This window comes from Hemitrygon akajei, chromosome 5 (assembly GCF_048418815.1).
Source record: "Hemitrygon akajei chromosome 5, sHemAka1.3, whole genome shotgun sequence".
Classification (NCBI taxonomy): domain Eukaryota; kingdom Metazoa; phylum Chordata; class Chondrichthyes; order Myliobatiformes; family Dasyatidae; genus Hemitrygon; species Hemitrygon akajei.
In genome coordinates this window covers 56,009,583-56,076,632 of record NC_133128.1, presented here as the reverse complement: position 1 = coordinate 56,076,632, position 67,050 = coordinate 56,009,583, and the positions used below count along the sequence as shown (strand labels likewise).

The following is a 67,050-nucleotide window of genomic DNA, read 5'->3' as shown; positions in this document are numbered from 1 at the left end:
GTGGTCCCTCCCCACTGGGCCCTTGCGGTGTCTGCACCAAGTTTGAGTGTGTCCCTCAGCACGTACTCCTGCAGCCGAGAATGTGCCAGTCGACAGCATTCCCCCACGATAACATCTCCGTGTGCTGGTAGACCATCAAGTTTCGGGCTGACTGAAGAGCGTCTTGCACCGAGTTGATGATCTGCCAGCAGCACCAGATATTGGTCTCCGTGTGCATCCCTGGGAACAGCCAGTAGATCAGAGAGTCCTCTGTTACGCAGCTGCTGGGGGTGAACCTCAACACTGTCCCTTCCATCCTCCTCCACACCTTCTCCGCGAACCCACAGTGTGCAAAGAGGTGGGTCACCAACTCCTCCTCACTGCAGTCCTCCCGTGGGCACAGGGGTGTGGAGACGATGTTCCGGGAGTACGGGGGGGTGGGGGGGATCAGACTGGGAGGGCCCCTCTCACCGCCAGCCAGGCGAGGTTTTGGTGCCTGTTGGTGAGGTCTGGCGATGAGGCATTTTGCCAGATGAACTGGACGGTCTGCTCAGGGAACCACCCCACTGTGTCTATCTCGTCCTTCTCCTGCAGTGCCTGCAGGACCTTACGTGCTGACCACTGCCTGATGGCCCTGTGGTCAAAGGCGGTGACCTGAAAGAACTTCTCTACGAAGAACAGGTAAGCTGACAGGGGTGTTGTGCGGGAAAGGGGCCAGACCCATCCTTTGTAGCCAGGGCGACAGGTAGAACCTGGGCACATAATGGTACTTGGTGCCCACGTACCTGGGATCCACACACAACCTGATGCAGCCACACACAAAGCTGGCCATCAGGGTGAGGGCGACATTGGGGATGTTTTTGCCCCCATTGTCCAGGGACTTGTGCATGGTGGTCTGTCTGACCCGCTCCATCTTGGATCTCCAGACGAATCTGAAGACGGCTCGGGTGATTTCCGAGCTGAAGGAGCGGGGGACTGGCCACACCTGCGCCAAGTACAGCAGCCCTGAGAGCACCTCACACCTGATGACCAGGTTCTTTCCCGCTATCGATAGGGAGCGCCCTCCCCACAGTCACAGTTTCCTTTTGACCTTGGCAGTCTGCTCCTGCCAGTTCCTGTTGTACGCCTCGGCCCTTCCGAACCAGATCCCCAACACCTTCACGTGATCAGACCTGATGATGAAGGGGACACTGGATTGGTCGGGCCAGTTGCCGAAGAGCATGGCTTCGCTCTTCGTGTGGTTGACCCTGGCCCCCGATGCCTGCTCGAACTGTTCGCAGATGCTGATCAGCCTGCGAACTGACCTCCGATCAGAGCAGAAGACAGTAACGTCGTCCATGTACAGGGAGGTTTTGACCTGGCTCCCTCCACTGCCTGGCAGCGTCACCCCTCTTAAACCCTCATCCCTCCTGATGGCTTCGGCAAAGGGTTCTATGCAGCACACGAAGGAGACGGGAGAGAGGGTATGCCAGCCCTTGGTTGCCAGGTCTTTCTGCCTTGACCTGGAAATACTAGTTCATTACATTCTCTCACCAGGCAAAACACCCATTTGAGCTGTGAGAATTGTGGCTCAGCTGCTCCATTTACATCCCAGAGATTTCTTCACTTTGATTCCTCACTCCTGATTAGTTCTCCTTCAATATATTTATGTGTAAAATTCCCCTCATGTTATAAATATAAAGAATATACTAATTTTCCTTTGTATGTAAACCTGATTATATCTGCCTAATGTGCCATATTAATGTTTCAGTCAGAACCTATAACCAGTTTTTTCTGTCCTCAGATACTGACTGCTACATATTTTATATGATTTGGGATCCACTTTAACATGGGGTATGTTAGAAAATAGAACATGGAATAGTGCAGCACTTTCAACACTAGAAAAAAGATACTGTCTGCCTGCTCTATCTATGCCTTTCATACTCTGAGAAACGTATGCCTAATCTGCCCTCAGTTTCTGCAGCTCCAGAGAATACAATCGCAAGTTTGTCCAGCCTCTCATTATGGCACATGCCCTCTAATCCAGGCAGTATCCTGGTAAATCTCTTCTGCACCCTCTCCAAAGCCTCAACATTTTTCTTATAATGGGGCGATCAGAACTGTGTACAATATTCTAGATGGGGCCTAACTAGAGTTATATAAAGCTGCAAAATAACTTCCTGACTTTTGAAGTTACTGCCTCAACTAATAAAGACAAGCATGCCATATGCCTTCAATCACCACACTATCACCTGTGCGCCCTATCGGGGAGCTATGAACTTGGACCCCAAGAACCCTCTGCTCATCAACACTGTTACAGTGTACTGTCTGTTTACATTGACCCTACCAAGGTGCAAAACTCCACTCCATCTGGGTTAAGCTCCATCTGTTGTTTCTCCGCCTATATCAGCAACTGATATAGAACAGTTACGTTCTTTGCCAGTCTTTTATGCTATCCACAATACCACTAATCATTTGTAAATTACTAATCCACCCATCTATGTTTTCATCCAGGTCATTTATATACATTACAAACAGCAGTGGTCCCAGTACATACTTCTGCAGTACACCACTAATCACAGAATTCAATCTGGAATAGTCCCTTCAACCACTACCCCCTGTCTTCGATGAGCAAGCCTGTTCTGAATCTAAGCAGCTAATTCACTATGGATGCCATGCATTGTCATCTTCTTGTGAGCCTGCCATGAAGGACCTCATCAAACGCCTTACTAAAATCCAAAGACATTTCATAGCCCCTCATGACTTTCCTAATTCCCTTCTTGAGTTCTTTTTTTTTAACTTCTTCATAATTCTCAAGAATAAGGTCATTTTAACCCCTGATTCCTTTCAGCACATAAGGTGAGAACCCACTCAGAAGCAGCAGGAGCAACATCAGGACTGAGAGCTGAAGGCACAGAACCAAAGGGACCCCGGGGAACTGTTCCCTGTAAGAGGTTCATGTTGGGATTAGAGTTTGATGGGATATGCTGATATTGGGGACCGAAGGCAAAGTTTGGTTAGAAAGAACCAGTTATGTGCTCCTGTACAAGCACTCATTGGAACGATTAAATCAAAAAGGATTTATTTTCAATGTGATAAATTGAGCACCATAGAAATAATCCTCTATAACTGCCAACACGAACTCACTTTATATATCAAAGTGCAATCTGAGAGTAATGCGACAATTTTAGCTGTAGACAGTATTTGCACAACTCACTATACCTTTAATTATTCTGCAACATAAATTAATCAAACCTGTGGTGTTGGAGTGCAGGCTAGTTGGGCACTTGGTTACCTATCAAAAGATTGTGAATCCTTACTGACTTTACTTGCGAGTATTATCAGTTCTGAGATAGAGTGTGACAGATGTGACTCCATAATGGCAGCAACACTTCTTGATTTAAATCCTTTCATATTAAATCCCCAGTGGAGAGACTTGTGCAGAAAATCTAGGCTGGCACTCCCGTGAAGTACTGAGAAGTTGCTACATTGTCAACTAACACATCTGCTGTCCAGGTGAGTGTAAAAAAGCTCATGGTATTATTTTAAGAAGTGCAGAGGAGATATGTCCATTTATCCAGACAATTTTAATTGAAGCACAATTAACATGGTTGGAGTAATGTTTGTGGGAACTTGCAGATTGGCTGTCCTATTCCTATATTACACTAGTAACTGTATGTTGCTTAAGATTTTGTATACAATAACAGTGTTTTACATAGTTGGGTACACATGATTGTCAAACTACATAATGTGATTCAGCTTGCACTCCACTGGAGGTTATAAAGTAGATAATAGTATTGGCTGGAGTCGGCGAATTATAATGATGACTGCCAGGATGGACAACTCTTCTGCTAACTGTATTAGAGTTTGTGGCCATGAGGCATTGGATGGAGAGCAAGGGAGAGATGGGAAATCTGGTCCATAGCAGAATCGAAGCTGAATCCTTGGAAGTTTTAGGTACTGCATACCAGCAGACATGTAGTTGAAGTACGTTTTTTTAAGGTCATGTAGAAGAAGGCATGCTTGCTTCAGTCAGGATATTTTTCTGTTTGTGAGCTGTTTTGTTGCATTGTTGCATTCTATGGTGCAGTGCAACAGCAGTAATGTCGTTAAGCATGGCTTGCCCACCACAGCTTCCAAGTGGACTTGTGCATGGTTACATTGCACACATGGGAGAGCTTGATCCAAAGGTTCAATGTAGAGAGGATGCAAGGAGATTTATCAGGATGGCACCTGGATTAGAAAGTATGTCTTATGAGGACAGGATGAGTGAACGAGGGTTTTTCTCTTTGGAGAGAGGAGGATGAGAGGTGACTTGATAGAGTTGTATGAGATGATAAGAAGCATAGATCATGTGGACAGCCAGAGATGTTTTCCCAGGGTGGAAATGGCTAAAACAACAGGGCCTAATTTTAAGGTATTGGGAGGAAAGAATGGGTTTGGGGGAATGTCAGATGCAAGATCTTTACACAGAGAGCAGTAGGTGTGTGGAATGCGCTGCCAGGCATGTGCTAAAGACAAATAAATTAGGGGCATTTCAGAGTCTTTAGATAGACACATAGATGTAAGAAAAATGGAGCACTACGTGGGAGAGAAGGTTTAAACTGATCTTGTAGTAGGCAAAGGGACGACCCATCATTGTGGGCCAAAGGACATGTACTCTACTGCTGTATGTTGTATATTTATTATAAAGTCCTGATTAGACTCAGCAATCCATTTTATTCTGCGATTCATAAAATCCACTAACTGTGTAATCAAATTTCTAGGCATTTTTTTCATTCACGAATATTGTTTAAAGGAAAATGCCTGCAGATATGGTTTTCCCTATCTATTTTACATGTCTAGTTTTATAATTCTGGCAAGTTGAAAAAATCTCCAATTTATATAGAGTAAAACATTATTAATAGCTGTCACAGAACAAATTTATATCAATGTGTTGTGCTTCAAAGTGCATTTTTTGGTTAAAATTCCAGTTATTTTGGATAACTTGGATAACTGCAAGCAATCATGCCTGACATTTCTGGAATCTCCATTTGAGTAAAACTGCAGCCAGTGGAAGGGTACTTCATAAAACATGGTAATTCACTCTGACTTCTACATTCTTCATGAGATAAAACAATTAAGAATTCATACTTGGTTATTTAAAGTACAGAATCAAAGAAATACATTTTAGCTGAACTGAATCTAATTTGTGTGAATCTTCAATATTTAATAAATTCCAAGCAGGTTTTGTCAAGTATGTGCAGAGGAGCACGCTAAGAAATATTGTTTTATATTTCTTTCCAAATAAATACCCATTTTTCTGAATTATTAATTTAGGTAAGTTACTTGATTAAATGTAACTTTTATCCAGGAAAGCAAAGCTGTGTATGTCAACAAAATAAGTATAGTGAATGCATAACTCATGATTAGTAGGAATACTGATGCTGATCATGTTTCCTGTTGCCCTTCAGAGTGAGAGGGGAAAGCTATCATAGATATGAATATTATTCTGGCATTCTGAAATGCAATACATCATGGGAGTATGTGTACTGATTAAATACACTATACAATGCTCATATTGACTATTGTGGATAAATTATCTAATAACCATATTCTCACATGTGGAATGCAGGCTGTTTATTTAATATCATATATTCATTTGTGCTTCTTCAGGTATGAACTCTGCAAATGTTCTCTGTGTTTTCTCACTTAGTTGGTTTCTCTACAGTTTGTCTCCATTAATATAAATAAGGTTTTATTAAAACAACCCCATCTGTTTAATGTTATGAAGACCAACTGCTGAATAAGAGATGAAAAGGTGGACTAACTTCCCAGTGTAAGCTGGAGTAGCAGTGTTTCACAATGCATACACTGTTTTTTCAGGTGGTTTGCCATCAGGAATATTTTTGGTTTGTTTAAAGTTTGAAATAGGTCAAAAGATGAAATCCAAGCCCTTACGTGCCAAAGGACCCTGCTCTCTCATTACACCTTGTTGAAAGAAGCATTTAGCAGCACCCTGATAGTTATTCATGTGGGTTTATTCAGGCATGCAGTGTAATAGCTTAGATTTTATTGCTTTACCTGCTGTGTGCTGCTGGTTTTTGTCTTCACACCTTTAAACTCAAAGCTTTCTTTAGCTCTCAACCCGGTTCCCTCAATATTGCACAAACTGTTATACGGCTTCATTACCTCTAAAATGCCTGTGACTGAAATAGTGGTTTGCAAGTCACTATTATACTACACTTTGCTTATTAGCCAGATGCATTTCAACAAAGCTTCAAGCAGGCTTAAACAAGGGATTCTACAGATGCTAGGAATCTTAAGCAATACACACAGAATGCTGGAGGATCTCTGCAGGTTAGGCAGCATCTATGGAGGGAAATTGGCAGTTGGTAGTTCAGGCCAAGACCATCCATCAAGACCTTTTTTTAAATGGTGGAGAGTGATGCCCAGAGATGTGGAGACAAAGCTGATGAGTATCTGTTTGCGACAATGAGAGTGGTGCGTATAATCTGATGGGAGAAGCAATGTTCTGATTCATAACACAATTGTCATCCTTTGAATAGAAAGGGGATTACAGCATGGAGAACATCATTTATTTGTTAGGTGATCTGTTCCCTTGGTGAAAGAACTTTCTGGAACAAATCTTAGTTCTGTCATTCCATCAGTGGTTTAATTCTGGGAAGAGTGACAAATTTGCCAAGGACTGTCTCACCCAGTCCATCTCTGCTTCATATATTTGGCTGGTGAGCTGTCCAGGGTGGGTGAGGTGGCACAGTGGAGCAACTGTGTATTCTGTCTTGGACACCACCTTTAAATTCAAGGAAAGAAATAAATATATTCAGCTTTAGCATGTTATATGAACTGTAGCCTTGGTTCTGCTCAGCAATCAAAATGGTAAATTCTCATATCCACCTCCCTGTCTATTGAGAGAGACAAGCTAGGTTAGGTCAGTAGCAAAAAACAAGCTGCTGGGGGAGCTCCTTCCTTCTCAACAGCTTGTTGTTCACTCCAGGTACCAGCATCTGCTCTCTCATGTTTCTCCAGTTTGGATCTGTGTTCTTTGTGGTTTGGAAGAATGAGAGATGATCTGACTGAAATATACAGGATTCTTAGTGGGTATGATAGGGCAGATGATGAAAAGTTTTCACTAGTCTGTGAGTCTTGAATGAAGGGTCTTAGTTCCAAGATAAGGGGCTGATTGTTTAAAATGGAGGTTTATAGAATAGTTCCTTGTCAGGAGTTTGCCATGATCCCATTGAATGGTGGACAGATTTGAGAACCCAGGAGCCTTCTTTTACTTCAATTTACTTCCGGTTCTTGTATGTTTATAGAGCATACCTGAAACCTCAATCAGTGAGATGTCCATTCTCCTCTTGCTTTAGACATCATCATCATCATAGTGGCAAGACAGATTAGCAATCATGAAAATGGCAAGCAACTTTTTAAGAAATACTAGACTCTTCACTTGTGCACAGCTTTTGCATTACCTGGTAAATTCTGATATTTTTGCTATTACTAATTTATAGATCTCTGACATGTATCATTGTGTTTAATCTGAGTGGCTGGAACTATGAAGACCACTTCTATCTCAGCCCTGTGAAGAAGTCACTGAGCAAGAAAGCCCTCTTCATTTGTTCAGTAATTACCCCTCTTTTTAAAAAGCAGAAAAATAGAAATAACAGCAGAATTACCTTTAATCATCCAAAATAACCAGAATTATTTAATACAGAATGTCGATTTAGCAAATGACTAACAATGTTGCCAGTTATCTTTTGATTAAAGCATGCTAACAGATCAAGCATTTTTAAGAAAATATTCTGACTCCAATGACAAGAAGTGAAGCATTAATAAATTGAAATGTGATCTAACCTCTTCCAGGAGATTCAAACAGCAAATTCAGATGAAAGTTAAATCAAATAGAAAATTGAATCAGTAAACAACACTATCATTGGTGTTGAGAAGTGACTCCATTTCCAACAGGTAGATTATCTAAGGACCCCAGAGGGGTAGTTAATTTGAATGTAGGTTTAAGAAAGTGGAACAGAACAAGCTGTCATATTTTATATTTCAATGAAACTGATTATGTAATTATTGTATCTCTTTATTTAAGTATCAAATTTGGCATTTAAGTTTGTCGGCGTAAACTGTCTATCAGTCCTGAAATATTTTTGTATCCCATTATGGAAAAATTTCCATTTTTTTAATGATAATTTATTATAACTAGAATGCTGTGCATAGATTCATTTTTTATTGTTTCTCAGCAATAAAATGTGAGGATTAGAACAGTTTAACATGTAGATAATAATAAATAAAGTACAGCCAGCCTCACACACACAATGCAGGAGGAACTCAGCAGGCCAGGCAGCTCCTCTGGAAATGAGTGCAGTCAATGTCTCGGGCCAAGGCCCTGCATCAGGACTGGAGAAAAAAGATGAGGAGTCAGTAGGATGGTGGGGGAAGGGGAGGGAAAAATACAAGGGGATAAATGAAACCATCCACCGTCAATGCTACCCTCAACTGCATCTCTTTCATTTTATGCACATCTACCCTCACCCCATCCTCCCGCCACCCCACCAGGGATATGGTTCCTCTTGTCCTCACCTACCACCTGCCAGCCTCTGCGTCCAGCACATAATTCTCCATAACTTCTGTCATGTCCAACAGGATCCCACCACTGAGCACATCCCTCCCTCCCCCTCCTCTCACTTCCCCCTTTCTACGCTAACATGGTTAGAGCATTGGCTGATTGGAAGAAGGCAGCGAGTGGGAATAAAAGGATCCTTTTCTGGTTGGCTGCCAGTGAGTAGAGGTGTTCCACAGGGGTTGGTGTTGGGACCAGTTCTTTTTATGCTGTATATCAATGATTTAGATGATGAAATAGATGGCTTTGTTACCACGTTTTCAGATGATACAAAGATTGGTGGAGGGGCAGGTAGAGTTTAGGAAACAGGTAGGATGCAGAAGGACTTAGACAGTGCAAGAAAGTGGCAAATGAAATATAGTATTGGAAAATGCATAGTCATGCACTTTGGTAGTGGAAATAAATGTGCGGACTCTTTTCTAAACAGGGAGAAAATCCAAACATCTGAGATGTAAAGGGACTTGCGAGTTCTTGTGCAGAACACCCTAAAGGTTAATTTGCAAGTTTGGTCAGTGGTGAGGAAGGCAAATACAATGTTAGCATTCATTTCAAGAGGTCTAGAATACAAGAGCAGGGATGTGATTCTGAGGCTTTATAAGCAACTGGTGAGGCTGCACCTTGAATATTGTGAACAGTTTTGAGCTCCTCATCTTAGCGGAGGTATGCTGGCATTGGAGAGGGTCCTGAGGAGTTTCACAAGGATGATTCCAGGAATGAAAGGGTTATCATATGAGGGACATTAGATGTCTCTGGGTCTGTACTTGCTGGAATTTATAAGGATGGGGGGGATCTCTTTGAAACCTTATGAATGTTGAAAGGCCTAGACAGAGTAGATGTGGAAAGGATGTTTCCCGTGGTGGGAGTCTAGGACAAGAGGGCACAGCCTCAAGATAGAGGGTCATCCATTCAAAAACAGAGATATGGAGAAATTTCTTCAGCCAGAGGGTAGTGAATTTGTGGAATTTGTTGCCAATGTGCAGCCGTGGAGGCCAGGCTGTTGGGTTTATTTAAGGCAAAGATTGATAGGTTCGTGATTGGACATGGCATTAAAGCTTATGGGAGAAGGCCAGGAAATGGGGTTGAGGAGGAGAAAAAAAAACAGGGTCAACCATGATTGAATGGTGGAGCAGACTCAATGGGCCAAGTGGGCTAATTCTGTTCTTATGTCTTATGGAAATTCACCTTACTATATTCAAACAAGGAAAAAAACTAAAAACTATTGAACTGATTAAAAGCACCTTTTTTTTTTAGAATAAATCAATAAAGTAATACTTTATAATAGTTCTGACAAATAACTTGTACATTTACTCAAATAACACAATAGGAATGAAATATATTCTTTAATACTTTTGCTTACATTTTCTTTATCAGTACAGGTTAATTTATTGCAAATAATTCCTGCTAGTTGAACATCTACATCACTGGGTAATTTTGGAAATTAGCTAGTAATACCTTCATGGGTAATGGAACATTTCAAAACAGACTTATTTTTAACTGCAAAAGTGGTGCAGTTAAGTTATCACAAATAATACTGCAAAACAGAAAACATTTTGAAGACATATCTGTTGACAGTTTTAACACAAAAACAAGTATACAAATTTAGCCACTGAAATCTTAAACTGATGATCTTAAAACAACACTAAAGTAGTCATTGGTTAGGTCCTCAGAATCAGAGTTGGGTGTTGGTGGCTTGTTTGGTTGTCTTGCTGTGTCCACGTTATCAGTGCTGGATGCATTTTGCAGTATTACATTGATTCGGTTTGGTAGATGAATTCCAGACTTCTTCTTCCGCTACAAAAAAGAAGATTCACAGAATTGAAAGGATATACTTTTAAGGTGGGCTTCCTTTTGCTGGAAATGTGGATTACCTGATATCAGATTTCAATAAAAATGAAAGGGTTTGATAGGGTAAGCATAGGGAAAATGTTTACACTTACAATGGAGCCTTGAACTCAAGATCATATTTACAAATTGGCCACTAATAAATCTTACAATGGTTATTTCCTCAAGGAATGTGTAGAATATGCATCTCACAGCCAAAAGGAGTAAGTGAAGCTAATGACAAAGAAGCATTTGAGATAAATAAATACGGGATTGGTGAAAAAAATATGCTGGAATGGTTGGAATCTATGGGAAGAAACTTATAGAAGATAAATATTGGTAAAGGTTATTAGACCATGTGGAGTGTGCCATTGCAATATGCTTCGTGGAGATAAATTAACTCCAAATAGGCAAGTGAGATCGTGCGAAAAGATAAACCATTAAAAAGCTGGAACAGGAACCCAATTCATCTCAAGTAACATCCAATATTGGTATTAATGAAAGTGCGATCAGATGTGGTTTAATATTGAGCACTCAGAAGACAAGCCAGTCACTGAAATCTTTCAAAGAATCAACATGGTTCAATCATTTTGTTACTGTTTCTAATATATGATGGCAAAGTTTCCCACCCTGGCTAAATCCAGCAGATTAAAGAAATGTGGAAGATTTTACAACATTGAATACCCTGCAATTCCTAAGCCCTCTGGCATCATATTCCTTTTGAGGTTACTGACCTTGACCTCCTGCCACCATCACCTCAATTTACCCACCTAGTCCAGAGATTCTCCTGTAACACCTGTAGTCATTCCAGAAGGATTCCCTATATCATCAGGTATAGCTCCCAGATCAATTCACAGTCACTCCCTCACACAACATCCAAGGTCAGGTCAAGATTTCCACTACTCTTCAGAGATCTGACTCCCCTTCCACATAACACACACAAAATACTGGAGGAACTCAACAGGTCAAGCAGCATCTATAGAAAGGAATAAACAGTCAACATTTTGGGCCAAGATCCTTCAAGGTCACTGTATTTCCTCCTTCTGCAGAATCTCTTGTGTTTATGATTTACTTCTCACGTGGCCATCTGCAGCCTCCTCACACCCTGCCTGTGGTAACTTTATGTCCTCCTTCACTCATCACACACTCACTTGCTGCCCCTCACAAAACTTGCACTCCCAGTCCCACATATACCCTACCTGCAGTCACTCACTTACCTCATCTACGGTTACTCTCACATCCTCTCCATGCTCACTTGCATGGAGAAATTTTGTTTTTGAGAGCCAATTGTCCCATATAAACTGAATTGATAGTTTTCTGTAATTATCTTCTAAAGTATTCTTGAATCCTGAACTGTGATGTGTGGTTTTAATCTTGCAAATGTTTCCCAGTTATTTCAGAATGATGGAAGCTAGAAGCCCCCAGGACCAACTGTGGGGATAAGACTATTGGTGTTATCCGGGTAGAGCAACTGAGCAACCAGACAGTTAGGATCTGATGAAAAAATCAGCCTAGGTTGTGATAGTAGAAAGGTGAAGGTTCAGGAAAATCAAGCTAAATGGAAGATATTTTAGGATCATTGCTATGGAAAAGGTGATGTCTCTGGATTTCCAACAGGCAAATAAAGAGGTTCTGTAAAATAGATTATTACCAAATATATAAATGATTGGAGGTAATCTTGTAGTCTAAAACCTGGTTGGTAAACTGGAACTGAGTGAAAATGAAAGGTGTATTCTCTCATTAAAAAGTATGACAAATGATGCTTCCTAGGATCTGCTCTGGGGCCACATCTCCTTAATGTTCATTTGGATGAAGAAAGATTCATTTATCAAAGTTTGCAGATGAATTTGGAAGTTCAATAATGATTAAAATATTGAATTGGAAGTTAAAAATGCTGAAACATGAAGTTAAGGGCCTCTATTTCAAGAAAACTAGAATGGAAAAGAAAAGAAATAGACTTTTGGTCAAACCCCATTTGAATTTTTAAATGAGCTTATGAAAAACCAGTATAAAAATAATTGGAAGCAGAAGAAAACACAGATGAGTGGTTGCAATTCAATTAGGGCAAAATGTAGAAGGTCTGTGTAGCAATTAGGAAATGTTTATTAAATTTCTGATTTGGTGTAGCCTTTATCCTCAAATATACATGCAAATTAGTAAATTGTTATTACTTACGTGAACAAAGTATAACAATAAAATTAGGATTCCAATGGCGATTACTGCTATAACTACACCTGGGATAATATATGCAGCCTGATTAGAGGGCATTTCTTTATCTGGGAAGACATAAAACATTTATTTGGTCATTAGAAATATGCATCAAATTAACTTATTTCGGATTTGCATATCATATCATTAATTGTTTTTGCATTTAGATATAAATAGCTTATTTTCTGAACATCCTAGATTATTGTACTTAAATGATATATGGCTCAAATACTGTGGGATTTGCAAAAAAAACTAACATTGTCAAAGTAACACAAACTAATGTAGTACATATTCATTTATTTATTTTCCTGCAAAACATAAATTTAATGTATTTATCACCTTGAATGTGTTACAAATAAAGTATCTGTTACATATTGAACTGATTATAATATTCTATTTGCAATGCAGAAACAAATCTCAGCTGAACTGGTAGAGAACTTATCACTGAGGAAATAACTTTATTGATAAAGGCCAATAGGGAAAGAAAACCATTTGTTGCTTACTGCCTCCTTTTAACCTAAAAGTTAACTTATTCACACACAGGTACAACTAAGAATTTATAAGTAACTTCCAATCAGCAACTATATTTATCCCCAAAATAGGAAATAGCTTACCTGTACTTAGATGCCACAACTGAATATTGTACCTTTTAAAGGGTTATGTCCTAATAGTTGTAGTTCCACTGTAGTGGTAGCATTTGTTTCATTCTTTAAAACATTCAAGTTATTTGTATGTCTTGTATAGTTTTTATTTTTGTTTTATTTTTACTTAATGAATAGTTGTCCCTGTACAGTGTGTTTTACAGTTCATATTCCCAGGATTTATCCAGCTGCAGTATAGATGAAATATCAATATGTATAAACCATTTATTTCTTATTTTCAAGGCTACAGAAAAGAGATGGAACTGCACAAGGATAAGCCTGTCCTCCAAGAGTCTTGTTCAAAATAACAATTGTTATGCCATAATTAATTATTAAGGGCAGAGTTCGTGAGAAGTAGAATGCAAAGATTTTCGTTGCAGGTTGTTGTGTTGGGATTGCAAAATAACAGTAGTGTAAATGGTGGTGTCAGGAGTGAAAACATTGTGTATTTATTGTTTAACATTATTGAACTTAGCCAATTACAACAAAGAGTGGCTGCTCCAGAAGGAAATTTGGTGTCTGGATTTGGATTGTACGTTGTCCCCATGTTGTCGTTAAGGAAAATCTCAGTGCAAAGATCCTGAGCCAGCCTCACCAGTAATATTAACTCTTCTTAATTGTAAAGTAGATGATTATGATATTATCATTAGTAGTCATCATGTGTACCATTTTTATTATGATGCAAGTAATTATCTGTAAATTATTCCAATGTAAAATGCAACTTTGCAAATTAAACTAAAATTCAGTCCCAGGGCTTGATATAAGCATCACAGATTCAAAGTAAGAGGGTGGTTATTCAGGCAGAGACGAGAAGAAATGTCTTCATGTGATGGATTTCACCTCTTTGGAATTCTCTATCCACGAGATTGTGAGTATATTCAGATCAAAGATGGACAGATTTTTGAATATTAAGTAGTTGATGCAGAGAAGTTGTGCTGAGGCAAACAATCAGCCATGATCTTATTGAATAGTGGGCAGGTGTGAGGGGCGAAAATGACTACATCTGTCGCCTTTCCTTGAATTATTGGAGGCATACACTTCACTATTTTGCTTTTACTGCATACATTTGAGAGCATTTCTTTTGTTGAGCTTGAGTAAAGTATATATCTCTCTCTGTGATATGTCAAAAATACATTTTTATTTTGCAGTTTCCATCTCTTACGTGCAGTCCATTATAAAATCTCTATAAAAGGCCATTTCGTCCGGAACCCAACCACTGCCTGGAGTCATCACCTGCAGTGCCAGCCCAAATATATTTATCCTGCAATCATGGGATATGGTTTAGTGCAGGAATATAAGTGTGATGGAGAATATCAGCCTTAGTCTTAGCCTCGAGTGGCCAAATCGTCTCCTATTGCTCCTGTTTGATACGTTCTCACTGGCGGTGAACTTTGAGTGAAGAATAGATCTCAGCAAATGAATGCCTTTCCATAAGAATACCACCTGAGTCTCTGTCAACTCATCACAGTAAAAGACTTGCTATTAACTATTAACTATCACCAATAGACAGGGCCACTGAAAACTGTTAAAATAGATTTAAAAATTTTTTTTAAATTACAATCAAACTTAAGTAATGATATCTTAAATATAAACAATGTAAAACTTAAGGTAAAATAATCAAGGGCTTCAAATTTTTCCAGGGTCAGCAAGCCCTCATCCAGTTGAAAGGAAAGATATTGCTACTGGGTGGTCAGACAGCTGAGGCAAAGTTGATGAGGATCATCTCTGCTGTACCTCTATTCCCAATGCTGAGCTCCACCAACAGAACTCAAGATCAGTTGTACCAGGATCTGTGTTCATTAAAACTTCTGCTTTTTCCTGAGCAGTTGCTAATTCCTAAACCCGCTTATACTGAGGAGCATTCTAGCGAATGGGAATTGATATCATTCAGAAAGGAGTGTGTGCAATACGTGCCTTCAGTTATTCATATCTTCTGCTTTAAAAAGCAGAGGAACCATGTGGTGTAGCCACATCCTGTTCCTATTTCATAGAATGCCTCCCTTTTCTGAAGGAATCCAATCTTATTAATTTACTTGCACAGCAGAAGACCATTTTCGACAATCATTAACATTTTTTGTCAGTTCTTATTAAACAATCATTAAGGAGCTCAGTTCTAATTTGTACTAACCCCAATAGCTATTAATGAATATAAATGGCTGAGAAAAATTTTGCAAAAGTAGACTAAGTCTCCCAGGAACTGAAATGTGCACTGTTTTATATAGTATCCATACAACAGAAACATACCTGCCCACAGAAGCTCAGTTAGGCTTCTAACAAATCTCCTGATCCTGCTTCCACCTTGGTCCAAACATAGACAAAAGAGCAGAACTCCAGAAGTGAAGTGAGAATAATTACCCTTAAAGGCAAGGCAACACTTGATTGAATATTGCACTAAGGAGTCTTGGCAAAACTTATGAAAACAGGTTGAGTGAACTCAGCCTTTTCTCCTTGGAGCGACGGAGGATGAGAGGTGACCTGATAGAGGTATATAAGATGATGAGAGGCATTGATTGTGTCGATAGTTAGAGGCTTTTTCCCAGGGCTGAAATGATTGCCACAAGACGACACAGGTTTAAGGTGCTGGGGAGTAGGTACAGAGGAGATGTCAGGGGTAAGTTTTTTATGCAGAGTGGTGAGTGCGTGGAATGGACTGCTGGCAACGGTGGTGGAGGCAGATATGATAGGGTTTTTTAAGAGACTTTTGGATAAGTACGTGGAATTTAGAAAAATAGAGTGCTATGGGTAACCCTAGTAATTTCTAAGGTAGGGATGTGTTCAGCACAACTTTGTGGGCCGAAGGGCCTGTATTGTGCTGTAGGTTTTTTATGTTTCTATGTTTCTAAACTGCAGTCAATGAGAATTGGTGGGCAATATGGGGCAGGGTGTTTGATGGCAGTAGTATACTTCCATTGATTGGAATCATACTTAACATAAAGGGAGATAGTTGTGGTGGTTGGAGGTCAACCATCTTAGCTACAGAACATCTCTGCAGGAGTTTCTCACTGTAATGTACTTAGCTCTACCATCTTCACCTGCTTTATCAGTTTTGTTCTGTTAGAAGTGAAGTCAGACAGGGATGTTCGCTAATGATTTCACAATGTTCAGCAGCATTTGTGATTCCTCAGATAATGAAGGAAGTCACATCTAAATGCAGCAGGGACAAAATTCAGGTCAAAGCTGATACATGGCAAGTAACATTCATGTCACAGTAGTGCCAGGCAATGATGAAATTCCAGATATCATCCTCTGACATTCAATGGAATAACTATCACTATCAATTTCTGGTTACTACTGACCAGAAATTGAACAGGAGAAGCCATGTGCACATACAACAACAAGTTAGCAGCTAGGGACCCTACAATTCATCTTCTAGCTCCCTAAAGTCTTTCCACAATCTACAAAGCTCAATTCATGAGCGTGATGGAATATTCTCCACTTGCCTGGATAAGTGCAGCTTCGCCAACATTCACAAAGCTTGATAACATTCTGTACATAGGGACTGGCTTGATAGGTACCCGATTACATCACTATACCAGTAGCAGAGTAATTAGCACAGTAGCAGCTGTTTGTACCATTTACAGACTACATGGTAGCAACTCAGTAAGGCTTGTTGGAAAGCATCTTCCAAACCTATAGCTAGCAAGTAGAAGAAAAAGCATGCAAAAGCTGGGAATAGCACCAAATGGAGATTGCCCTCCAAGCCACACACCATCTTGACTTAGAAATATATCACTAACAGCACTGGGCCAAAATCCCTCTCTAACAGTGTGGTAGTATACCCAGATCTCAAGGACTATAGGAATTCAAGAAAGTAGCTCACTGTCACCTTCTTGAGGGCAATTAAGAAATGGATAATTCAATGCTGGCTCAGTAATGAAGCCCCCACCCTTTGAATGAATTTACAAAAAAAACCTCACCACTAACAATTAAACAGTGAAAAAATGGGTCAGGCAACATCTAAGAAATGAAATGGACAATTCACATTTTGGTTTGAGAATCTTAATCTCAACATGTCAAGTTCAAGTGAAGAGTCTCAACCTGAACTGTTGACTGTTCAGTCTAGATAAAAGGTCTCAACTCAAAACTTTGACTGTCTGTCTGCAGCATGATGAACTGGACTCTTAACCACACAATCTACCTTGTGATGACCTTGCATCATCTTGTTTACCTGCACTACACTCTCTCTGTAGCTGTTACACTTTATTCTGCATGGTTATTAATTTGCCTTGTTCTTCCTCAGTGCACTGTTTAATGATCTGACCTGTATGAAGTTCTAAGCAAGAAAGCTATTCACGGTGTCTCCCACATGTGACAATAATAAACCAATTCCAATGCTGCCTGATCTATTGAGTTCCTCGAGTTGTTTGTGTTTTTTTACTCCAGATTCCAGCATCTGCAGTCTCTGTGATTCCTTATAAAACAGTGATTATACACTCAGTGCCACTTTATTAGATACAGCTGTACACCTGCATGTTAATGCAAATATCTCATCAGCCAATTATGTGGCAGCAGTGTAATGCATAAAAGCATGCAGGTGTGGGCAAGAAGTTCAGTTATTGCTCAGACACAACATCAGAATGCGATCTAAGTGATTTTAACCATGGAATGATGGTTGATGCCAGATGGGGTGGTTTGAGTAACTCAGAAACTGTTAATCTCCTGGGATTTTCACACACAGGTCTCCAGGGTTTACAGAGGATGTCATGAGAAACATAAAAAGATCCAGTGAGAAGCAGATCTGTGGGCTAAAGTGCCTAAGAAGAGAGGTCAAGGGTGAAGCCCAGGATGGAACAATTGGGCCAAACAGCCTGTTTCTGTGCTCTATTACTCTCTGTGATTACTATCACGGAGAGTGATCAGACTCGTTCAAGCTGATAAGAAGGTGACAGTAACTCAAATTACATCAGTGGTGTGCAGAAGAGCATCTCTCAATGCACAACATGTAGAAAGAACCTTGATTTGGATAGGCTAAGCGACAGAGGACATGACACAGTCCCTAGCCTGTTTATTACGTCCAGGAGGTACCTACTAATATGGTCAAGTATGAGAAACAGTAGACAATTAGATCATTGATCAGGAATTTCCTGAGAGCAATGAGCCACCTACACTTGACAATCTTATCTATTTGATTCATGTTTAAATTGGAAGGATCTTTCAGCAGAATCTTTGCCCATAAAGTCAACTCCTATTTGGTTAATTGGGTCCCTCCAGTTTCAAAGTGTGCCAAATGCTCTGGCCTGGATGAGCCCTCCCCACAGTCAAGGCTGGAGTGGCTATTAATGAAACTGACAAGTTAATCATATAAAAATTAAAAGCGGGGGCAGCCATTCCACCCTCATAGCTTCTTCACAGTTCAGTCAGATCCCATATGTACCAATACTTCAGCATTACATTCCTACTTTAAACCCCATAGCTCTTTATCCCTGTAAATTACAAATATTTTCAATCTCTCCCATGAGCCCCAATAATCCTGTTGAATGGAGAATTCAAGTCCACTACCCTATGGGTGAAGATATTTCTTTACATTTCAATCCTGAGTGGCAGAGGTCCTTATTTTAGAACCATAATTCCTGGTTCTAATCATCCCAGTTTGCAATCCATCACCCCTATATCTCTGCTGTCAAGCCCTGTAAATATTTCATATGTCTCTACCACATCACAATCAGTTCTTCTGAGCACTGTTTTCATCTCCTAACTTCCCATTTCTGGAATCAAATTGGTAAAAAGATAGTGAGGTTATGTTAACTATTTAACAAATATTATTTTTAAAGATAAAGATCAGCTTCATTTGTCGCAGTGAAATGCACTGTTTGTGTCAAAACAAATTAGCAAGGATTGTGCTGGACAGCCACAAGTGTTGCCATTCTTCCGGCACAAACGTAGCATACCCAAAACTCACCCTAATCTTTTGGAATGTAGGAGGTAACAAGCAGCCAGAGGAATCCCTTGCGGTCATGGAGAGCTTGTACAAACTCTTTACATTAAACCCTGATCTCACAGCTGTTTATTGTGTTATGCCACTGCACCAGACTCTGTTAGCTAAATTCAAAATAATAAATTACCAAAATTTACAGGTCAGGCACAGACTGGAGACTTACAAATGCAATCTGTGACTATCCCAACCTTGATCTCTGGATGAGTGGAAGGTCTTTCAAAAACCACTGAGGCTGTTTGGGTCTGGGACATTGCCTGACAAACTTCCACAGTGATACCCTGGGAACTTCAAACATTGAACTCTAATATCCCCAATCAATATTCTCAGTGTCAGGTATGACTCCAATCATTGGAGTTGGCATCTGTCATCCACTGGCTTACCAGGGCTCCATGACGAGTCACTCTTATCTTTCCTCTGGAATTCAGCTCTTTGCTCATGCTTGGATCAATTTTTTCGAAGGTTCTTCCAGTATACTCTTAATTCTTATCGTCTTTAGAGCCTTGACCTGTCCTGTCAGTTGTAGACGTCACTTAATTCAACTACTTTTAAGGATCCATCTGTTGAGCTTCATCAGGTTGGCCCCTCAGTTTTAAATGCACCCAGTGTTGCTTCATGAATGTCCTTCTGATCTACTTGGTAAATCAGGCTTGATCCTCTAACTTGATTGTAGTGGTAGAGTTAAACTGGGGCACGAGGTTAGATATTGTTGTGGAATATATTTCTATTGGATCTGATGGTCCACAACATCTCACACATAATTCTTTTTCTCTCCGTTGTTACAGAATGTTTTGCAATTTAATAAAAGCAATCACCATTAACTAAACCAAATCTGGGCCAGTGATTTTGTTTACTTCTGAAATCTTATATATGTTAACACTTCAAAGAGAAACTGGCCAGCCACCAAAAACACATTACACAAATTAATTCTTACTGTGAAAAATGACATCCACAAGGTCGCCCAATGGACTAACATTGAAAAGGATAAACCAGGCAATTAATGAACTTGCCTGAATTGCTGCAGGGATATTGGCAAGTACTTTGATTTTCTGCATTCAACTGGCTATGTCCTTCTGTAATGGAGAAAATACCATTTGTGACTTATTAACAAATTAGAACAACCACCAAATTTTCCATAATGGTGATAAAGCAAAGTTAGGCAGAAAATGCTGCAGTGTGTTTCTTGAAAATGAATTTCAAAATGTCCAGCGCACTGATTGGAGCTTTTCTTGAAACTTATTCTGATTGAAGTTACCTTGAAAACCGGCATGCACAAGGAAGTGAGGAACAGAACTCGTTTTCTTATTTCCCTTCAGTTTCAGACTGCAAGCCATAAATAGTCCATACAGGATCGGCACTGGCAACAGTGGAACAACACACACTGCATGAGCATTCCACTGTTCGCAAGAGCAGCAATAGCTTGGTTATTGGATGTTGGAAGGGCTGAGGGAAAGCTTTAATCTTGTTAAAATTCTGTAGCATGTCACTGACCTTTTTTTCATACCAAAGTCCTATTTTACACCTATTTAAATTGGGTAAGGATATTGATTTAATATAGATTTGTCATAGTTGACCTTTTCAGACTGCTGATAAAAAATGATGCTTCTTGATGTAATACAAAGGATGTGGCTTGAAATTCTGACACAGAAGATATTATCTAGAGAGAAATGTATCCCCAGCCAGCATGCCAGATATGCAGCAGCAGCTGCACATTTGTCACAGCATCTGAAATTTGATTCCATCGGCATGGTAAATGCCACTGACAGTGGGGGTGGATAGGCTTCTAAGAAGTGCACCACTAATCTTAAAATGAATAAGCATCTCAGAAACAATTTCCATAATATTTCTGTGTTGTATAATAACTATAAAGCTGCTAGTTGAATATACTTCCATTTTTGAAAGGAGGGCCTTGGCTGCTGTTGTGGAAATGGTGGATGGAAACTCAGACAAACTCGCAAGGTTACAGAAAGCACATTCAGATTTTCTTTCGTTAGGTTGCTATCTTGCAACAGCTGTATAAAATGTTTGATTATGGTGTGTAAAATAGAAAATGAAGACTGAATTAAATTCTGGGGTAATGTTACATTTCTACACTTTTGTTTTCAACACATAAGGTGCCTATATTGTCTAAATGTGTCCAGTGAAAACCAGGGCTGAAATATGTAATGCCAAGTACAAATTGCTGTCTTGTTAATAATATCCCACTACTAACACAGACCAGTGAGTAATTGTAATTGTAAACTTGAATGACTGCTTCACAAACTCACATTTTTGCCAATACCATATTGCTATCACATTTCGTCAGTGCTATTAACTACTCTGACTGACTAAAGTACATTAAAAATATATTAGTTTTAATTCTCTATAAATGCAAATATGTCCAGTGGAAAAAGAAAATCAGATTGGGAAGAGATCACTTTCCAATTAATGGTAAAAGCAGTCTGAAAAGTAAGGAGACATAAGGGACAGCAGATGCCGGAAGCTGGAACGCAGAATGAAGATCCCAGTGCAGGGTCATGACCAGAAACATCATCCATAGATTGACTCCACAGATGCTGGCTTGACCTACAGAGCTCCTCCAGCAGTTGTTTGTTTGGCAGTCTAAGATATAACTTATGTTAAGGTTCCTAGCTCAGGTGACATTAGAGCAAATAATTGTTTTAGTGGCCAGGAGACCTAAGTTTTATCTTGTACCTATATTTATTTCTCGTTAGTGGAATAATACAGTACTTGTAAATTCATAGGTTAAAGCATTAGTCCCTGGAGAGCAGGAGAATGAGGGGAGATATGACAGAGGTACAGTATACAAAATTATACAGTATGGATAAATAGGGTAAGTGCAAGCAAGCTTTTTCCACTGAGGTTGGGAGAGACTAGAATTAGAGGTCATGGTTAACCCATGAAAGGTGAAAGGTGAAACATTTAAGGGGACAATGAAACGGGGAACTTCTTCACTCAGAGTGTGGTGAGAGTATGGAAAACACTGCCAGTGGCAGTGATAGAAGATGAACTTGATTTCAACATTTAAAAGAATTTTGGGTAAGTACATGGATGGGAGGGGAATGGAGGGCTATGGTCTAGGGTGCAGGTCATAGGGACTAGGCATGATTATAGTTCAGCAAGGACTGGATGTGTCAAGGGGCTGCTCCTGTGCTGTAGTGCTCTCTGATTCTATGACTAGCTGTACTTAGAGATGTGGCTAGTGTTGCTTGTAACTGATGTCGTTTGACCCAGTTTTGAGTGATACAAGCTGGCTGCTCTGGTATTAGAAAAAGCTTTGTATCTACCCTTATGGTTATGTTAATAAAAGTCCAAATATGTTGTGATTTCATTAATAATATTAAATTTTAAAATGTTACCCTCTCAGCTGAATAGGATCTAAAACACAAATTTAAATGCAAACACAAGAAAATCTGCAGATGCTGGAAATTCAAGCAACACACACAAAATGCTGGTGGGACACAGCAGGCCAGATCTCCCCCACCCCCTCCCACTTTCAAATCTCTTACTATCTCTTCTTTCAGTTAGTCTTGACAAAGGGTCTTGGCTTGAGATGTCGACTTTACTTCCTCCTATAGATGCTGCCTGGTCTGTTGCGTTCCACCAGCATTTTGTGCGTGTTGCACAAATTTAAATGGATATCTTTTTACTTAAACAAAAAGAAAACTGACTCTTCTCCAATCTTTCGGAAACATTACAAATATCAAAGAAATAACCATAATCTTAGTTATGGAATATTGATCTAGGTGAAAATAGGATCATATAAAGTATTGTAATAGCAAATGCAATGAGCCACTTGTTAGGAATGCACCGTCTGAAAGTGCAGAGGAAAGAGAGGAAATTGTAGAGAAGTACAGAAAGGGCAAACCAGTGAGTCTGAATGGACAGCTCCTTGCAAGAGACTTTTTGCAGAGCCTGATGGGCTGTTTTATCAGTAATTCTAAAGCCAGTAAGAGTCACAACCAGAGCATTATGAGCTCCATGATGCTGTCTTCAGCACTTGCAAAATAATTTAATCTCAAAACAAAGACCTATGTTTTTTGTATACTTGCTATTCTCATCACAACACCAAAAATGCAGCTTCCTGATCTGTACTACTTATCATAAATGTACTAACTTAGCAGTTACAATCCCCAAAACCCACCTGTGCTTCCCCTGCATTAGTAGCTGTCTGCTATGCATGACAGTTCACCAGAATGTTACTAAATTAGACCATAGAACATAAGACGTTAAGACATAGGAGTAGAATTAGTCCACGGCCCATTCACTCCACTCTGCCATTCCATCATGGCTGATTTATTATCCCTTTCAACTACATTCTCCTTTCTTTTCATCCTTTGATATCCTGACTAATCAGGAACATATTAACTTTTGCTTTATATATAGTCAATGACTTGGCCTCCACAGCCATCTGTGGCAATGAATTCTAAAGATTCACCACCCTCTGGCTAAAGAAATTCCTCCTCATCTCTGTTTTAAACGGATGTTCCTCTATTCATAGGCTGTGCCTTTTGGTCCTAAACTCACTTTTACAGGAAACATCATTTCTACGTCTACTTTATCTAGGTTTTTCAATATAAGATTGGTTTTTGTGAGATCCCCCTCATTCATACAAGAGAGATACAAACTGTATCTCTCCTCTTGTGGTTTACTGTATTCTGAATCCAGGCCTTGTATTATTTACTGTTTCTAAAATTGTCATCAGATAATGGTATCTGCGGAGAGTTGTCAAGAGGTGCAATTAGTTAAATTCCAGTGTTCGATCATCCATTCCATCCCTGGTTCATGTTTATCAGGTTCTCTACTCTTTCCAAGTAGGAGCACAGGATATCCAAGCAGCAACATTAGAAATCATCAGTGTTTCATTAATGTCCCGGAATGCTGCACATTTTGTTACAAGGCAATGTGAAAAATTTAATTATCCAGCAGCAATATCAGGATGTGGAATGTGCCAATGACTGTGTGGAATATATTAACTTCAATTTTTAAATTCTAGTATCTATCATGTGCCATTTGAGTACTGAGCTGCATATTTACCAGGCAGATATAGAAAAAGATTCATGGATATGTTCAAAATTTCTTTGAAGATCTGTAACAATCGTACCGTCTATGAGGAACCTTTGGTCTTTGACTGCTCCAAGTAACGTTTTGATACCTTAAAGGCTGGCATGCCAACTTGTTGGTTAGCTTGATATTATTGCAACACCAACGATCAGATGGGGGGGGGGGTTCAATTCCCACAGCTGTCTGTAAGTGTATATAAGGAATTTGTACATTCTCCCCATGAGCAGGTACATTTCCTCCACCTTCTCAGGTTTCCTCCTACTTTCCAAAGACATTTGGTTAGGGTTAGGGTTAATAGGTTGTGAGCATGCCATGTTGGGGCTGGAAGCATGATGATACTTACCCCCAGCATATCCTCTCACTCCAATGACACAAATGACACATTTCATTGTATTTTTCAATGTTTTGATGTACAAGTAACAAAGAAAGCTAATTTTTATCTGTTTTCTTTAACCATAAGGCGATTCATTAGGACTACACCAAAGCCCTCCATAAATGGCTGGAGTGTTCCTCGCTTACAAACTTCCCTCATACCAGCCCTATCTGTTTTTTTTCCCTTCCTTTCCATCCCCATTTGTGGAAGAATCAGTGGTTCCCTCTGGCCTGATTAGTCACCTCAAAACTGGCAGAACTGAAGTGGAAACAAGTGAACCTCATCCAGAGAGACTGTACAAAACAGATTTGAACCAGGGTTGTGAGTTTCCTTGAAGAAAATTGTATTGTCCAAAAAGTATTGTGTTTCCCTGTGAACCGAAATAGAATTACACTTGCAGGTTGCTTGGCCATTAGAGAACTTGTGTCAAGTTGTGTAAAGCTGGTGAAACAGCTGATCTATATGGGAACATCTGTGGAGCATTAGATATCAGGTCAGTCTCTTTGTCTAAGACTTAATTGAAGGACAATAGTCAGTTATTTCACTACATGAGCAGTAACAATATTTCCTGGTAAATGTAGCTCAATACTCAATTACATATGATAGAGACTATATATAGAGTTAGGAAACTATCCAAGCCAAGGCATGGGATCATACAGAAATTTTGAAACTCGAATTGCTTCTTCAAAAAAATCAAATTCAGGGTGTCCAGAATTCTGGATGGAAATCCCAACAAAGTAACTCATGACATCTGAAAAGCCATTGGGCATCAGCTTGTTTCCTATGATTTTAGACGCAGCTGGTAGTAAGAGTAAGGATTTAACATGATAACTCATTCTGGCTCCTCTTGCACTCCTTCCTTCTTGCTGAACTTTTAACCCTTGTTGAACAGTATCACCAACTTTGCCATTTTTTAAAACAATGGTTCCACATTGACTTTGCACACTGCACTCCAGCAAAGAGCACTGCTTGTTTGGCAACTGCCACTTTAACTATTCTACATACTTTACAACTGTAATTACATCCATTATCATAAAACTACTTGCTTTACTTGGACAATATTTGAGCTCATATCTCTATCAAACTTTTGTCTGGTGTTTGGAGCACATTATCTTCTTCCAAGGGAAAGTTCACCATAACATTAAACATATCCAGAGAGCAAATATTATCAAATAATACTTCAGTAAACAAAGACAGGCCGCTTCTCAGAAAGATAGACACGTTTGATTGCACAACAGATAACTAGATGATGTATACTGAAAGAACTGAGCAATATTATCAAACAATTGGAATAACCGATAAGAAACAAACGCTGGTGTGGTGAATGCAGTAGGTTGAAAAGCATACAGTTTGCTTGGAAGTTTGACTGCTCTAACCAATCCATCCGAAATAAGCTTTACTGATATCGTGAATGGAATGCAGGAACATTTAGAACTGAAACCACTGTTGATTGAGGAATGCTTTAGGTTTCATAAGCAGAATCAAAAGGGAGGGGAGTCCATTTCAGCATATGTGGCTGAATTGAAGGAATTATATGAGCACTGTCAGTTCAACAGTGAGCTTAATGATACATTGAGAGATCATTTAGTCTGTGAAATCTTACAAGAAAGCATTCAAAAACAGCTTCTATATGAAGCTCAACTTACAGTTGAAATCACTGAATCAATGGAACTAGCAGCAGAGATGCAATTGAGGTGCAGTCAGGAATGAAAGTGACCATGTTTAAGCAGAAACCTGCCTGGCTGAATAGGTTGTGTACCATTGTGGAAGAGGCTCACATACACCAGACCAAAGCAGGTTCCAAGGTGAAACTTGCAGAAAATGCAACGAAGTATGACATATAAGAAGAGCATGTTGGGTAGACAAAAATAAATGGACAACACAGGGAAGGGAAAAAGATTTTTAAAAAGTCAAGCTGCTATTTCAAGAAGAGTACTGATCTGCATTCTGCTGATGAGAAATTAGATAGTGATGAGAGTGTCACAGGACTGAGCATGTGAAAACGAACAACGGACAAGCAAGATGGCTTACAGCAAACGTGAACAGCAAATTAATTAAATTGGAATTGTACACCGGCTTGTCTGTTTCAGTCATTCCACAAAGTGAGTTTGAATGGCATTTCAAAGATACTGAACTAAAGCCTGCAGATAGCCAACTAACAACTTATAATGGAGAAAATATAACTTCTGTGGGAATGACATTCATAACAGTGACATACAACAACCAACATGCTGAAGTGTGCTTGAGTGCGATAAAAACAGGAGGGCCAGCATTGTTGAACCATGATTGGCTGAGACAACTACAACTCGATTGGCGATCCATCCACAATTTGCATACCACATCCCCTGCAATAGAGTCAACTGAAAAGTGAATTGAGAAAGGCAGTGACTGATGCCACAGCAGTATTCAAACAGGGCATTGGAAAATTCAAACATATTAAAGGTAAAATAGTGTTAAATGAAAATGCCACACCCAAGTTTTACAAAGTTCGTCCGGTTCCTTATACCATCCCTGATAAAGCTGCCAGTGAGCTAGATCGCATTGTGACTCAAGGAATTCTTTCAAAGGTTGAGTGGAGCCCATGGGCAAATCCAGCGGTCCGAGTACCCAAGAAGAATGAGTTTGTGGTGATTTTAAGGTCAACATCATACTGAAAGCAGAACAATACCTTTTGACCATAATAGAAGATATCTTGCAAACCTTTCTGTAGGGAAACACTCCAGCAAGGTGGACCTAACTGAGGCCTACCTACAGATGGAGATGGAAGAAGAGTCCAAAGTGTTTCTCCCCATAAACACTCACAAGGACTTTATCACTACAATAGGCTTATTTTTTGGAGTAGAAAGCCATGGGCCAGGTGCTGCAAGGGTGCCCATGCACTCAGTGTTACTGAGATGAAATTATTGTTACCAGTGAGAATGATGAGGGACATCTCCAAAATCTGAAGATTAGAAGATTATGGACTCAGAACATGATGCAACAAGTATGAATTCTTTAAGCCAAGTGCTATTTATTATCAAACACGAGGAAATCTGCAGATGCTGGAAATTAAAGCAACACACACAAAATGCTGGTGGAACACAGCAGGCCAGGCAGCACCTATAGGGAGAAGCACTGACGAAGGGTCTCTGCCTGAAACGTCGACAGTGCTTCTCCTTATAGATGCTGCCTGGCCTGCTGTGTTCCACCAGCATTTTGTGTGCGTTGCTACTTATTATGGTCACACTATTGACGCACAAAGATTATGCAAGTGTGCTGAGAAAATTCAAGCAATGGAGGATTCCCCAAGGGCAAAGCATGTGTCACATTTGTGGTTGCTTTATGGTTTGGCAATTACTATAACAGGTTCCAGCCAAATCTGGCTACTGTGCTCCATCCCTTGAACTTATTGCCACAGATCGTGAAGAGATGGCAATGGGCAAAGTGGTGTGAGGTGGCTTTTAAAAGATAAAAGAAATAGAGATGCCAGACACTGTGCTCACACATTATTGTTCACATCATCCAGTGAAGCTTGCCTGTGATACCTCGCCTTGTGGTCTAGGTGCAGTCTTCTCTCATGTTACGAATGATGGAAATGAACGCCCTATAACCTTTGCATCACGTTTCCCTTCTGATGCAGTGAAAAATTATACAGATTGACAGAGAGGCCTTGAGTCTGGCTTGGGGTATCAAAGACAGTTTACCCTCATTACTGATCATCAACCACTAGTATCCATTTTCAATCCACAGAAGTGTGTTCCACGAACAGCAGCAGCACGATTGCAGAGATGTGCTCTGCTTCTTGGAGGACACATCTACAAGATCGAATTCAAGAGGATGACTAATCATGGAAATGCTCATGGAGTGTCCTGTTTACCCTTGGAAATTTCTGAAAAATTTGCAAAAGAGGACACTCCCCTTGACATATTGTCCCTAATACAAATCAAAAGTCTCCCTATTATGGCAGAGACGATCCAAAAGGAAATCAGAAAATACCCCACACTGTCTCAGGTGGACATGGACACTCAAAATGGCTGGAATGTGCAGCAGAAATTCCAGTTCCCCATTTTTACCGGTGCCAGGATGAACTTGCCATATGCGGGGATTGAGAGTCGCTGTACCATCCAAGCTGAGAGCTAAAGTGTTGGAGGACCTACATGCTGGTCATCAAGACATGGTCAAAATAAAAGCATTGACTCAAAGCCTTTTATAGTGGCTGTGAATAGATAAGCAGATCAAGCAGCTTGCCAGACACTGTTTGAGATGCCAGTACATCCAAAAGATGCCAGGAGCTGTGCTTCTCCATCCCTGGGAATAGTCTGCATTGCCCCAGCAGAATGACCCCTTTGTCAGGAAAGACATTGTCCCATAAGAGTAAGAAATCCTCCACAGCGATGAAATCTTTAGGCCTGATGGCACAATTTAAAATTTACTATGCTGTGGATGTCTACATGGTAGTGAGAATGTGAAGAGGGTAAGGGGTACGTGTAGAAGGGATGGGCGAGGGGTAAGTGTAGCAAAATATGTAGACAGAACCAGGGGAAGGATACATTATTGGGGAAGTAGCTAAAATAAGATTCCAGACAGCGAGCGGCAACCACAAAGAAAAGGGAACCTGCGACCACAAGACAATGCGTTTGGCAAAGTATTTTGAGCTATAACCTATTTTGAGTGTTTTGCTTGGGTCCATATCCATTCCAAGTATTACGCTTGTGTCTATGCTTATTCCGAGTATTTCGCGTGCTAGGCTATGCAATAGCCAATCAATTGATGAATTTGAATCGGTAACCATATTTGTGAATGTAGTACCCTGCTCTTGGGTATAAGTATGACCTTTGTAAACTGACAAATTGGGAGTTGGCTACTTTACGCCCGAAGTGCGTGGGGCTGCGAACTCCTCTCTGAATAAAAACCGTTTCAGAGGTAATTTCGTGTCTCTGGTGTTTTTCCTCAACTGAGCAGGTTAATAATTTCAGGTGGACAGTAGGAGCAATATGTTATGTACTTGAGTTGAGATCAGAAATCAGAATCAGGTTTAATATCACTGGCATATGCGTATGTCATGAAATTTGTTGTCAATGCATTCTATATTGAGTTGGAGTTCATAACTAAGCAGGGCAGAGTGTAGACTAATTAACATTCCAGTAATATTGTAAATATATTGTTTGATTTAGCATTCTTTGTTTAAATAATTTATCATGGCTATATGTAAGCAGTATGTGAATGGCATACCTCATTACGCCACCATGTCATATGATAGATAGATACTTTAATGTGCGCGCCTTACTAAAGAGAAGGAAAGAAAACTAAGTGCACAAGTATTCCAGGCTGCCATGTGTTTCCTTTGATTATTTTCTGGAGTTACAAAACTTATCAGCTGGAGACAAGATTATGAAAACTCACCAGCATGAGAAATAACCTCCACCAATGTTTCTCTTCCAGTGCCTTCAATGCAAATTAAATACAGTGTGCCAAAAACACTAAAGCAGTTCACACTGTTGAGTCTTAATGACCTTTGCAAAGTATTTGACTGGGATGTGTATGTGAAAATTTGATTTGAAATTGGAGAGGATAGTGAGAAATAGTTTACTGAATATATCTTTTTAAATTTCATGGAGATGCAAGATGTTGGGTAGAACAGATGATTTTGCAGACAGTCAAGCTTACTACCCACCATCATGGACATATATACAGAAAGGTGACGGGAAAAGGCCAGTACCTTCATGAAGGATCCCAACCACCCTGCTCATGGACTGTTTGCTCTACTCCTGTTGGGGGAAGCTATGTAGTATCCATGCTAGGACCACGAGACTCAATAACAATTATTTTCCCCATGCAGTAAGACTGATCAACCCCCCACCACCACTACTTTATCATTTTCTGTCAGGCACCTTATGCGCAGACAATCCTCTGCCTAGCATCACCTTACGGGCATACAATCTATGTATGTAAGCTAATTTATGCTAATTTATATTTCTTGTGTTTTTGCTTACTGCATCAGATCCGGAGTAACATTTATTTTGTTCTCCTTTACACTTGTGTACTGGAAAAGATACTAAACGTTCTTGAATCTTGAATCTTTCATTGAGATGAGAGACTAATTTGTATTAATTTCTGCCTCATCTATAGAAGTACAGAAAAAACATCTTTAATTCCGTTATTGTGGTTGCGGCCAGAGATGTGTGACTCCCAAGGGAGAGAACAGCAATCCAACAGTAAAATATGCAATTGGGGAGCATAAGCTACACGTTTCCCTCTGTGCATATGTTTAGTAGTGGTGTTACACAGAAACTAGCTGTGAGCTGCAAGTATGAATGATTCATTCTACTCTGTTGGTGATGAGCTCTCAGATCTTAAGAGACTTAATTAACCATTTGATATAAAAGTAATCTGAAAGTGCATTTAATTTGCGTAACTGTGGACACGAGATTTTACTGAAGCTGACACCAGTTGGTTCATTGTTGTACCTGTTCATAAGGAGTAGGTAGGCGATATAATATCCTGTGGTAAATCTTCTCCTACATTATCAACGCTGCCAAATTATTAAAGATACCTAGAGTGGGCAACATGAAGAAGCTTCTTCAGCATTCAGTGCCCTTGTAAGCGAATGACATTTGTTTATTTCCAGCATTTTTACAGCAAAACAGCAGGATCTGCAACTACAGATCTAGTGCCACCAGATCTGTGTGACATGTTACCTCTGGTTGTGGACAAGCTTCACTTCTAATGGGTGGTGCTCCTTTCCACTGAGAGCTTGCCAGGCTGGTGATAGTGTGAATTCAAATCAATATGGACGAAGTCCATGGCATATTAAATGGCTGTATCAACTGCAGTATTAGTGAAGTCCAGTGGTAGCTAATCATTCTTTGTTTAGGCCATGAGAAAGGTGATATGTCAATTCCTCTGGCTTGTTAGGTCTCAGTGATGTCTGCAAATCAGTGGTGCAAGCTAGGGTGTAGATTGTCTTTGCTGCTACTTGAAAAAGTTCAATGGCATAAAACGTTTTTGTTGACACAAACTGTGGTGTCTATATGAAACTATTTTAGTTTCCAGCTGATGACCTCCTCGGTGGAGTGAGTGTGTTTCATTCTTCGCTTCTCAGCAAAGCTGAATCATGAGAATTAGTGCTTGAGGACTAGCATTCCCCCTGAGGGACTCTGTGGGTTTCAGATTTTGCTTGACTGGTGGACTGCCAGCCTTCAGTGAGTCAACAGCAGTTGTAACTGCAGAATGGTGATGCTGAAGCTTGTTTGTTTCTAGCACCCAAAGACGAAAACCACAGAGGGCACACAAGAGAAGCAGAAAGGTACAAAGTAAAATCATTTGCAGGTCTAACCAACTTGCCTAGTTCTAAAAATTTATTGTGACTAAACTAATCACCCAAACAAAACCTAGTCATAAGACTTCCAGTTCATTAATTTATCTTAATAAGCTAAAGTAATGCATTAGTTTCTATCATACAGCTACATTTTAAAATGTAGCTTTACCTTTTACATCCAAGAATAATCGGCCTTTTAGTTTTCCATATGGAAAGGTATGGAATATGCAGTCATACCAGCCTTTGTCTGACATAAGAACGTCTTTGATGGTGATAGTGGAATGTTGTCCATTAACTTCCAATTTTATTCGTTTATTATTGAGAGTTGTATTCTTTGAAGACACATGGTACACACCAAGTTTAGTTCTGTTTGCGAACTTCTCCCATTCAACCAATACCAGCTGGAGTTCTTTATTGGAACAGGAACACCGTAGTACTGCAGAACTACCTTTCACAGCAGTTACAGACCTGCATTCAAGTTGCTTTGCTTGAACACCTAGGAGAAGAGTAGGGTCCGGAAAGGGAGAAGAAAGAGTATTAAGATATTATAAATTTGTTACAATATAAATACAGATAATTAAAATGCATTATGTACTAATATAACATAAATAAAGACTTAGGTTTTATGAAACAAAATGCAAAAAATTCTGTAAGCATTTCCTCTGTGTAATTGTCAAGAATTCTGCGCTCCTCACAAACATGTGCGAGTGCAGAAAGCTGATATTTGGAAAGATGCATGCTGGGATTTATTAACTGTGCAGGATCTCAGTCTTGCTGCATTTTTCAAGGAACATAGCATGAAATCCGCATCTCAACCTGTGCAAAGTTATTCCTGGTCATGAAGCATAACATGATTAATCCTTACTGGAGAAGAATAGCAACAAGAAACTTAGTATGTGTTATGTTGTTTAAACTTTTATTTGTGTAAGAATTGGTTCACACTTTTCTCCTCAGCAACACTGACACGGGAGAATTGCTGGAGGACTGGCTGCAGAGTCATCTTCCTGTGCAGTGCCTTTCCTCTCCCTCTTCTCTCAGAATATCTTTGGATCCTTAGTTCCTGTCCTCAGACAACTGGCACCACCATTGCCTCCTGAAGGACTGTGCATTTCAGATCTTTGAATTTCACTTCCAGAAGGAAAGAAACACATTCTCCTTGTTGCAGTCATCTCACTCTTAATGCCAGGTGGTGGTATTGCAATGATCCTAAATTCCTGTGCCCAGAACTTTAAAGTTTTTTTTCAATTGGCCTTGAAGGAGCAGGGATTACTTTGGATTACCGTCAGCACCGTTGCAGTAACAGCATTGTAAAAGCTTTTTAATTTGTGAACTGAGGTTTCTCCCAAAATTATCGTATAGTCTTATGTTCCACAATACAGGAAGAATGCCTGGGTGTGAGCCAAAGATATTTGAAATCTACCTGGGGAATCTTAATGGAATAAGTGCCAATGAACTCTGAGTGTGGGATTTGTGGTGCCTTTGAGTGATCTGCAATGGTTGGAGAGCAGCTGGTGCAAGTGCCACTTTTGGTGGTTTGTTTTTACCTGCCCATTGCTGGCTGAAACTCTCGCCATGGGGGTGGAGGGCACTTGTGAAAGGAGTCCAACCTAAACATGTTGTCACTTTCTTTTTCATTCACTGCATTATTTCCTGGCTTTGACATAACTAATGGGTCTCATATTTATCCTTTTGAGATGCACCTCACAGGGTACACCTTTTTCACTGAAGTGCAATACACCTTTTAGCATTAAGAATGAGTATTTGCAATAGGGTGAATGGAAGTCATGTTCCATCCTTCTAGAAATCAAACACATAGGAACACTGGATGCCTGTCCAATGGTGTTTCTACTGCTCTGAATTGACCTGTCAAGCTGCTGCTGGAAGAGTCATTGATGAGTCATGAGGCTTGCTACTAAATTCACTGTTATAGAATCTTGGGTTTGTAATTCAAGTGTCCTTTATGAACATAAAAATGTGAAACTGAGCTTTCCGCTAAAAATCTTTGGACACGAATTCTTGCCTGTGTCACGTACAGAAGTGTAGTGGGAGCCAGGACGTTGAAGACAGCGAGAGTGGCTGTTAGAGACCTCTGCACTCAGTAATCGATTTGCCGATTCTTGAGTCAGGGAACTCAAAATTTAAAAAAAGCAACACTTCAAACTGACTGTAACTTCGAAATAGTGACTGTTCTGTCCCCGTCGCTGTGGAAGGAGAGATACCTGTCTCTTCTTTGTTTGTGAGAGACAGAGCCTGTGGGATGTTGAAAGGTTGGAGTGAACAGTTAGTTTTTGATGTACTTTATGTGGACCATGATCTCTCTTGGAGGGCGGGGCTTTGCTTTTGCTTGCATGGTGGGTGTTGGGAATGCTGATGTTTTATGGGGCGAGGGTTGATGCTGCTACTGTTGCTTGTGCATGGGACAGGGAGCACAGGGGGCTTTGGGGCTCTTACGTTTTATTGTCATTCAGACCAGTTTTTTTTTTCTTCTTCTGTTTTGAGGATGTTTGCAGAGAGTAAGAATTTCAGGTTGTATATTGTATATATTCTCCGATATTAGATGGAACTATTAAACTATTGAGCTCTGCCTGGAAATCTAGAACTTGTGTAAAAGTGAGTGTGAGGATGTGCACGTGAACTTTAGTATAGCTGATCACTATCATCATTCTCATGCAGTCCTGAGAACTCCTGTGGCTTTCCATCATTTGCAGAAGTGAATCTAAGACACTAAGATTAGAAGAAAATTCTGGAACTCCGTTCATTTTAGAGGAGAGCAATGGCTACGAGGGGATCAGGCAAGTTACAGGAAAGCTTCAATTTTTAATTTAATTGACTGAATTTATGTCCATTTAATTGTTTTTAATTCTGCAAGTATTTTAATCTATGAAATGTTTAATATTACCGTGAACATTTTAGTTATGCATTTAATTTTTAATAGTTGTCAAATATATTTGACTGTTTGTGAATCTCATACATGTCACAACCATTCTTATCTTTGACAGCTTCTGACAAGCAGCTTAACCTGAGGGAGTGAATTAACTGGTTGTCAAAGGATTTCAGTGAGATTGTCAATTGGCAAGACACAGTGCAGCATCTTGCTGATTAAATTGAAGCTAGCTTCCTCGTGAAAGTCTGAGGGAGACCCCATTTTAGGTACGAGCAGATTTAAGGGGCAGGTAACCAGTCATTACAGCAAATACCTCAGTCAAAAAATTGAGGCCAATGGTTCCCAGAAATGCATTCTACACACCGTGTTTAAGATTCATAGATGTTAAATAAACTTATTTTTTTCTTACAGTTGATGTTTTGTGTGATTATTTAGTTCCACAGAGTGTTGTCATTTCATCCGATGGTTGTCGTAATGACAGACAGAATACTAATGGGCACTCAGAGCCAGCAGAGCTTTATTGTTGCTCTGTGCCAGCTGTGTGATACCAATATGTTTTGTCTTTGATACTGATGCCACGAAAAGCTCACAGGCTGTTGATAGGTGTGAGTTGCTATGGTTACAGCTAGCACTTGCTGCAGATGAATGCCAGTGTGTCCCTATTTAAATATATTTTTACAGCCATCAGCTTATGATAGAGTTGCTCTATCTGGTTGTTATTCATGTTCATATAATATTTGTGATTTTTTCTACTTGTGGCATGGATATCATTTTATATTTTGCTTCCATTGCATGCATATGTTTTCAAAACAGCAATTTCAAATACAATGAAGTTAGATTAATTATTAAAATATTAATTCAGTACAATAACTCCTAACTGAAAACGGACTAAATTTCTAAATATAAGTGCCAACATTATATTTCTCATAATCTTCTGATCTCTGAAATCTATTAAATATAGGCAGTTGTTAATGGTAGATAAATGCAGTTACTCACACAAAATGCTGGTGGAACACAGCAGGCCAGGCAGCATCTATAGGGAGAAGCGCTGTCGACGTTTCCGGCCGAGACCCTTCGTCAGGACGAAGGTTCTGGCCTGCTGTGTTCCACCAGCATTTTGTGTGTGTTGTTTGAATTTCCAGCATCTGCTGATTTCCTCGTGTTTGCTCTTTAAATGCAGTTACTGTTTTCTTTATCTCTGACAGTACTTTCATGGGCAAGAAAGGTCTGTATGGCCAAAACAGATGTTAGATCTATGCTGCAAAAAAAAAAAATCTTTGACTTGAAACATTAATTTTGTTTCTCTTTTAACAGATGCTGCCTGACCTACTGTGTGATTTGAGTATCTTCAGTATTTGTGCTAGATCTATGTTTCTCAGAGCTCTTCACTATTAGGCTAAAGGTTAATTCACTGCTTTAAGTTAGTAGAGTTAAAGATAATCCTATGTGGTTCTTCAGTTATGTTGACAGTAAAAGGATGATGAGCAAGGATATTGTCTGGATTGGGGACCATGCCTTATGAGAATAGGTTGAGTGAACTCAGCCTATTCTCCTTGGAGTGACGGAGGATGAGAGGTGACCTGATAGAGGTGTACAAGAAAATGAGAGGCATTGATTGTGTGGATAGTCAGAGGCTTTTCCCCAGGGCTGAAATGGCTAGCACAAGAGGGCATAGTTTTAAGGTGCTTGGAAGTAGGTACAGAGGAGATATCAGGGGTAAGTTTTTTACATAGAGAGTGGTGAGTGCATGGAATGGGCTGCCAGCGGCAGTGGTGGAGGTGGAAACGATAGGGTCTTTTAAGACATTCCTGGATGGCTACATGGAGTTTAGAAAAATAGAGGGCTATGGGTAAAGCCTAGGTAGTTCTAAGGTAGGGACATGTTCGGCACAGCTTTGTGGGCTGAAGGGCCTGTATTGTGCTGTAGGTTTTCTATGTTTCTATGAGCGAGAGGCTAGGTCCTCTTAAAGACCTTCATGGCCACCTATATGTGGAACTGCAGGTGGTTGCTGAGATTTTTAATGTCTATTTCTCCTCGATATTTACTAAGGAAAATATTGTGGATGTCAAAGTATCTTGGAAGTTCATAAGTAGTGAGTCTTGGATCATATGCAGCCTTGAAGCACATTAAGGAGGGCAAATCCCCAGCCATGTATACCATGATCAAGTGTACCCCCTTCACTAACTATGGGAGGCCAGGAAAGAAGTTATAAGACCATAAGGTATACCAGCAAAACTAGGCCATTTAGCCCATTGAGTCTGCTGCACCATTTCATCATGGCTGAATCACTTTCCCTCTCAGTTCCAATCTCCTTCCTTGCTCCCATATCCCATCATGTCCTGACCAATCAAGAATCCGTCCACCTCTGCCTTAATATACATAAAGGCATGGTCTCCACAGCAGCCTGTGGCAACACATTCCACAGATTCTTCCTCATCTCCATTCTAAAAGGATGCCCATCTATTCTGAGGCTGTGTCCTCTGGTCTTAGATACTCCCATCATAGGAAGCATCCTCTCCACATCCACTCATTCAAGGTGTTTCACCTTTTGATAGGCTTCAATGAGGTCACCCCTCATTCTTTTGAATTCCAGTGAATATAGTCCCAGAGCCATAACACAGTCTTCATATGCCAAGCCATTCAATCCTGGAATAATTTCTAATGAATCTAAATCATGGAGGCCTTTGCTTTGCTGTTAACCATTTGTGAAGTTCCAGAAGATGGGAGGATGGCTAATGTCATTTCACTCTTCAAGAAGTGTAGCATGGACAGGCCAAGGAACAACAGGTTACTGAATCTGACTTCAGTTGTAGGGAGGTTACTGGAGGGAATTCTGAGGGACAAGATTTGCCATCACTCGGATAGTCAAGACTTCTCAGGAGTAATAAGTATGGTTTTGTGCATGGGAGGTCATGTCTGACAAATCTTTTGGAGTTTTTTTGAAGAGGTAATTGTTATGTTTTGAAACTCTAAAATATTAAACTAATTCAAAGGAACACAAGAGAGCCTAGAGATGTGAGTCTTAGTTTGTTCCTTACTTTAAGCAAGGCATGGGCACTTATCCCGTGGTAGGGTCATGACGTATGCAATTCACTTTTTTTTTAAAAACCCGTAATTAATTATTTAAACAAATAAAAAATGCTTATCGACAACAGATTTATAATATCACTCAAATATTAAATACACAGCAGTAACTAAGAGGATAGATGAAAGTAGGACAGTGGTCGTTGTCTATACCAGCTTCAGTACGGCCTTTGATAAGACCCCACATGGAAGGCTGCTCTGAAAGATTAGTTCACATTAAATTCTGGGGGAGCTAGCAAGTTGGATTCAGAATGGGCTCAATGATAAGCAGAAGGAGACGATTGAAGGTTGAACTATTCTAGTAATTGTGTCTTTTGATGCCAATTTGGTCACTCAAGAAGAATTGAAAGAAACCCAAGTTTTGTTTTGAGACATCTCCAAATGGAGGCCTGTGGCTAGTTGAGTGTTCCAGGGGTCAGTGATGTGTAAGCGTCCCAGGGGTCTGTTATTCATTATTTATCTAGAATCTGGATATGAATGTAAATAGCATTATTAGCAAGTTTGCTGATGATATTAAATTAGGGGATCTTGTTGATAGTGAAGCAGGTTACAATGAATTGCAAGAGATCTTGATCAGTTAGCAAGATAGGCTTAAAAATGCTGAATAGACTTCATCTTAGGTAAGTGTAAGGTGACACATTTTGGGCAGTCAAACCCGTGAATGAGAGGGCATTGACTTGTACTGTGGAATAGAGGATCTTAGCGCTCACTGAAAGTGGCCACACGAATAGACCAGGTGGTGGAGCATGCTGACTTTCATCAGTCAGGGCAGCAAGTTTAAGAGCAGGGGCAATATATTCCAGTTAAGTAAGTTGCTGGTGAGGCTGCACTTGGAGTATTAAGTACAGAATTGGTTACCCTGTTATAGGAAAAGCACAATAAGGCTGGAGAGGGTGCAAAGGAAATTTACGAGGATGTTACCTAGATTATGGAGCATAATTTATAAGGAGAGGTAGGCCATCTTGCATTGTTATTCCTAGTGTAGGAGAATGAAAGGGAATGAGAAGTTTTTAAATGTCATGATGGGTATTGATAATATGGATGGTCATAGTACTTTTTGCCTCAAAGTTGGGTAGTTCATTACTAGGGGTAACAGATACAAGATAAGGGGGGAAAGATTTAAAAGAGATCTGACAGGTAACTTCTTACCACAGAGGGTAGAAAGCCCCTGGAATGAGCTGCCAGAGGAAGGGTTCGAGGCAAGTACAATTGGAACATTGATGAGGCATTTGGATAGGAACATGGAGGGGAGGGGATTTTATTGTGATGGGCCATATGCAGGCAACTAAGTCTGACAGGAAGAATGCTGTAGTCAGCATGGGATCGTTAGAATGAAAGATCTGTTTCTGTGCTGTATTACAACTATGACTCTGTGACTCATGGGTTCTATCCTGAGCACAGCACATTGATGGGAATGCATGCACACAGCTATATTTCATTAGGAGTTTGCAGAGATTTGGTAAGTCACCAATGACTCTCCCAAATTTCTACAGATGTATGGTGGAGAGCATTCTGACAGGTTGCATCTTTGCCCAGCAAATTGCCTCCAATTCACAGGTCTGATAGAGGGTATGGAGGGGCATGGACTCAGCTATGCCAATCAATGCCAAATCCTTCCCCACCATTGAGGACATCTTCAAAAGGCAGTGCTTCAAGGAGGTGGCATCCATCCCAACCCTTCATCTAATTACTTCAGTTGGAGAGGAGGTATAGTACCCTGAAGATCCACGGTCAATATGTAAGGAACAGGTTAATTCTACCCAGCCATCAGATTTCTAAATAGTTTATGAACCAGGAACATTTCCTTCCTAATCCTCTTTTGCACCAATTATTTAATTTCTTTCTTTCTTTCTGTATTTGTTGGTTACAATTTAAAGTACTTTTTATTGATTCTAATTCCAATTCTAGTTTCTCTCCATTATTAGTTTCCTATTGCACATTCTTAGACTGAGATTGTCCCTGGCGATTTGTCATCAATCCATAATAATTATATTGTCTAACTACCCAGGTGGTGTGAGGTCTTTCTGTGCAACAATACCTATGTTTTTATGTTTCTGTCCATCTGAAACATCTGAGAAGACAAATATTTCACTAGGTTTTGAAATATACAGACAATGCAGCAGTTCTAAATTTAAATATGGCTTTACCTGGATAGGTAATTATACAGACATACGGTGAATAGTTTGGTGAAGCACACAGTCGTGGATGTAGCAAAGGGCTATGTCATTTGCTACATAGGGTTTTTTTAAATGGTGCCTTTTAGGAACCAATCAACATCTACCATAATGGAATGAAGCAAATCTGATTTTCTTTGTTTTGACTTCATTGTTGAGACAATTTAAGCCTTGTTATGCTTTGATGCCTCATTCCCCGTGCTTTATTTATTTGTTGGCATAAGTGTATTATGTGCCATGAAGAATTGCAAATGAGCATTTCAAGAGGATATTGCAGACAGCACACAGTAACACACACAAAAATAGAACTGTGGTCATCTCAACAAGCATAAAATTAAATAGCTATATGTATATGTGACACAGATGCATGCCTGTTATGACTTTATGTATGCACATATATGTATTCAGAGGTGCATAATGAATAATTTGTTCTATTTTTGATTAACTGTGACAATTATTCAGATTTTAATTACTAATAAATACAAATGACAAGCCAAGGTTTGCATAATCCAGGAAATTACTGGGTTTTAAATATTTGGGGAGAAGATAAAATGGTCTGTGTTTTGCAGTCACAGGTGTGCTGCTCACTGCTTGAAGCCAATGGGAAGGGCTCAGGGACCCAGAGTCAAGCAGCATCGCCTGGAGCAATTCTATAGTTCTATAGTTACACACCTTCATCCTTACTTCTTCTTTCCCAATTACCAAAGCTGACAGCAAACAATGGCATGTTGGAAGAACTCAGCATCTGGAGGTAAAAGGATGTCGAAGCTTCAGGACAGCACCCTATACTGAGACTATCTGTATGCCTTCACAGATACTGCTTGACTCATTGAGTTCATCCAGTCTTTTGTTTTTTTTAATCCAGGTTTCGGCATACATAGTCACTTCTGTCTCCATCAAAGCTGTCAGGATCTTAAAATGCTTCTGACATTTCAAAACATTCATAAAATGCTAATGTAACCAGGTGACTGTTGAATATCATTTTTTATTTTTAATGTGCACTCTCACTGCTATGGGCAGAAGTTCCCACTTGCCTCAAAATGGCAACAATTATACCAGTGCTTAAGAAGAACAATGTGAGCTGCCTTAATGACTATTGCCCGGTAGAACTCACATCTACAGTGATGAAATACTTTGAGAGGTCGGTCATGACTGGACTAAACTGCTGTCTCAGCAACGACCTGGATCCATTGCAATTTGCCTATCACCACAACAGGTCAATGGCAGAGACAATCTCAATGGCTCCTCACACAACCTTAGATCATCTGGACAATACTAACACCTATTTCAGGATGCTGTTCATTGACTATAGCTCAGCATTTAACACCATCATTCCCACAATCCTGACTGAGAAGTTACAGAACCTGGGTCACTGTACCTCTCTCTGCAATTGGATGCTTGTCTTACTAACCGGAAGACCACAATCTATGTGGATTGGTGATAATATCTCCTCCTTGCTGATGATCAACACTGGTGCACCTCAGTGGTGTGTGCTTAGCTCACTGCTCTACTCTGTCTATACCCATGACTATGTGGCTAGGCATAGCTCAAATACCATCTACAAATTTGCTGATGATACAACCATTGTTAGTAGATTCTCAGATAGAGATGAGAGGGCACACAGGCGCAAGATACGCCAACTATTGGAGTGGTGTCGCAGCAACAACCTTGTACTCAATGCCAGTAAGACTAAGAAGCTTATTGTGGACTTCCTGAAGGGTAAGAAGGATCAGAAGTGGAGAGGGTGAGCAGTTTCAAGTTCCTGGGTGTCAAGATCTCTGAGGACCTTACCTGGTCCCAACATATTGATGCAGTTATAAAGAAGGCAAGACAGTGACTACACTTCATTAGGAGTGTAAAGATATTTGGCATGTCAACAAATAAACTCAAAAACTTCTATAAATGTACTGTGGAGAGCATTCTGACAGGCTGCATCACTGTCTGGTATGGTGGGGAGGCATTTAGTTGGCTCCATCTTAAGTACTAGCCTACAAGGTACCCAGGACATCTTCAAGGAGCAGTGTCTCAGAAAGGCAGTGTCCATTATTAAGGACCTCCAGCACCCAGGGCATGCCCTTTTCTCACTGTTACCATCAGGTAGGAGGTACAGAAGCTGGAAGGCACACACTCAGAGACTCAGGACCAGCTTCTTCTTCTCTGTCATCTGATTCCTAGATGGACATTGAACCAAAGAACATTACCTCACTCTTTTAATATAAATTATTTTCTGATTTTTGCAGGATTTTTAATCTATTCAATACACCTATACTGTAATTTATTTATTTATTATTATTTTTTCTTCTATATTATGTGTAGCATTGAACTGTTGCTGCTAAGTTAACAAATTTCACAACACGTCAGTGATAATAAACTGATTCTGATGTATTCACCCTGGTAATGCTAAACTAGCTGCCTGTGCATTTAAGAGAAAATGGTGAGGTCATTTTGCATGGGTGGAGTAGAACGAAGAGTTGCCATGTTCTAGAGAGAATGCTTTTTGCAGGTATGGTGAGGAGAGGTGAATAATATCTGATAATATCCATGTAAATTCATTTATATTTGTTTGTAAATCTAGTATATCGGTAATTTGAAATGTTTTACACGTGGATGCTTTAGATCTTCGTGAATAAATTGATCAGTGCTGGAATAGCCTGCTTATGCCAAGTTCCTCATTGGCCTAGTAAGTTAGACTTCTTAGTAATTTAAACTCCAAGGCAATATATTATACGAGTTTATTTTTGTCTTACTTTATTGTCTTATGACCGAATGTGAATGTAACAGAGTAATGTGAATATGTTGATCTCTGTTCACGTAGCATGAGTGAGGAGACCTCGTTTTAAGGTCTGGCCTTTATGTGTTTGGAAGTTAAGCACGTGTGTGCCAAAGTGAGTCTTAGTTAAGATGAGATATATTTATTCATATTTTTGATGTTGTGTATAAAGTACCGGGTGGTGGAATTCTAATGTTGTTTGTATTGTTTCTTAGAATTGCCACAACTGTATTGGTTTTGTATATTATGTTTTATTTACTTTCATACTGCATACGTACAAGGGTGTGGACTGAAATTAAGCAGAGATTGTAAGAGTGTGAACTATGTTTTTTTGAAATTTATGTTGTCATTTTTATTTTGATATCCCTTTTCCATATTAAAACATCTAAAACTGATAAAGGAATTTGAGATCCGAAAATGTATTTGTTGTCCTGCGTGTGTAATTTTCCCCAAGCTACAAAATTTAGTACCAGGAGTGGGGTAATTCCAAGCCAGTTTAGAGGGTTTTTGATTTTTGTATGCAGTACAATATATAATGCATTATATGGTAGCAGTGAAGATCAAGACAGCCGCTCCTGTGGGATGGAAGGAGAGCTTGTTAATGCGCGGAGACTGTGGTAGAGCCCTGAGACTGGATTGGGACATTGGGACTGTCTCCAGGACGTAGAACTGTGATAGTGATCCAGAGGAACTGCAGCATGAAGTCATCCTGTTTTCTGCAAGAGACGTCAGCAACCCCTTTTCCAGGCTTCTTGTAGAGACTTTAAAGACTTGAGTTTTCAAAATGTTACATCCAGAGATGAGCAAACTGAACCTGATTTGAACGAACAAATTAGAGAGTTGTGTAGAAGGTATGAGGAAGCCGTGGCTACAGGGGAAGTTGAGAAAGATGGGAGGTCTGTTGATGAAGTCGAACGGCTGCTTTGTGTAGAAATCAGTACGATTTTGTTATGTTACTGCTCAGGGGTGAAGCTCTAGAAGAGCATGTATACACAGTGATGGCTGATGACTTGTTCACCTATTTCAGGGAAGCTTTTAGTGACAATGGTAGTACACCCCAGCTGCTGTATAGCTTCTATAGTTGCAAACAGCGTGAGAGAGTTCTCGAGAACATAAACAAGAGAGTTTTCACATGCCCTAGCCCATACTCTTCACTTGCTACTGAAGTATTCCCCTGATGCTGTGGCCAATAAGAGGGTGGCACTCAGAGATCAATTTATAGACGGCCTCAGAGATCCTTTCCTTAGAAGGAAGCTTGACAGACGTATGCAGTGCTCAATAATAGCAATGCAAGAGGAGGCTCGTCTGTGGTTTTTAGAAGAGTCCTCAGGAAATGCAAAGAGTGTAAAGTCAAAGTGTAGCAGTAGTCAGGCACAGTGCTCATCTCTCAAAGCTCAGTAATCTAAGCCTGTCACTGTACACGGTGTCCTTAAGGTAGTCGCAAAGCAGGGCAAAACCATTAGTGAGTTCACTCAAGCAGTGAAATATCTTGCCATACAGAGAGGTGTTGCACATGCCACTAGCAGTTGACCTAAGTTACAACCTAGGTTCACAAAGGATGGGCAGCTAATATGTTTCAAAGGTCAGGTAGGAGAGCATGTGGCCAAGAATTGCCCACAGAAGCAAAATGCAAGGGATGTAGACCAGAATCCTCTAGCCCTCAGGTTGTTATGAGTCAGGCAACTTGGGGAAACCTCAGATAACGTACAGCCATTCTTTGACCAGTTGCTGCAACATGCCATAGGAACATGTCTTGCCGCTGATCTTAAGATATCAGGTGTCACTGTCTATTGTCTGTTAGACACAGGTAGTCAAGTGAACACCATGACTGAGCAGTTCCTTTGAGAACACTTGAATGGAGAGGATGAGGATATGTTGTCCACTGCTGGCTGGCTTAGGTTAACAGCTGCTAACAGTCTTGCTATTCCTTATCTTGAGTATCTAGTGGTAGAGATTAAAGCGATGGGCATGAAGATACCAAATTGCAGCTTTCTTGTACTCAGAGATCCTGTTAACACTGAACAACCTGTCCCATGCATTGTAGGCCAATGTAGTCAACTTGTCTACACGGAATTCGACATGACCCTGGAAGGAAAGTTGGATTCTGATTGGATGTGAAAAGAAAGCCCTGGTCCGAGTATCGGGAAAAGATACTGAGCACATACCTGCTGAATCTGTAGTTACCATTGTGGCTAGGAAGGCCACTGGAGATGTTGGGACTGACCATAAGATATTACTTGATCCACTTGTCGTTATTCCCATGTTTGTTGACTCTTGTAGTCATACGGTACAAGTACAGGTTTTAAACCTCTCTCAAGAGGATGTATGGCTCTCACCTAGGACCTGGCTGGGTATACTATCAAAGGCAGAATGCATAGATAGTGATCAGCAAGGTACTGTAAGATTTCAGCTGATCTCAGCTGGCATTGAACAAGTGAGAGTTGGTGTTAAAAGGAGAAGGGTAGTAACCCCAAGTTAAAGTCAATTCTAGGCAAACTTGATATTGGTGGTACTGAAGAACAACAAGCTCAGCTAAGAGCTTTACTGGCTAACTACCTGGATATCTTCGCAGCTGAAAATGAAGACCTTGGGTTCACTGACAAGGTCAAGCATGAAATTAATTTAATTGATGATGAGCCCATTTCACAGACATACCGTTGTGTTCTGCCAAATCAGTAGAGTGAAGTGCAAGACTCCTTCTCAAAGTTGTTGAAGAAGGATGTGATTCAGGAGAGCAATAGTGCGTATGCCTCACCTGTGGCGTTGGCTGATGGCAGCATCAGACTGTGTGTAGATTATCGGAGACTGAATCTTAAAACTAAAAAGGAAGTGTTCCCGCTGCCGTTATTGATGAGAGTTTTGATGTTCTGCAGGGAGCGCAGTTTTCTCAACGATAGACCTTGCGAGTGGTTATCACAAAGTGGGGGTAGAGGGGCGTGATAGGCATAAGACAGCTTTTTCGACCCTGTTTGGTCTATATGAATATCTTTGCATGCCGTTTGGGGTCTGCAATGAGCTGGCGACTTTTCAAAGACTCACGTAGGCAGCCATGAATGATTTAGTCTTCCAAGTTATGCTGGTGTATCTGGATGATATTCTGGTGTATTCACAGACTTTCCAGTAACACTTGGAGAGGCTTGACACTGTGTTTAAGCGCCTCAAGGAGGTTGGTCTGAGGGGAAATTAGAAAAATGTCATTTTCTGTAATCAGAGGTTAAGTTCTCAGGACACCAGATATCAGCCAAAGGGATAGGCACAGATCCTGAGAAGGTCTCAGCTGTTTAGCAATGGCCAGTACCCTCTACAACCAAAGACTTAAGATCATTTCTAAGCTTTTTTAATTATTATAGACGGTTCATTCAGGGATTCTCAAAGTTTGCAGGTCTGCTGCATGATATAGTCAATTTATGTCCCAGTGCAGTGAGTCCTAGTAAAACTGTTAAAACAGTCTTGGACAGAAAAATGTCAAACTGCCTTTGAATTTCTCAAAGAAAAACTGAGCAGTTCACCTATCCTCAGCTTCGCTGATTTCATAGTGGAGACCGATGCAAGCTGTCGTGGACTAGGGGCTGTTTTATCCCAGCAACAGGGAGAGGCAAAAAAGGTTACTGCATATGCAAGCTGATGATTGGGAAATGCTGAAAAGAATGATAAGAATTATAGCAGCATGAAATTACAGCTGCTTGTACTTAAGCGGGCTATAGTACATAAGTTTCGTACTTACTTATTGGTTTCCAAATTCACCATAATAACTGATAATAATCCGTTATCCTACTTGAAAACTGCCAAATTGGGAGCAATTGAGCAGCGATGGATCTCACAGCTGTCAGCGTTTGACCCTGGTGTTCAATATCGTCCAGGTCGGAGCAATACCATGGCTGATGCTCTCTCTAGACAGCCATTTGCAGGGCAGCCTGAACCTGTCTCAGAGGATGCTGAGTTTGACAGGTCTGTGGCAATCTGTAGCCTGATCAATCGCAGCAATACTCTTGACGTAGTACTGGTTACAGCTGGTCGTAAAAGGTGTAAGGTTAAGCAAATGCAAGCTCTTGAAGCTGGTACTAGTGATGTAAGTGATCTGATTCAAGGAAACACTGCAACCTTCCTGGGTTATTCTACTGGGGAGTTCCACACTTTTCAGCAGCAAGACCTTGTGTTAAGTGCCTTCAGAAAAGTAGGGGACAGAAAATGAAAGCTGAATGTAAGGAACGTAGAGCTCTGCCGAAACCGGTTTTGTCTCTGTTAAAGCATTAGGCCAGTATTAGGAATCAAAAAGAGTTACTGTATCGTGTAGATGAGGATGAGAAGCACGGGGAGTGTTATCAGCTTCTGGTACCTACTAGCTTGAGGAGTAAAGTGTTAGGGTATGTACATGACTCTATGGGCCATCGAGGCATAGAATGTACACTGCAGATGTTTTTGTGTTGGCATGCACGAGGATGTGGCACAGTGGATCAAGAATTGTCCGCATTGTGTTTTAACTAAAATGCTACACTCTAAGATCTGTCCCCCCCCCCCCCCCGACCCCCTTGAAATCCTTTCTTGCTTCTAGTCTGCTCTAAGTTGTTGCTGTAGATTTCACTGTGCTTGAGCCAGCAGCTGATGGGCCTGAGAATGTCTTAGTAGTCATAGACATTTTTACAAAATTCACCCAAGCATTCCCAACTCAGGATCAAAAGGTGAATACCACAGCAAAGGTGCTCTTGAGGGAATGTTTCATGAAGTACGGTGTTCCTGAGAGATTGCCAATGCTCAGTGTGAGCGTTTCAACAGGATGATGCATGACTTGTTGTGTGCATTGCCTCCAGAAAGGACAGAGCATCTACCCAAGTTAGTGTAAGTGTATGATGTGATGCCTCACATAACCTCCAGATATTCCCCTTAATACTTACTGTTCAGTGTTAATCCCCACTTATCAGTGGATGCGTTGCTGGGGTGAGAACAGTTTGCGGATGGAAAATATGAATAGTTAGACATACAACAGAAACAACTGAGTGATACTCATGCCACAGCAAAAGAATACTCTGAACAGAAGGCTGCAGAACACATTGCCTTACGAGAGGATACAATTCATTGTCCTAAGATTGATGTAAATGCTTTGGTTTACCTCAGGAACAGGCCAGTAGGTTGTAATAGGATCCAGCATGCTTGGAAATCAGCTGTCTACAGGGTGGTAGAGGTACTAGACAACACATACATGGTGGAACCTTTGGAGGAGGGTGTATCAAGAGGGTGAACAGCGTAGACATCAGGCCCTGTGAGAATGTTCCCACCCCAGTTCCTCTAAGGAGACTGCAAACTCCTGTAATTCAGGCCAGCCTTCCCCTGGGACGTGAATCAGATTGTGAAGATTCAGAGAATGGAGTGCTATTGGGAGAAGATGTGTCAGACATCACATACAGAATCTTGACCCCAGCCTAGACAACAAACCTTCTGGGACTGAGACTATAGGGCCTACGGCAGCTGGTGCAGGGTCTAATGTTGGTAGTCTTCCTGTTGCAGCAGGAGTAAAAGAGTAAATACTGGACAACACTCAAGCCCACATCACAAACTGTGAGTCCTATATGTGGCCTCCATAAGTCCTGCAGCAGTGTCACAAGGACTGGCCAGTCTAAGTTCAGTTATATTCAGAGAAGCTGTTAGAGGTTAAAAGTACCTTTGCAGTGAGTGAGTAATCAAGGACACTGACCTGTACTCAGGGGAGAATGTAACCAGGTGATCATTAAATATCATTTTTTATTCTTAAAGTGCACTTATGCATTCACCCTGGTAATGCTAAAATACTGCCCTTGCATTTAAGAGAAAATGGTGATGTCATTTTGCATGGGTGGAGTAGAACGAAGAGTTGCCATGTTTGAGAGAGAACGACATTGGAATGCTTTTCCCAGGTTTGGTGAGGAAAGGTGAATAATATCTGATAATATCCATGTAAATTCATTTATACTTGTTTGTAAATCTGGAGTTTCAGTAATTTGTCATGTTTTAGATTTTTGCAAGTAAATTGACCAGCGCTGGAATAGTGTGGTTGTGTAGTTCACAATTGGCCTAGTAGGTTACTCTTCTTAGTAATTTAAACTCCAAGGCAATATATTATACAAGTTTAATTTTGTCTTTCTTTATTCTCTCATGACCAAATGTGAATGTAACAGAGTAATGTGAATATGTTGATCTCTGTTTACGTAGCGTGAGTGAGGAGAACTCGTTTCAGGGTCTAGCCTATATGTGTTTGGTAGTGTGTATGCCAAAGTGAATTAAGCTAAGATGTATTTATTCATAATTTTGATGTTGTATATATGGTCCAGGGTTGGTGGGATTCTAATGTTGTTTGTATTGTTTCTTAGAATTACTACAACTGTATTGGTTTTGTATATTATGTTTTATTTACTTTCATACTGCATACATACAAGGGTGTGGACTGAAATTAAGCAGAGATTGTAACAGCAGGAACTGTGTTTTATTTTAATTTATGTTGTCGTTTTTATTTTGATACCCTCTTCCTGCATTAAAACATCTAAAACATATAAAGGAATTTGAGACCTGAGAAAGTATCTGTTGGCCCGCGTGTGTAATTTTCCCCAGGCTACAAAACTAAACATGACATAATTTATTCTAAGTATTAAACATTAAAAATCAATTTAAGACACCATAAGAGAACTGAAACAGTAGAAGAAAACATTACTAGAACTAGAGGTCATGAGTTAAGGATGAAAGGTGAAATGTTTAAGGGGAACATGAGGGGGAACTTCTTCAGTCGGAGGGCGGTGAGGGTGTGGAATGCGCTGCCAGTAGAAGCGGTGGATTGGGGTTCAATTTCAACATTTAAGAGGAATTTTTCTAGATGCATGGATGGGAGGGTTTTGGAGTTGCAGGCTGATGGGACTAGAGAGATTAATAGTTCAGCTTGGACTAGATGGGCTGAAGGACATGCTTCTATGCTTAAGGGTTCTAAGATCCTATGACTCTAAAAAGCCAAACATAGTTACAAAACTAGCATCTTATTTTTCCTTCCCATGGTCCTACATTCCTCATTGAAATCAAGACATTTTCCATCACGTCCTATGGGATCTCAACCAGATGGAGCTCTTCCACTGGATTTCATGGAGAACCCAGAATCTCAGTGTATTGAAAACCATGGCACCAACAATTAGTGCTTAAGTATGGTGCCCAAGTGTTTATCTGCAAGCGTGTTCACATGTAAACAGTGAGGGATGAGTTCACCATTAAACATTTAAATCCACGACAATAAGTAGCAATAAGAAGCCCTGACTTTGGGATCTTAGAGCTGGCAGAAAGGGAAAACAGGCTCTGTTAGGTACTACCATGTTTTTGAGATCCTAAGAGTAAATTATGATAGGATACTATAATCAAAACTAGAAAGCTCTACTCAGCTACTGATTGACTTCAGCATCAGGTCCCTCACTCATCTCTTCATGTGGCCTAATGCTTCTAAGTTGGTTACCTTGGATACCCGTGCATTTCTAAATCTTTTATGGATTCACATGTATTTCAACCAACCAAAAGAGGTGGAGGTGGGAGAGAGGAAACAATCGTTTTGCAAATTGTTAAACATAAAATTGAGTAGTAATCCTTGCCTAGAAATACATGAAAGAAGATTTTATTTTTTCCTGATTTGTTTTTGTAGTTGGAATTGTTGTTGTCATCTTCAGAAAAGATTGTTTAAAAATCTGTAATTACAAAAATATTCTGACTGTGCCAAAAAGTTTAGTAAAGTAAGAGCTTTTGAAATTTAGAATTCTATGACACATGCTATGCCAATATTGATCTACAGAATATAATTTTAATTAGTTGGCATAATTAGTACTTTGGATGCAGGTGGGTTGTATTATTGGTTTGACTGTTCCAGTTTTCCCTATTTACTCTGCAGCATATTCAGATTACATTTCTAGGAAATTGTGAAATAAATTTACAGTATGAAAATTGAGATAGGGAACAGGATAGTTTTTGCCATAAATCAGACAACTCAGGTTATTCTGGGCAGAACACAAAACCACAACTACAGAAAAGCATAGTTATAATCCTGCAAAATGAAGATGCTTGACTAATTGCCAGTATATTTGATAGCACTAAATCAAAGATGGTACCTACAGCAAGCTTGAATTTGCAGCAATTTACATTGTTGCCAGAAAAGGAAAAAGTCACACTTTCCTTGCCACAAATAAATCTGAACATTTGCAGCCAATTTTCTTTTTATCATCTCAGTTGAAATGAATGGCAGGCTATGAAAGGATAGGAACAGGTAAGGCTGCTTTAATCTTTGTGCAGAGCATAGTCAGACTCTGTCTGCCCCATGGTACTGCCTTCCAGCACGATCAAAAGTCTATCCTTTTGTTAAATGCTTCAATTACACATAGCATCAGTAAAATTGCTTTGCAGTTTTTTAAAATGCAATTAACTGTGTGAAAATAATTACTACTTAAATTATATTCAGGCTAAAGATTCTCTAACTTACAGTTCCATCAAGCTAATTTCTTGATCTCCCATTTACTTTAAGTAGACGTTAGGGAGACCATATAAAATTATATTTAAGAGGCAATGAAATAATGTAGACATTTCCAGCATCATAAAACAAGTTCATGGAGAGGAACAATCCACATTACACCATGTCCAATTGACTCTTCTGTGACAAGTAATATCAGCGATGGTGCAAAAGGGCTGCTGATTCACTCACAGTCTGTTGTGTCCCACTGCCAAGGAGCAATTCCATATTCACAGACACAAAGAGAAGTGACAGAGAATGAAAGCACAGATTCATCCTCAATTCAGAAGGGAATATTATTGAACTGAATTGAAACATAATCCCAAATGGCATACAAAAGAGATATCTGCATAATAGCTCATACCACTGAGATTTCCCGTATCCCAGTTTTATTCTTTCAATTTACAAGTAATGTAATATTTCTGTTGTGTAAGGACAGGACATGATTTCATGAAATGCTAATCCAGTAGGCCTACTTAGAATTTTATATCAAGCCAAATGCCTATAATATAATTGAACAGATAAGAGTAAACAGACATCAATACATGACATTAAAACCATACATAAAAGTACATGACTTATAGAAGTCTTTTTCCATATAGTATTTATTCTAATCATTAGATTGAGTTTTTACTCAAATAGGATTAATTTGTCCATATAATATTGGCACATACTCTCAGTACTGGCATTCTTTTCATTTTGCTTTTACATTTTTATCTCATTCTGTTATGTGGATGGGTGAACACTGAGAGAGATAAGGGAGAAAAAATGTCAGTGCGGGTCCCCCCGTGGCCATTCCCCTCAGCCACAGGTATACCCCTTTGGATACTGCTGAGGGGGATGACCTATTTGGGCAAGGCTGCAGCAACCAGACCAATAGCACTGTGGTCGGCTCTGAGCCTCCGAAGGGTAGGGAGAAGTCAGGCGGAGCAATCATCATAGCGGACTCGACAGTTAGGGAGATAGATCAGCGATATTGCGGCAGCAAAAGAGCCAACAGGATAGTGTGTTGGCTCCCGGGTGCTACGTTCCAGGATGTCTCTGAGTGGTTACAGAATATTCTTGAAGGGTAGGGTGAGCAGCCAGAGGTCATGGTACATGTTAGTATCAATGACATAGGCAGGAGAGGGGTAGAGATCCTGCACAGTAAGTTTAGGGAGTTAGGAAGGAGGTTGAAGAGCAGGACCTCTAGGGTGCTAATCTCCAGATTATTCTTGGTGCCACGAGCTGGGGAAGGTTAGAACAGGAAGACAGCGCAGATGAATGAGTGGCTGAGGAGATGGTGCTGGGGGAAGGGTTTCAAGTTCTTTGATCTTTGGAACCTTTTCTGAGGAAGGAGTGACCTGTACAAGTGGGATGGGTTGCACCTGAACTGGAGGGGAACCAATATCCTAGGAGGGAAGTTTGCTAATCTTATTGGGTAGGGTTTAAACTAGATTTGAACAGGAGTGGGAACCGCAGTGAAGAGATAGAGGATGGGGCAGTTGGCGCACAAGTAGTGACAGCTTGTAGGGAGTTTGTGAGGAAGGATAGGCAGATGATAGAGAAAAGATGCACTTGGCCAGATGGGTTGATATCTGTTTATTTTAATGCAAGGAGTATCATAAACGAGGCGGATGAACTTAGAGAGTGTGACGTTGTGGCCTTTACAGAGCCTTTGATGTCTCAGGGGCAAGAATGGCTGCTGAATGTGCCAGGCTTTAGATGTTACAAAGGGGACATGGAGGGAGGCAAAAGAGCTGGGGGAGTGGCATTGCTAATCGGGGATAGTATCACAGCTGCAGAAAAGAAGGAAGTCATGAAGGGATTGTCCACTGAGTCAGTGTGCATGGAAGTCAGAAACAGGAAGGGGGCAATAGCTCTACTGGGTGTGTTTTATAGAACCCCCCACCCCCCAATAGTAACAGAGACATTGAGGAGCAGATAGGGAAGTAGATTGTAGAATGGTGCAATAATAATCGGTTGTTGTGGTAGGTGATTTTAACTTTCCTAATATTGACTGGCATCTCCTTAGAGCAAGGGATTTAGATAGGTGGAGTTTGACAGGTATGTACAGGAAGGTTTCCTGACACAGTATGTAGATAAGCCTACAAGAGGAGAGGCTGTACTTGATCTGGTATTGGGAAATGAACCTGGTCAGGTGTAGGGTAGGGTAGGGCGAAATCTGGTGTTATTAGGTAGGAACTTGGGAACATAAACGGGGAACAGATGTTCTCATGGAAATGCATGGCAGAAATGTGGCAAATGTTCAAGGAACATTTGCATGGCATTCTGCATAGGCATTTTCCATTGAGGCATGGAAAGGATGGTAGGGTAAAAGAACCACAGTGTGCAAAGGATGTAGAAAATCTAGTTAAGAAGAAAAGAAAAGCTTACAAAAGGTTCAAGAAACTAGGTAATGTTAGAGCTCAGGAATGAAATTAGGAGAGCAAGAAAAGGCCATGAGAAGGCCTTGACAAGTAGGATTAAGGAAAACCCCAAGGCATTCTACAAATATGTGAAGAGCAAGATGCTGAGCCGTGTGAGAATAGGACTAACCAGGAGCAATAGTGGAAACCTGTGCATGGAGCTGGAGGAGGTAGTAAAGGTACTAATGAATACTTTGCTTCAGTATTCACCAGTGAAAAACACCTTGGCATTTGTGGGGATGACTTACAGCGGACTGAAATGCTTGAGTGTATAGACATTAAGAAAGAGGATGTCTTGGAGTTGTTGAAAAGTATTAAATCTTTGGGACCGGACGGGATATACCGCAGGCTACATTGGGAAGCAAGAGAGGGGATTGCTGAGCCTCTGGTGATGACTTTTGCATCATCAATAGGGATGGGAGAAGTGCCAGAGGACTGGAAGGTTGCAAATGTTGTTCCCTTTTTCAAGAAAGGGAGTAGAGATAACCCAAGAAATTATAGACCAGTGAGTCTTACTTCAGTGATGGGCAAGTTGTTGGAGAAGATCCCAGGAGGCAGGATTTATGAGCATTTGGAGAGACATAACCTGATCAGGGATAGTCAGATTGGCTTTGGCAAGGGCAGGTTGTGCCTTATGAGCCTAACTGAATTCTTTAAGGAGGTAACAAAACACATTGATGAAGGTAGAGCAGTGGATGTAGTGTATATGGACTTCAGTAAGGAATTTGATAAGGTTCCCCATGCAAGGCTCATTCAGAAAGTAGTGAGGCATGGGATCCAAAGAGACATTGCTGTGTGGTTCCAGAATTGGCTTGCCCATAGAAGGCAAAGGATGGTTGTAGACGGTTGGTATTCTGCATGGAGGACGGTGACCAGTGCTGTTCTACAGGGATCTGTTCTGGGACCTCTCCTCTTTGTGAGTTTTATGAATGATTGGATGAGGAAGTGGAAGGGTGGCTTAGTAAAATTGCTGGTGAACTGGGCTGAGAAGTAGCAGATGGAGTTCAACCCAGATAATAGTGAAGTGGTTCATTTTGATAGGTCAAATTTTAAGGCAGAATGTAATATTAATGGTAAGATTCTTGGCAGTGTGGAGAATCAGAGAGATCTTGGGGTCCGTGTCCATAGGACAGTCAAAGCTGCTGCACAAGTTGACAGTGTTGTTAAGAAGGTGTATGGTGTGCTGGCCTTCATCAGCCAAGTTCAAGAACCGTGAGGTCATGTCACAGCTATATAAGACCTCGGTCAGACCCCACATGGATACTGTATTCAGTTCTGGTCACCTCACTACAGGAAGGATGTGGTAACTATAGAAAGAGTACAGAGGGGATTTACAAGGATGTTGCCTGGATTGAAGAGTGTGCCTTATGAGAATAGGTTGAGTGAACTTGGCCGTTTCTCCTTGGGGTGACAAAGAAAGGATGAGAAGTGACCTGATAGAGGTGTATAAGATGATGAGAGACATTGATTGTGTGGATAGCCAGAGGTTTTTACCCAGGGCTGAAATGTCTAATACAAGGGGGCATATTTTAAAGGTGCTTGGAAGCACGTAAAGGGGGATGTCAGACGTAAGATTTTACGCAGAGAATGGTAGGTGCGTGGAATGCACTGCCAGCGATGGTGGTGGAAGTGGGTACAATAGGGTCTTTTAAGAGACTCCTGGATAGGTACATTGAGCTTAGAAAAATAGAGGGCTATGGGTAACCTTAGGTAATTTCTAAGTAAGTACATGTTCGGCACAGCATTGTGGGCTGAAGGGCCTGTATTGTGCTGTAGGTTTTCTATGTTTCTATGTTTCTAAATGATTTGTCTTTCCAGGGTGAATCCTATTGAGACCATTGTTTTTGCTACTTTTTTCTCCTGAATAGCCAGAACTGCAATATTCTGAATAACTGATTTATTTTTCTTTTAAACTCAAAGATGCAATTTAATCCCACTCATCCTGCCACAGAAGGTCTCAAGTACACAGGCGGACTCCACAGCCTTCTCCTCCAAGGGCACCCAGTTATGATCATAAATTTACAGGATCCACTAACAATTGAGGTGATCAGACCTTGCGAAAGAGTTTTATGTCTACTTGAGAGAACACAGTTTGGCCCTGCAGAACAACATATTCAAAGGACAGCAGATCTAATGCAATGTAGGACTATTTCCAAATCAATTCAGGCAAGATTCTGTACACGCCCATTAACCTGGGACTCAAGTTCACAACCTGCTGACTCTGGTAGAGCTGACACAGTACTCAACGAACATTAGTGTACTGATCACATGAACAAAATGGAGATATGAATTACACAAATTTACTTGCTTTTAAAGTGTACGTTCTATAGTAAGCAAATTACTAGTATGATTCCTTAAACTGTACGTTCTCAAAAGTGAAAGAAAATGTAATGAGAGTTGTTATACAATAAAAGTTTTTAGCAAATTTACAAAAATGCATAGCACATCCTTCAGCTAATAATGGGGAATTATAGGAAGGATGTCAATAAAATCATATCAGGGAATTAACAATACAATCATGTATTCAATGTTGCATTAACATAATCTTTGCAATTGAAATATGGATAAATTAATCAAATTGGAAGGAATCAAACCATAATATAAACCTGATAAACCAAAGCAATGATAGAATCATACAACACACACAAAATGCTGGTGGGACACAGCAGGCCAGCCAGCATGTATAAGGAGAAGCACTGTTGACGTTTTGGGCCGAGACCCTCATAGAATCATAAAATCATAGAAATCTACAGCACATTACAGGCCCTTCAGCCAACCAAAATGGCTCAAAGTTTGCAGTATGTGAAATGGACAATAGCCCTTGGCATTGTGTAGATGGAGTTCATGGTGAGAATTCCTAAAGTTGCCACTGGTGAGAGCCCACTCTCCTCAGTTAATACAAGAAGGCTGTAGGTGCTATAATCTGGAGCACAAAAGAAAGTGCTAGAGAAACTCAGCGGGTTAGGCAGCATGCATGGAGACAGAAGTAGTCAATGTTTCAGGTTGAAACCTTATATCAATCCAGTTCTGCTGACCTTCTCAATCAGTTTGTTTTGTGTTCCACTTCTCATCAGGATGCATTGATACAGTCTTCACCAAGGTAGGCAGCAAAGAACCACTGACTTTAACTTTTAGTACTGCTATCTGTATTTCTGGGTTGCAGTTGGCTCTTCTGTGATAGATTTGGACTTTAATGCATGAGATAACAATACAACTTACTGGGTAAACATTTCCATACTTTGTAAATGGTCACCCTTTTCCAGGAAAGACATCGTTAAACTGGAAAGAGTGCAGAGAAGATTTACTGTATGAGGCTGCTGCAGAACTTGAGGGCCTGAATTAAGGGGAGAGGTTGGGCAGGCTAGGACTTTATTCCTGGGAATGTAGGAGATGGTAGTGGCCTTATAGAATGATATAAAATCATGATGGCCATAATATGATAAACACATATGGTCATTTTCCCCAAGGGAGGAGGAATTAAACACCATGAAGCATAGAATTTAGGATTTAAAAGTGTCCTAAGGGGGCAACTTCACGCAGAATATGCTGCATATATATATTTATATCCATATTTATGTATTGAGATACAGTGTGTTATAGGCCCTTCTGGCACTTCGAGCTGTGCCACCCAGCAAGCTCTGATTCAACCCTAGATTAATCATGTGACAATTTACAATGGCCAATTAACCTACCAACAGGTACGACTTTGGACTGTGGTGGAAACCAGATCACCCGGAGGAAACCCATGCGATCACAGGGAGAGTTCTGTACAGACAGTGGCAGGAATATGAAATGATCTGCCAGAGGAAGAAATTGATACGGATAGAATAACACCATTGAAATGGATTTTGGATAAGTACATGGACGGGAGGAGTTTAGAGGGATACGGACCAACAGTGGGCAAATATGCCTGGCTTGGTTGGTACCATGGTTAGTATGGATGGGTTGGCTTGAAGATCCTGTTTCCATACCGTGTTACGGTATGACTCTATGACTTTAAGAATTTTCCATGTTAATTAACACTTTTCTGAATCAGAATCAGGTTTACTATCATCAGCATGTGTCGTGAAATTTGTTAATTTAGCAGCAGCAAGCACAATGCCATACATAATAATATAGAAAGAAAAATAAATAAATCAATTACAGTAAGTTTGTATATGTATATTGAATAAATTAAAAACAGTTCAAAAACAGAAATTATATATATTTTTAAAAAGTGAGGTAGAGTTCACGGGTTCAATGTTGATTTGGGAATCGTATGGCAGAGGGGAAGAAGCTGTTCCTGAATCACTGAGTGTGTGTCTTCAGGCTTCTGTATCTCCTACCTGATGGTAACAGTGAGAAGGAGACATCCTCTGTGTGATTGGAGTCTTTAATAATGGACGCCACCTTTCTGAGGCACCGTTCCTTAAAGATGTGTTGGGTACTATGGAGACCAGTAAGGTGGAGCTGACTAATTTTACAACCTTCTGTAGCTTCTTTCGGCCCTGTGCAGTAGCAACCACCATCTCCAGAAGTTTACGAGTGTTTTAATTGACAGACCAAAGCACTTCAAACTCCTAATGAAATATAGCTGCTGTCTTGCCCTCTTTATAGCTGCATGGATATGTTGGGACCAGGCTAGATCCTCAGAGATCTTGACACCCAGGAACTTGAAATTGCTCACTCTCTCCACTTCTGATCCCTGTATGAGGATTGGTTTGTGTTCCCTCATCTTACCCTCCCTAAAGACCACAATCAGCTCTTTGGCCTCACTGATACTGAGTGCAAGGCTACTGCTGTTTCAGTACGCTTCCACATTCCATTGCATATACCCATCGGAGTTTGTCTGTAGGCTGCCTGATCAAAGATATCATTAGAATTCAGTGCAGCAGAACTTGGTAATCATGCATTTTGAGGAGCTGGCATCTGTGCTCTTCTTAATCCCTGCAGGAATATTGTGTTCTGCAACTCGCTATATCCACATCACACCTCTAAAATTACCTCGGAGTTATGTGCAGAATTGTGATGGCTGGCGTGGAATAAATATCACTTGATTGACAGTGTGTGCATATCTTTCTTTTCGCTTTTTTCAACCATTAGTTACATGTAGCTCTTGCTTGTCAGAAGGAGCAAGCTAGAATGGAGAAGAGGAAGCAGAAGTGTACAGTATACACTGACAATCTGCTGGCCTCTTTTGACTGTGGAATGAAGTGGAAGTGAGTTGCGAGAATGAGGAACGGGTAGATATCAGGTTTGGTAATGTCAAACGAGAAAATCCGCAGATGCACGGAATCCAAGCAACACATACAAAATGCAGGGGGCACTCAGCAGGCCAGGCAGCATCTATGGAAAAGAGTACAGTCAACGTTTTGGGCTGAGACCCTTCATTGGGACTGGAGCAAAGAAGCTCTTTTTTTCTCGAGTCCTGATGAGGTGTCTCAGCCTGAAACATCAACTGTACTCTTTTCCATAGATGTTGCCTGGCCTGCTGAGTTCCTCCAGCATTTTGTGTGCATGCTTAAGTTTGGTAACGTGCCAGTTATATTTTAATATCAGGTCGTGTGTTATGATCGGTACATAAACCTGCACTGGTAAATGAGGGTGATCTGAAGCATTTGAATGTTAGGATTTGAGTTGTAATGTATTGAGCAGATTATGAAGCTAGTGTTGCACTGGGTATCAGAATCAGATTTGATATCACCAGCAAATGCTGTGAAATTTGTTAACTTTACAACAACAGTACAATGAGATTTTTGATTTGAATAGCCCTTAACTCGGCAGTGGAGTTACTGGGGCACCGTCATGATGGAGTTTCTGTAGCAAGCTATTCTTGTTTTTACGAGGTCAAGTTGCTATCATAATGCTCAACCTGACTTGGATTCAAACTCGGGAACCTTCGCTCCAGAGTCCAGCGCTGATATTATTGTGCCACCAAGCGGGACAATGTACAATGACAATTAGTCATGTACAATGAGATACATGATAAATAAATATAGAGAAAAAAATCAATTACAATAAGTATATGTGCATATATGTATGTATGTATGTATGTATTAGTTAAGTTTAAATTAGTAGTGCAAAAGAAAACCAGAAATAAATAAGCAGTGAGGTAGTGTTAGTGTTCCTGGGATTAATGTCCATTTAGGGATCGGATGGCAGGAAAGAAGAAGCTGTTTCTAAGTCAGTGAGTGTGTGCCTTCAGGCTTCTGTATCTCCTTCCTACTGGTAGCAATGAGAAGAGGGCATGTCCTGGGTATTATGTTAGGACTGATAGATATGATGTGGTATGGTGATTAATGAGAATTTTCTGTCATGAGGACTGTCTGAGCTAGTGGGTTAACTGGTGAAATTTGAAGAACTGGTGTGGTTGAGCTGAATAAATATTTCCACACTATATCCAAATCCTAAGGGTAAAAACAACCCTGGGTTATTCTCCCTATCCTGTACATCTGTAGACCTTCTATGGTCCCCATTTGGTTGTCATCTTCCAAAGCCTCCAGTCAGGTGTCTAAAAGGCATGGAACCCACTCTCTGCAGAACTGTGCTATTCTTCAATATCTCCCAGGATGAGATGCAGAATGCCTCCCAGCATGGGCTGCAACCATGTGCAGATGTGCAGCCTTAACCTTGAGAGGGTCAGCTGGTTTCAGGAAATTCATCCTTGTGGTTCTAGCCAATTACAAAATTGTTTCCCTGGCCGAGGCACACAGCCAATGAGCAGCACACATGGATCCACTTAATGTGCAAATAATAATTAATAATTCAATATGATCTTGGTAGGTTGATCTTTAAGTCTTTTCCAGGGGTTATTCAGATTTACCCTTCTTTGATTGTTATTCTCTGATTTGCTTTTGGAATTCTTTCTATTTTCATTGGGTGATCAATCAGTCATGAATATCTTCTAGAGAAAGATTGACTCGACCTCAGAATTTACTTCTTCATGGCTTTACAACTTATCGTCTTGCCTGCTCTGCACTTCCTCTGTAACTGCAACACTTCATTCTGCATTCTGTTATTGTTTTGCCTTGTGCTACCACAATGCACTGTTACAATGAAATACTTGATGGTTTGGAAAAACTCTACCCATGAACACCAGTGACACCAATGAACCAATTTAGCAACTTATAGGAAGTCAGACTAGAAAAGAGGAAATCCACACCTGGTCCTTTGTGGACAAGTTTCTTAAGTCAATACCACTTAACAGAAAATCCAAGCCACATATTTGGTCACAGTACAATTCTTCTTACAAAACATAATTAGAATTAAATTATTAAACCTTATTCCAGGGAATTTAGTTGGACTCTAGAATCCATTGTTTGCAGAACCAATAAGGGCTTTATAAAGGTAAAGAGATGAGCATGGAAAGAGAATAATTTGAAGGCTATGGGAAAGTATTGGAGCAATGGTTCTTACGGGCTTACTCAACAAGAAGCTGGCAGAGAACCAATGGGCTGAAGACACTTCTCCTTTGTTCAAACAGTTCCAAATATCCATAATTCTTTGATGCAATTCATTGATCAAGGAAGACAAGCTAAAATGTGTTTACTAATTTCTTCTCGGTTTTCAGATTCTCCCTTTAACTCCCAGGATATACAATACATCATTTTTTCTAAAGAAATTCTAGTATAATTATTTTAAACAAAAACTAGAAAGGAAGAGCAAAAGAAGAGTTTAGTGCAGCCCAAGTTTTAAGCTTTGTTTGGTGTTCTATGAGTATTATAATTTATATAGATTTAAGTGTCTCTGTTTTATCTGAAGATCAATATAGCCAATGTAGTTTTGATGTTGAAGAAATATTGTAAATCAGGTAATATCAACTTAGTCATGAAGACAATTTTCATTTCAATTAAAAGCAGAAGAAATCCCTGATAACATATTTAAATATGCCTTGGGACTCCTCTCTAGTTAGTAGCAAACTATCCTCTATAGTAGTGTCCGCACTTTGTATTCTACCTTTGAAACTCATTCCATTGGCAGCTGAAATAATTCCGCCCAAATTATATTATGACCAGAGTCAGTTGCCTACCCTTAGCTGATGTTTAAGCACAGTTATCTACAGTAAATATTACATAATTCATTGAGCTTTTACATTAAAGTAATCCACATTAAACTAGCAAGTTACAATAGCAGTTTGTTGAGTTCATTATAATCATGATGGATAGAATGAATCCTCTGGAAAGACCCCATGAAATCTTGCCAGCACTGTCCATTCAATTTCAATGTTTTCTTCAAAAGTTCAAAGTCCAAAGTAAGATTGCTATCAAAGTAAGTATATATTGCCATATACTAATATGAGGTTCATTTTCATGCAGGGATTCTCAGTAGAACAAACGAATACAATTGAATCAATGAAAAACTACACACAAACTCTACCAAACAACCAGTGTGCAAAAGAAAACAAAGTGCAAATACAAAAAAGGCAATACATAAACAAACAAGCAAGTGATAATAAATAAATAAACAAATAGACAAATAAATAAATAATAAATATTACAGAAAACATGAGCTGAGGTGTCCTTGAAAGTGAGTCCATAGGTTCATTCATTAAATATTTTTTGTTGTTGTGGGAATGATCAGCACATTACTAAATTAGGGGAATCTGTAAAGTCAAAATGTGGCTGAGGGTCCATGTTCTAATGGAGAGTTTCCCCTTTTTATATCTCTACATTCAAGTCACTGTATTCAAGAGATTTTAAATTGCTCCCAATGTTTTTATCGCAGTTGTGAGGCAAGTGTTCTGTCTTACAAAGGAAAAGGGAAATGTTTGATTTTGTGCTGTTCACCTTAGAAGCGCTGCTTAGTTTAACAGTTACTCAAGTTTCTGATAATCAAAATCTACATAAGTATTCTGGCCTTTAAATTCTGAAGAAAGTTTTTGAGTTGAGTTGCCCATGACCTCATTATAGGTCTTATTATTAACACTGTGACATGCTTTTTCAAACCCTTTTGTGCTGCAAAGACAGATTTATGTACAAAAACTAGATAAATTCATCTAAAAATAAGACAAATTAGAATCGTTCCAGCATAGAATGAGGCCATTGCTCCTGCCAAAACCATATGCCTTTTCTCAAAACACTCTAGTAAAGTCTCACTCAACAGCTTTTCTCTCATGTCTTCCTTTTTATTCCCATTTCAACTTAATATTTCCCATTAAATATTTAACTAATCCATGAGTGATGGAATCTCCATTCACCATTCCTCTCGGCATTGCATGAAAATATTTTTTTCTCTGATCCTTGGGTTCTTTTTCCACTTTGTTCAAATTATTCTTCTCAAATTTTAAATCCACCAAGAACAGCTTCTATCCTAGACTTTCAATAATTTTTAATGCTTAAATCATATCTCCACTGAACCTTCACTGGCTTAAAGAGAACAATTCCATTTTTGCCAGTCTATTCACATACCAAAGTCTCTCATCTCTAATAGCCTTTTCAGCACCATCTTTAAGATTTCACAACCGTCCTGTGTTCAGTGCTGAGAATTGAACAAAATGTTCCAGTTAGGTATAACTGGTATTTTATAATAGTTCAAAAAGGTGTTTGAAAGTATAATTTATGAAAACTGATCTCATTCTATAATACTTCAGTAACATTTTTAAAACAGTTTTTAAATGTCTCTAAAATAATTTTTAATTTTGCTACTTTTAAATGTTTGGTCTTTCAGTACAGAGTGTAAATTTGTTATGAGGTGAATTGAAAAGAATTTGATATTTCAGATCTGAAAGTAAGTTTAATTTCTCACCAAACGTTACACCACAAAAGGGCCTGTTTATCCACTGCACTTAATAATTCCACCACGTTTTACCAGTTCATCTTGCTGGACTGGACAGTTATTTTCACCTTTGATTCTAACACATGGACATAAATTTTTGCACTCAAACCAACTTAACTCATGTTTCCATGATAGTTCCTGTCCATGATATTTTCTTGTATTCAAATTGTTTTCTTCTGTTTTCACTTCACTGGTTTTTTGTTTAGTACTAAATAATTCTTTTGTCGATTTAAATAATACTTCCAGAATTAGAATGACAGACTTACCAGACACAATCAGCAAGCAGACAATAACTGTTCTTATCATGATGTTTCGTGGGAAAACTGTCTCGGAATTCCTCTGACAGTAATGACCGATTTAGTCAGCTTAAAACAATGGTAATAGCAGGAAGTGCTCTTTAAAAGGAAACCACAGCTTTGCTTCTCTGACGGCTCAATGTATCCCAAACAAAACATTTACATTGGTTCATTCTCTATCTGTTAATCTTTTAAAACTTAATTAGCATGTTATCAAACTTATTGCATGTCTAAATAATAATTTACGGTAATTGATCTCATGTGATATTAATCAATCATTATAAAACACTTTTTAATATCTCTTTTGATATTATAACATATCTCTGCTCATTAAAGTTTTAACCCTTATTATTGATTTGTCATGAAGTGAATAGAAAGGGATAATAGAAAAAATGATTTGTCCTTCTTGTGTAACTTAATTTCCCCTATAGTTACTTCAAAATCTTTGATAATTCTTCTTATTTTTGTCCATTGTGTCTGTTGTGTTGCGGTTTCTTGGTAGATGAGAAGGAGGAGAAGAAGGAAGGGCAGGGATCCTAGAAGTTACTCCTCCTGGTGTTTGTCTTTTACCCTTCACATATACCAAGTCTAATTCCTAATTGTTATTAAGCCATTATCACTTGCTCCTTAAAGGCTGTCTTTTCTCATCCCTTTCCATTTATGTTTTCATTATCCTTTCAATACCTCTTTGAGCAACTGTTGGTACTGGATAAGTAAAACAATTTGCAGGAGCCCTGCTTATCTTTTACTCTTTTGAATAGAGGAACAGGCACCATGTGAGAGAGACTGAAAGGAGTTCCCCTATGAATTAGGGGACCTACAGATTGCACCCACATTACCTCGAGTGTGACTTACTGGAACATGGGCACCATCATCAGTCACAATAGACTCCATTTGATTAATGTTTAGTTCATTCACATCCCTCAGAGTACCAGGCAGTCAAACAAGGAGCAGCCTTGATGCTTTCATCCACTGGCAATCCACTTTATCCTCCTGCTTTTCTCCATTATTCCAGATCAGTAGCTGGAAGATTGGTAGAGAAGGCTGTACACTAGTATCATGGCTACGTCATAGAACTGCAGTTAATTGGACATAAAACAGCTGTGCTGCACATAACAATGTTTAGTCTGCAGAAGATGTCTTGAAATAGTGGTTTTGTTGACTGTATAGATAGGCCCATAGAGGATCTCAAGATTAATAATTTGTGTCATCCTTCATAACTCAGCACTAAGGCAGCTCAAGCCATTGTCAACAAGAAGGGCTAGAGCAAGGTGAGGAAGAGAGAAAGATGATAAGGGTAAGGAAACTAGAATGCCAATGACAATCATCCAGTAATGCATTGGAGGATAGGTGCTGTTCAACATTGCCACCAAAAACCACAATAAAGGATTCTGAAATTCATCTGCAGGCAGTCCCTGGGACTCCTGTTTGAATTCCAGCAAAAGGTACATTGTCTATCTGCCAGCATTTTCTTGTGAAGGAACTGCTCACCTTTCAGGACTGCAGCGGCTCTGGGTTGACTGTTGTCCCTGTACCGATTGTGATTGGTAAGTACCATTTGTAAGGCGAAAGCCCACGGCCATAACCAATAGAAGGTGCAGAATGTCTCTTTGACCCAGCAATTATTTCCACATGTACTCTTTCCTGCTGGCACTGTTTCCCATTTGGCTGATGTCTGTGTCTGTTGATTGATATAATTTTGATAATTACACAGGGAATACATTTTTAAGTGATGTAATAAAATCCTTTAATCTTCTCATCACCTGCTTTCTGCTGTTGAACTGTACATACCATGTCCACACATGGTTTGCAATGCTAAGCAATTCCTAACAGTTTCTTAGGACAACACTCAGATGTAGGGGAGGACTATTGGGATAGTGAAGACCAGTATTTTTGGATAATCAAACACCCAGATAACCTGGCTTGTTGGCTTCATACCGCCATGCATTTTGTTCATTTCTCATAGCACACTACCTGCATTCAGAAACTTGTGAAAATTTGTTTCTCATGGAGGGAACCACAGTTTTTTTAGCCAATTCCTGGAATGTGTCACAGTGCCAGCACAGCTCATAGCCTCTTTAATGTAGGTGCAGTCAGTTAATGTTCTTGTAGGTATTGTAAGGCCACCATTTACAGTTAGCCTGAGTTATCACATTCATTTCAAATGACTAACCACATATACTGCAGGGCTGCTTTTAATCTAGCATCTACAACCAGTCAAAGACGGTTGCTTTTCTGTCTTATGTCTGTTAATTTTGTGGTAGTATTTCTATCTACGCTAGAATAGAAAAACTTTTCAGACTGTGTTTGTGGAAAAAAACAGCTTTTGCACTGGCTGCTCACCACATATATGGCAATGGTGCTCAGAATCAGTCATTAAACGCTAGAGCACAGAACCACGCTCTCTGGCCCTTCTAGTCTGTGCCAAACTGTTACTTGACCTAGTCCCATCAATCAGTACCTGGACCAAAGCCCTCAATACCCCTTGTGTCTATGTACTTATCTAAATTTCTCTTAAATGTTGAAATCAAACCCACTTTCATCACTTCTTCTGCCAGCTCGTTCCACACTCGTGCCACCCTCTGAGTGAAGAAGATACCCCTCAGGTTCCCCTTAAACATTTAACCTTTCACCCCTAACCTATGACCTCTAGCTGCACTTCTGTACTCGTTCAATTCTAATGATAGTTTTCCTGTAGGTAGGTGATCAGAACTGCAACAGTAGTCCAAATTTAGTACTTGGACAACAGCAACATAACATCCTAATTCCTGTACTCAACAACTTGATTTATTTTGATTTATGAATTTATGAATTATGTTTTGCTAAGACACAAAAGCTTAGCAATTTGTGTCTAAGCTTTCTACACAAGCTACACCAGCTCAATCAGGGGAAGGTCAATTACGTATTGCAAATCCTGCATCTTTTACAGCACTATTGAATTCCTAACCCCATACCAACACCCAAAACTTCTGCTGTGGTTGGAGAGCTGATTATATCCATAGATCAAGTATAATTCAAAAGTGTAATTATTGAAATTCACTGATGAATCATTTATGATCGTGTGTGAAATTGCTGCATAAATGTGATTTCGACATTGTTAGATATCAAAAGGTGAAATAATAGTCAGCTAAAGGGAAAATGTAGATACTGGTTTCTGTGTCAAGCAAAGTTTTTCTGTAGCTTATATTTTCATTTTTTACTTGGGTCTACCATAAGATTTCAAGGGTATTTAATGGAAATTTTAATGAATATTTAAGTGAAAAT

At 39.9% G+C, this 67,050-nt stretch overlaps 1 protein-coding gene across 2 annotated transcripts; it reads right to left on the bottom strand.

Annotated features, from left to right (window-relative positions):
- Nucleotides 1–9,909: 9,909 nt before the first annotated feature.
- LOC140727813 (T-cell immunoreceptor with Ig and ITIM domains-like) lies at nt 9,910–63,867 on the bottom strand. Of its 2 annotated transcripts, XM_073045600.1 has the most exons (5): nt 63,757–63,867; nt 32,090–32,416; nt 20,197–20,259; nt 12,581–12,681; nt 9,910–10,375 (listed from the first exon to the last, which is right to left on the bottom strand). In XM_073045600.1, exons 1-5 carry the CDS (start codon nt 63,794–63,796, stop codon nt 10,199–10,201), a joined length of 708 nt encoding a protein of 235 aa, XP_072901701.1. In that variant the 5' UTR covers nt 63,797–63,867; the 3' UTR covers nt 9,910–10,198. The 2 variants fall into 2 exon arrangements, with proteins under 2 accessions (XP_072901701.1, XP_072901702.1); XM_073045601.1 differs by lacking the exon at nt 20,197–20,259.
- Nucleotides 63,868–67,050: the final 3,183 nt, after the last annotated feature.

Coding starts and splice junctions, on each gene's coding strand:
- LOC140727813 (XM_073045600.1), bottom strand. CDS start 63,796: ATGATAAGAACAGTTATTGTCTGCTTGCTGATTGTGTCTG. Junction 32,417..63,756: donor CTGCTTGCTGATTGTGTCTG/GTAAGTCTGTCA, acceptor CTCTTCTCCTAG/GTGTTCAAGCAAAGCAACTT. Junction 20,260..32,089: donor ATTATTCTTGGATGTAAAAG/GTAAAGCTACAT, acceptor TCTCCATTACAG/AAGGACATAGCCAGTTGAAT.